General features: G+C 34.3%; 2 protein-coding genes, 2 long non-coding RNA genes and 1 pseudogene across 11 annotated transcripts; 2 read left to right on the top strand and 3 right to left on the bottom strand.

The window, feature by feature from the left end:
* Positions 1 to 20,716: 20,716 nt before the first annotated feature.
* On the top strand, positions 20,717 to 26,311 carry LOC145108838 (disease resistance protein RPV1-like). 2 transcript variants are annotated; one of them, XM_079045931.1, is made up of 6 exons: positions 20,721 to 21,356; positions 21,561 to 22,668; positions 22,766 to 23,059; positions 23,170 to 24,858; positions 25,059 to 25,097; positions 25,870 to 26,311. In XM_079045931.1, the coding sequence occupies exons 1-4, from the start codon at positions 20,878 to 20,880 to the stop codon at positions 24,853 to 24,855; spliced, it is 3,567 nt and encodes a 1,188-aa protein (XP_078902057.1). In that variant the 5' UTR covers positions 20,721 to 20,877; the 3' UTR covers positions 24,856 to 24,858; positions 25,059 to 25,097; positions 25,870 to 26,311. The 2 variants fall into 2 exon arrangements, with proteins under 2 accessions (XP_078902058.1, XP_078902057.1); XM_079045932.1 differs by lacking the exons at positions 25,059 to 25,097; positions 25,870 to 26,311 and having other exon boundaries at positions 20,717 to 21,356; positions 23,170 to 24,565; positions 24,647 to 24,858.
* A 2,803-nt stretch (positions 26,312 to 29,114) lies between these two features.
* LOC145106453 (secreted RxLR effector protein 161 pseudogene) lies at positions 29,115 to 29,861 on the bottom strand (annotated as a pseudogene).
* A 5,487-nt stretch (positions 29,862 to 35,348) lies between these two features.
* On the bottom strand, positions 35,349 to 39,287 carry LOC145108842 (uncharacterized). Of its 7 annotated transcripts, none has more exons than XR_013708583.1 (7): positions 38,899 to 39,287; positions 38,161 to 38,483; positions 37,632 to 37,689; positions 37,426 to 37,540; positions 37,125 to 37,194; positions 36,333 to 36,638; positions 35,349 to 35,625 (listed from the first exon to the last, which is right to left on the bottom strand). It is a non-coding gene; the product is annotated as an uncharacterized LOC145108842 (long non-coding RNA). The 7 variants fall into 7 exon arrangements; XR_013708584.1 differs by having other exon boundaries at positions 38,161 to 38,471; XR_013708582.1 differs by having other exon boundaries at positions 38,914 to 39,287.
* A 685-nt stretch (positions 39,288 to 39,972) lies between these two features.
* LOC145108843 (uncharacterized) lies at positions 39,973 to 41,119 on the bottom strand. The gene is made up of 2 exons (XR_013708586.1): positions 40,957 to 41,119; positions 39,973 to 40,249 (listed from the first exon to the last, which is right to left on the bottom strand). It is a non-coding gene; the product is annotated as an uncharacterized LOC145108843 (long non-coding RNA).
* Positions 41,120 to 47,821: 6,702 nt separating this feature from the next.
* LOC145106451 (protein FAR1-RELATED SEQUENCE 5-like) lies at positions 47,822 to 50,120 on the top strand. The gene is made up of 5 exons (XM_079043423.1): positions 47,822 to 47,931; positions 48,631 to 48,776; positions 48,866 to 49,593; positions 49,685 to 49,954; positions 50,037 to 50,120. Exons 1-5 carry the CDS (start codon positions 47,822 to 47,824, stop codon positions 50,118 to 50,120), a joined length of 1,338 nt encoding a protein of 445 aa, XP_078899549.1.
* The last annotated feature ends 21,969 nt before the right edge of the window (positions 50,121 to 72,089 follow it).

Raw genomic sequence — 72,089 nt, 5'->3', positions numbered from 1 at the left:
TTAAGTTTTCATTTATATGGGTCCAATTAGGGCCCATTTAAGAGTTCTAAGTCCAAAATAGTCAAATTGGAAGCTTATTGGTCCATTAGGCCCAATAAGAAAATCCTAGTCCAAAATGGACTTAAACCGGGATTTCTAGGGTTTCCAATTCTTTGACTATTTGCAGTGCTTGTATAAAGTGTTTGATGGAAGTTTTGTTGTTATTGGATAAGCATCATACATGCTTTCATATTTTTTTGTTCACAAATGTTATCATTGTTGTTGTTACAAGGTGTCAAAATTCCTAGTTGTGACATCATCCCCCCGTTAGAGGGAATTTCGTCCCGAAATTTTTTTGAAAGCTAGATTTGAGAATGCGAGAATAGCTGAGGGTACTTCTACTTCATTTGGTCTTCACGTTCCCATGTGAACTCTGGTCCGCGTCTTGCGTTCCATCGAACTTTCACAATCGGAATGCGACTTTGTTTAGTATGCTTCACCTCCCTATCCATGATTTCGACTGGTTCCTCGATGAACAGGAGATTATCGTTGATTTCAACTTCTTCAAGTGGAATGACGAGGGTTTCGTCGGATAAACACTTTTTCAAATTGGAAACATGGAACACGGGGTGTACACTGCTGAGCTCAGGGGGTAGCTGCAGTCTATAAGCCACTGGACCGATTCGGGCAAGAATCTCGAAGGGTCCAATGTATCGAGGGTTTAGTTTTCCCCGTTTCCCAAAACGAATCACCCCTTTCTAGGGAGAGACTTTTAATAACACCCTATCCCCGACTCTAAATTCCAAGGGCTTTCGCCGCTTATCGGCGTAGCTCTTTTGTCTGTCTCGTGATGATTGCAGTCGGGCCCTGATCTGAATTATCTTCTCGGTCATCTCGCGTATGATTTCTGGTCCCGTTAATGCATTATCTGGCCTTTGCCCTCTTTCTAGCTGGGTGTCTCCTACCTCAGCCCAACACAACGGTGATCTACATTTACGCCCGTACAATGCCTCGAAAGGAGCGACTTTGATGCTTGAATGATAACTATTATTGTACGAGAATTCGATCAAAGGCAAGTGGATATCCCACGACTTTCCAAAGTCTATCACACATGCGAGAAGCATATCTTCTAGCGTTTGAATGGTTCGCTCGCTTTGACCATCCGTTTGTGGGTGGTAGGCAGTGCTCATGTCAAGTTGTGTTCCCATAGCTTTTTGAAGCGATTGCCAAAAGCGTGAAGTAAACCTACTATCTCTATCTGAGATGATAGATATGGGCACTCCGTGGAGTCTCACGATTTCCTTGATATAAATCCTTGTCAGGCGCTCCATTTTGTATGATTCTTTTATTGGCAGGAAATGAGCGGATTTTGTTAATCTGTCAACTATTACCCATATGGTATCCAAACCATCAGTCGACTTGGGTAGTTTGGTCACAAAATCCAAGGTAATCCTTTCCCATTTCCACTCGGGAATTACTGGTTGCTGTAGTAATCCCGAGGGCTTTTGATATTCCACCTTTACTTTAGCACATGTGAGGCACTTGCTAACGTAAGTGGCAATCCCTGCCTTCATGTTAGGCCACCAATAATGTTGCTTAACATCCAAGTACATTTTATCTGAACCCGGATGGATGGAGTATCGCGTCTTGTGGGCTTCATTCACGACTACTTCTCTGAATCCCCCAAGTTTAGGGACCCAAATGTGGTTCATGAAATAATATGCTCCGTCTTCCTTCACTTCGAAATTCTTCTCCATTCCGCGTAACGCTTCGCTTGTTTTGTTTTCTGCCTTCATGGCATCCGACTGGGTTGCTCTGATTTGAGAGGTCAGGTGGGATTGGATGGTTATGGAGAGAGTCTTCAAACGACGATTCGAGTAATCCTTCCGACTCAAGGCATCAGCTACTACGTTAGCTTTACCTGGGTGGTACTTGATTTCGCACTCATAATCGTTCAGCAATTAACCCATCTTCGTTGCCTCATGTTCAACTCCTTTTGATTTAAAATGTGCTGGAGACTCTTGTGATCGGTGAAGATGGTGCACTTGGTACCATAAAGGTAGTGCCTCCAAATCTTCAGGGCGAAGACCACAGCTCCTAATTCCAGATCATGGGTGGTATAATTCACCTCATGTGTCTTTAGTTGTCGGGACGCATAAGCTATCACCTTTCCACGATGCATGAGCACACAGCCTAAACCCTGATTCGACGCATCACAGTAAACTACAAAGTCTTCTGTTCCTTCCGGTAGTGATAGTACCGGCGCACTGCAGAGTGCTTGCTTCAGAGTTCGGAATGCAGCTTCTTGCTTGTCTGTCCATTCGAATGGTACGCCCTTTTGTGTAATCAAGGTAAGTGGCTTGGCTATTTTAGAGAAGTTCTGAATGAATCTCCTGTAGTAGCCTGCGAGACCTAAGAGTTGACGAATTTCGGTGGGTGTTGTTGGGATCGCCCATCCTTCGATGGCTTTGACTTTGGAAGAATCCACATGTATCCCTTCCTGACTAACAACATGACCCAAAAAGTTCACACTACGGAGCCAAAACTCGCACTTAGAGAGTTTTGCGTATAACTTTTCGGTTCGCAGGGTTTCTAGGATTTGTCGGAGATGTCGGCCGTGTTCTTCTTCGCTTCGTGAATAGACGAGGATATCGTCGATGAAAACGATGACAAAGTTATCGAGGAATGGTCGGCAAATTCGATTCATTAGGTCCATGAATGCGGCAGGGGAATTCGTTAGACCGAAGGGCATTACGACAAATTCATAATGTCCATAACGAGTTCGGAAGGCGGTTTTGGGGATATCCTCCTCCCGGACTTTGAGTTGGTGGTATCCGGATCGCAGATCTATCTTAGAGAAGTAACTTGCTCCTTGGAGCTGGTCAAATAGATCATCGATTCGCGGAAGCGGATATCTGTTTTTGATAGTAAGCTTATTAAGTTCCCTATAGTCAATACACATCCTGAAGGTACCGTCTTTCTTCTTAACAAAGAGAATTGGAGCTCCCCAAGGTGAGAAACTGGGTCGGATGAATCCTTTGTCTAAAAGTTCGCTGAGTTGACTGGACAACTCTTGCATCTCCGCAGGAGCCAATCTGTAGGTTGATTTGGCGATGGGAGTAGCTCCTGGAACTAGATCAATTCGGAACTCGACTTGTCTTTCTAGGGGTATCCCCGGAAGATCCTCTGGAAAGACATCCGGTAAATCGCAAGCCACAGGGATGTTTCGAATATTGATCTCTTCTTTGGACTTATCTACTATATGAGCTAGAAACGTCAAGTCCTTCTTTCGTAGATACTTCTGTGCCTTAATGCACGAGATAAGACGAAGGTTCGTGCTGGGTTTGTCTCCGTATATAACTAGGGTTTCGTGATTTGGGAGATGAAGGCGAACGGCCTTCTCGTGACACATAATTTCAGCATGGTGGGGGCTTAACCAGTCCATGCCAATAATCACATCAAAACTCCTAATGGAAACAGGCATTAAGTTTATTTGAAAGACGTGATGATTTAAGGCCAGGGTACATTCGATGTAGATTTCCCCAGTGGATTCTGTTTTCCCATTAGCCATTTCCACCGTAAAGGTTTCATTAAGCTTCTGGGGTTGTTGTTTTAACAAACGCTTGAATTTATTACTCACAAAACTTCGTTCTGCTCCGGTATCAAATAGGATGCATGCATAAGTGTGGTTTAGGAGAAACGTACCGGTAACAACAGCGGGATCCTGAACCGCTTCTCCCTGACCCATAGCTAGCACCCTTCCTGTTCCTCCATTCCCAGGGTTGTTGATGTTGGGGCGGTTTCGATGGATATGCCCAGTCTTTCCACATTCATAGCAGGTGGGGCTTGATCCTGCATTATTGTCGTTGTTGTGGGTGTTGTTGTTGTTGTTGTTTCCTTGTTGTTGGTTATGGGGAGGATATGTCCTACAATACCTTGCCGTGTGACCCTTCCGATTGCAACTGGTGCAATGCATCTCCCTGCATTCACCATTATGATGGAGACTGCACTTGTTGCACTTTGGGAGATTCCCAGAATACTGCCTAGGGGCACTTGGGTTAGCTGAGACTGGAGCATGTGGTGTGGAGGGTACTTGGGTGGTTGCAGCGTTGACTGTCACTGTTTGTTGCTTCTTTGACGACTCTGAGCCTTGTCGCCCTTTTCTCTTGTTGTTCTTTCCCTTCTTGTTGTCACTCTCCTTCTTTCCTTCAGTTTCCGCTGGCTTCTCGCCCTTCTTGTTGTTGCGGTCGTATAGTTTCTTGGCCAAACTCTTGGCAGTGTCAAGGTTTCAGGATTTGCAGCAATTACATTTCCTTGAATTGGGGAGGTTAATCCCCAGATGAATCGTTCGATTTTCTTTCCCTCTAACGTAATCATGCCAGGGCACAACAATGATAGCTCGCTAAACCTTGATATGTATGCATATATATCAGCATTTCGGATGGTGAGATTCCACAGCTCTTGCTCCATTTTCTGAATTTCGCCTCGTGGGCAATACTCAGCCATCAGCATTTCTTTCAACTCCGTCCACGGCATAGCGTTGGCTACGGGGAGAGTCATGGCCTCTACATGTCCATTCCACCAGGTGAGAGCCTGGTCAACAAATGTGCATGCGGCAAACTTCACTTTCACCTCATCGGGGCATTCACATATCTCAAATACTGATTCCACCTTTTCCATCCATCTCTTTAGGGTTATCATTCCACCCGTGCCATTAAAGGTTCGTGGCTTGGCGTTGGTGAAGTCCTTGTAGGAGCATGTCTTGGTAGGTCCTTGATTTATTCCGTTGTTCGAGCTTCCAGCCCCTTGTCCATTGACTCCACCATTGTTCCCTTGGTGGATTTGCGCCATGGCCACAGTAACCGCAGCAGACATAGCTGCTTGGAATGCAGATGAGTTGACTTCGGGTGTGGTTGATCCAGGGTTTCCACGGGTTGGTCGTTGGGGCATCTTTCTGTCATTGAACGGAAAGATATTGAGTGCCTATGATTCTTGTGAGTTTGTGGTCCTATAAACTAGGTGTATTGCATGTACTTAAGTGGTTTCACTAATCAGCATACAATCATGGATACATAACACATAGCAGATCAGAACATCATAATAAAACACAATAAAATCTTTCATTAATAATATTCGTACTTTGATATATGAAAATTTGCTCGTAAGAGCATACATAAGTGGTGCAAGTTCGGCAGCGTAACAGCTCTATGAGTAGTGTAATCACTTAAACATAGAGTCGATGGTACATAGCATAGATCATGTAAGCATAATACTAAAGATAGGTATGACTAGTCCTAACATTCTAAGGAGCGCTCGCCAGCGGTAGTAAGGTCATATACCGAAGTGTTGTGCCAACAACTGGGCCATCTCAGTCATTTCTCCAATGACTTCATCTCTTTCCTGCCCAGCTTGCACCGCTCATGCTTCCATGTCGAATAGCTGTTGCCGCAGAGCAGCAATCTCAACTTTCGGAGTGCGATTTTCTCTCGCGGGATTCCTTGGTGGGGCGGGGTGGTCCTGCTGCATCTCGATGATGGGTGGTGTGGCAGAATCCTTGCCTGAGTCTTGTTCTTCATCCATGTCGTCGTCGGTACCATCAAACTCGTAATTTGTGTCCGTGTACTCGTCGGGTCCTACACCGTGTGCTCCTCCCTGATCTCCCTCAGGCTCATCCTCGATCATTCCGTGGGCTACTAGGACCTGATGAAACTGAATACCCTGGTGCTCTCCTTCCATGGTGACTGAGAGGAGGTATATGAATAAACTATTATTACTCCTAATATGTTTTAGTTATTAGGTAATTTGAGTTGATGTTCTTTTCTTGGTAACAAAGGGGTACGTTTTTAGGTTTACTGACCATCGAGGTTTTCCCGGAGCATGTGATAGTTGTACCTTGGAGAAAATGTAGTTGATCATGCTACATTCACCCCTTACTACAACCATGAACAGTCCCGACTTAACCGAGATGTCGGTGTTATCTTATTTGATTTGGTATTATGTTCTTTTTCCTATATCACACAAGTAAAGATATTTTATCGTTGTGTTTTATTTGTTTTGTTCAGAGTTGTTTTAGTCCCTTTTTGGTTTATAGTTGCATATCAATGTGTGGTTAGATATGCCAGTTCACTATAAACAGAGCTCTGATACCAACCTCTCACACCCCCGAAACCAAACGGCGGAAACGTCCGAGGGCTCGCGTGACTTAAATTGATTATCATCACAATGAATATACATGAATCGTAACATAAACATCACCATGCATCAATATATTACAACTGGTATTGTTCACATCCAGTACATTGTTTTAAATATTACACATCCATAACATAAATCGTTTAAGAGTTTTCAAAACATAACATCCTAACATACTTGATATTACCCTTCAGCTTACCTGTTACCTGAGAATACAAGTTATTTTGAAAAACGTCAACATATGAAATGTTGGTGAGTTCATAAGCAGGGTTGTGATAAAATGATTTGTGTAGTTTGTAAAACCCAGAAAATCCGATATTTTCTGTAAAGACAATTGTTTACCAAAGTGTGAAGATCCATAAGTTGATGCATGAATGATTTCAAAACGTGTATAAAAGGGAGTTTTGTATTATAGTTATAGAAAATACAAGCGAGTGGTGTTGATTTCCTCGAAAAACCCGATGTTTTCCGAATACATAAATATAATTGTTTTTCAAATTGCTATACCGCCACAGCGCATGATTTTGATTACTCTTCCTTGATTACTCGGATGGTATTGGATTAATTAATTTATGTGAGTCGTTATAACCATGCATAATAATGACTAGTTCGTCTGTCTTGGCATCCTAATGTACGCTGGGATTGATCTTAAGATTTTGTCACCCTAGACTGGCCGAGTCTAACTGTAGCGAACAGCTGAGGTGTGGGGGAGTCACCCCCGTATAGATCTATACACAAATTCCCGCTCTCCTTCCAGGAGACTTTGATTATAACTACAGACTACGAACGACCCTTAGAGGTGTTGCCTGTTATTACTCACCTAATCCAAACAACATTGATTACTATTGATTAACGACCTGAATTGTTTACTTTGATTACACATAAGCCTAACAAACGAGGAGAAGAGGAATACAAGTCCTGCTACTTTCGTGAGTTATTTTAGGCTGTTGGGTATACGAAGGACACGTTGGCCCATTTCGCATTTGATTCACTTGGACCTTACTAGCAATGCTAATGGGCCACTAAGGCCCAATAGCACTTAAAAGCCATTGAGAGTCCATTTAATATGAAATTGGGTCATAGAAGGCCCAATAACATTTATTATTATTAACCCTTGGGCCTAAAAATCATGTTAATGGATCACAAAGGCCCAACATGCATGATTGGAACTTTCAAGCCCGAAGTTTTGAATGTTTACTTGTTTTAGGTATTGTATAATTGTTGGAAGGTTCGAATTAACGATTGTTGTTTTTGTATCGACTCGAGACCGGTCGATTTGTTTGTAACGACATTTGGATTTATACGTATATTCCTCTTTCAATTTTTGTAAGTCGTAGTTTAGTGTTTTTGACTCAATATTCTAAAAATAAAATAATTGACTTAAGAATATTGGTTTGACCTTTTCAGCCTTTCTTTAATAAAAATGACAATTTTAGTCCCTTATATAAAAAAAAAGACATTTTTGCCCTTAAACCATTTTCTTGACACATTTGACCCATAGACTTGTTCAAGTGATATTTTTAGCCCAAAACTTATTCTTTGGCAGTTTCAGCCCTTCCAGAAAAGTGTTTGTCGGTTAAAGCCCAAACTTTTTGCAATTTTTACAATTTTGGCCCAAAATCCAAAAACTTTACATTTTTGATCCTTTTTGGAAAAGAAAAGCATTTTAACCCCTGAATTGGTTTTGTTTACACTTTTTACCTCCATTCTTGTGAAATTTACCATTCAGTCCCTTGAAAATGTGGTTTTTCGCAAATTTTGACCCATTGGGCCGAAAAGCCTAAGATTTGTCACATTAAGCCAAAAATTTCATTTCTAACCTTTAAAAGAGTATGATCTTCATAAAAACACTTATTTTTACTGTTTAGACTCTTTTAATCCTTGAGAAAACCGTGAGTGACAAGTTTAACCCAACTTTTGTTTATTTGACAAAATAAGTCCAAAAATGGGTTTTATGTTGAAATGTGTTTATCAAAATCTTAGAGGGTAATGTTCTTGACTTTTTTTAGTGTAATATAACTTAGATCATGTTTATTTTCCTTCTTAAGGCATAGATCTCGAGATTTCTTCCCTTTTTGGTTACATATTTACCACAAAACACATAAAATCACACATACATGCATAAAATCATACATAACATACACATACACTTAGATCTACACATTTTACTTGTATTCTCCCCCATAAAACTTGTGAAAACCGAAAAGAGAGGGGTATGAACTCACCTTGAGTTTGTGGGTTCGGTTTTGAAGAAGAATGGAAGAAGTTTGATGCTATTCTCGGCCTAGGAAGCTTTCTTGGATGATCTTTGGCTTAGATGTGTTCTTAGATGATGACTCTTAGGGAGAATCCTACTTGAAAGCTCTTAAATCTCGAAATTTTTGGAAGAAGAATTGAGAGTGTTTGAGTGAATTGTGTGTGTGTGTGTCTTTCCCTTTGTGTTCTCGGTCGAAGAAGAAAAGAGAGAGAGGAGAAGAGAGAGTGTGAAGTAATAGGTGCTTGGAAGTATAGGATAGTTGCATGGATATCCCATGTATAATTGTGAGGTGGTATGTAGAAAAGTCAACTCTTTTTTCCCATGTGTTGTGGTTGGGCCGAGAGATGGAGAAGAAAGAAAAGAAATTGGGCTTTTTTGTGCTTAAGCCCATATTATGGCCCAATTAGATGACTTTTGGTCCAATTGGTCTTTGGAGAGGGTTCTCGGCTCAAGATAAATCAAGGATGAGTTTTATGGCCCATTAGGGCTAATTAGATTTGTTATGGCCCAATAAGGCCCATTAAAGATAACCTAGTTCATTTTAGGCTTATAAGGCCCAAAATATTAAGTTTTCATGTATATGGGTCCAATTAGGGCCCAATTTAAGAGTTCTAAGTCCAAAATAGTCAAATTGGAAGCTTATTGGTCCATTAGGCCCAATAAGAAAATCCTAGTCCAAAATGGACTTAAACCGGGATTTCTAGGGTTTCCAATTCTTTGTTGACTATTTGCAGTGCTTGTATAAAGTGTTTGATGGAAGTTTTGTTGTTATTGAATAAGCATCATACATGCTTTCATATTTTTTTGTTCACAAATGTTATCATTGTTGTTGTTACAAGGTGTCAAAATTCCTAGTTGTGACAAAAACCATGCATCCACTATTTATACTAGAGAGGCATTCATTAAAGTACAAAAGGAGATCAAAAAAGCATTCACTTTATGTTTCCAAAAGACATCCTTAATTGTGAATGAAACTCAAGAATGCACAATAGTTTACAAGAACCACAAAACTGGAGAAAGGCCCCATTTCAAGGTTTAAAATTATTTAACATTATATTTATTTTCTATTTCTATTTTTTAAAATTTTTATTATAAATGAAAATTGATAAAATAAGAATAATATTGCAGGTGTTTTTTAATGAAGGAGATATGACCATACAATGTTCATGTAAGCATTTTCAGTTTTATGGAATTCTTTGTTGTCATTGTTTTAGAGTTCTCTTAGACAATGACATTTTCAAAATACCGGAAAAATACATTCTTGATCGATGGAGAAAAAACATTGTGGATGTTTCTTATCAAAAGATATTGCATAGATGGGGAGTGGGCAACACTGAAACTTCAAATCTTTTGCATGAGGCGTCATATTTGTATGAGAAAGGTGTCGATTCGGTGGCTCATGATCTTGGGAAATTACAAGAACTGGTACAAAGTTTGAAGACATTAAGCATTGAGTGTGAAAAGAATGTTGTGACTAAACCAAATACAAATCCAATAAGAGAAATTGTTGAAAATGTTGTTGGACTCCACATTCCAAATGAAATTGACATTGAGGCACCTAACGGGATAAGAACTAGAGGTTCCGGAAAGAGAAAAAGAATGCAAAGCTCTGCAGAAAAAGCAATTGCAAAATCTCTTAAGGTTAAACGAAAATGCACAGGATGTAATGAATTTGTCAATCATGATAAAAGAAACTGCCCCATCAATCCATCCAAATTTCTTATGCCTTTGAAAAAACATCAGTATAAAACTTTATATTATGATTTTCTTATGTAAACTTATGGTAAATCTTTGCAGATATTTGTTTAATCATACAATTTTAGTTTCATATATTTGAATGTGTTACAATGTTTGATTATTATGCTATCAAAATGATGTTTCTGTTACAAAAGGACAATTATGCCCTTCAATGAAAATATATAATGTTTTCTTATCAAAAACAAAATCTGAAAAAAAAAGCTTTGTATAATAAAATAAAAGGTTTAACATGTGTGTTGTGATGTATAACCTATAGATAGATAAAATTTTGGAACTTCATTTTTAAGGATTTAATGTAGGAGCAATATGTCCAAACTTGAAATTTTTATACCTTTATGTTGTAAAAAAAGATCATTATCCAATATAAAAATACAATGCAGTTGCAAAATGGAACAAAATGCCCTTAATACAAGTATTGTACTCATTCACTATCAAACGGACAAAAAAAATATACAAAATAAACAAAAATGAATAAAAAAGTGATGCAGGGGCAAAATGGAGGAAATTACACTTTTTAAAGGTAATCTATTAATTTGATTTCAAAAGGACAAAAAAAAATACAAAATAAACAAAAATGAATAAAAATGGACCAAAATGACCTTAATACAAGTATTGTACTCATTCACTGTCAAACAGACAAAAAAAATATTACAAAATAAACAAAAATGAATAAAAAAGTGATGCAGGGGCAAAATGGAGGAAATTACACTTTTTAAAGGTAATCTATTAATTTGATATCAAAAGGACAAAAAAAATACAAAATAAAAAATGAATAAAAATAAATTGAAAAAAATTAAAAAACCTAAATATTCGAATATCATAAATTTCTGATTAAAAAAAAGGGCAAATTTTCTTAATTTCACTTATTTTATTAATTTTATATTAAATTGATGATTTGGTCCTTTTATAATACTACATTGCTTATTTCACTTTTAAAAGGATTTACGCAAAATATAAAAGATTAGTGCAGGAGAAAAATGGACAAAAAAGCCCTTCTTCCGAATAATAATATATTCATCAATACAAATAATTTTAAAATACTATATTTTAATAAATTAATTAATAAAATTATTAATAAGAAAAATATATATGGTTAGTTATAATATAAACATTGTCATTGTAATTAGAATATAATATAACAATTGAAGGATACCAAAATATATTTATTACTGATTATATTTCCAACATTATACATTGCATTGAATATATAGATAGTATGATGCAAATTGCAAAATATAACCGCCATTATTAGAGATAACATAAAAAGAGTCATTGAAAATAAGATAATATCTTCTATTTGAAAGATTCTAATGATTATCTAATATAAAGTAAAAGTATTATCTAAGCCTCCATAACCGCCAATATCAGAAACAATAAATGTGATTGACAACCCAAAACAATATTTAAAAACTACAATTATTTCTTTTGATTACAATTACTTCTTATATATCCAACAGCCCCACATCTTCTTCCGTTATAAAAAAAAACTAAAGAGTTATAAGATTTGCATTCGATGGATTTTAATGGTGAAAACTAGATTTCCGAGATTCATCAAAGTATATACTTCCAGAAGAGCTGTATGGTATGGTTCTTTTTCTTTATATCATATGATATTTATGTTTATCTAATTTTTATTCTTATTTAATCAGGAACTGAAAACAAATGTTACTTCTCAATGAAAATCTATCATGGAGGACATTTTTCCAACAATCCAAACATGTCTTACGAAGGAGGTATTATTGACTATGTTGACTTTTGCAACATAAACAATTTCTCTATTCAGATCTTCCAGAAAATAATCTCCTCTTTAGGTTACGAATTCCACAACACATTCTGCTACTCGTTGGTTACTTATGCTCCTTTAGATGTTGGGTTAAACAAACTTCAATATGTTCTTGATATTTCTGATTTTGTGGAAAAGGTGAAAAATGATGGGTTGTTTTGTGTTCAAGAAATTTATATTGAACATTTTGTTAAAACTGTTTCGATCTACTTCCCAAATACTTTGAACATGGCAACCAACAGTTATCTGTGTACTCTTCTGTACAAGTTGGTTGTTTAAAATCCAAATCTGAATGTATGGGAAGCTAGAATCAACATGTTTGACAACTTCAAGATATGGATCGATGTGCACAAACTTCATGAAGCTTTAGAGTACACAAAGCACCAAGTGAAGCTTTTCAAGAATTAGAAGGAAACAAGGAAGTCGATGACACAAACAGGGGAAAATGTGGGTTTTGGGTTTTTGAATCTAGATGGTAGTTGTATGCAGAAAAATGATGTGTTATGATTTTAGAATGTAAGAACTTTATGTAATTTGATTATGTTTGCTACTTTCTAAGATGTTTATAAACAAGGCATGTGTCATATGTTTATTTAATATATCTTTTTAGAAAATTAAGTATTACTTTGTTTATATATTAAATGTTTGAATAATCGAAATTTAACCAAATGTAATGCACCTTTTTAATAAAGAATGAAAACAAATTACCTGCATTAGGGTCAACATGGACAAAATTTTCCTTTATGTCAAAATGGACAAAATTGACTTTTATGCAAAATAGACAATGTACTTTTGAACCAGGAAAAAATCATCAATCTTAATTGATATATTAAGTGTTTGATTACTTGTATTTTAACCAAGAATAATACACCATTTCACTCGGTGGAATAAAATTTAAATAAAAACAATTTATATGTATTAGGGTCAAAATGGACCAAATTGCCCTTTATGTTAAAATCGACCAAATTGTCCTTTATGTCAAAATGCAAAAAAAAGAATTGTTATCCAAAGATGTTTTATTTTTAATTCTTTCTAACTTCAAAGTTGTGTAACTTGCATCTAATCATACTTTTTATGTTGATCCATTTTAAATGACCTAAAGGGCAATTTGGTCCATTTTTTCACATAGTTAATTTTCTTTTCCATTTTTTTCTAATACCAAGTGAAATGCACCTTTTTGGTCAAGAATGAAAAAAATTCACCAACATCAGGGTCAAAAGTGGACAAAAATGTCCTTTATGTCAAAATGTACAAAATTGACTCTAATGTGAAAATGCAAAATAGACAATGTACTTTTGAACCAGGAAGAAATCATCAATTTTGATTGATATATTAAGTGTTTGATTAATTGTATTTTAACCAAGGGTAATACACCATTCCAATCGTTGGAATAAGTTCTGAATGAAAACAATTTGGGATAATGTCATAAAAAGCCTTAAGTTTGGCAGAAAATGTCGGTTTTACCCTTCGGCAGATTTTTGGTTCGTTTATACCGCAAACTTGTCATTTTTTTGTCGGTTTTGCCTTTGTCACCTGCAATATCAGGTTTCCAGGTTACCATGAATTATTTTTTGTGAAAAAACCCTTAAGTTTACAAATATTTTGCAAAAAAACCCTTAAGATTATAAGCATATAAAATATAAATATATATTCAAAATTTGATAAAACTACATAGTTTTCTACTGAAACATATTTTTAGCTTTATGTACGGTAAATTTTATATTGGTTCGATATAAAGTTTTTATATTTAAGTTTTAAGAAGGTTACCTAGTTTTATCAAAATTTGAATATATTTCTTAATTAATACATCAACTTTTCAAAACAAAATTAAAAAACATCTGTTAGTTAATAATTAATTATGCTAAAATAGTTAAACATATGAATAATATGGCATCAAGTACATTCAATTAATTTTTTTAAAAGGTAAATAAAAATATTTTATATGTTTAAAAGGTTTGTATTTCATAAATAATAACGTATCATATTTTTTTTATATGTTTAAATACATAATAATATTATCATATTTTTATATTAAAATATCATAAACATTTTAAACATCAAAAATAAATATAAACCTTTTAAACATATAAAATATAAATATATTTGTCTAATTTATTATATAAATATATTTATCTTTATAAAAAAAATATGATAGTTTATTATTTCTGAAATACAAACCTTTTAAACATATAAGATATTTTTATTTTTCGTTTAAAAAAATTAATTGAATGGTACTAATGTCATATTATTCATATGTTTAATTATTTTAGCATAGTTCATTATTAGCTAACAGACGTTTTTTAATGTTGCTTTGAAAAGTTTAAGTATTAATTAATAAATATATTCAAATTTTGATAAAATTAGGTAACTTTTTAAAATTTAAATATAAAGACTTTATATCGAACCAATATAAAATTTACCATAAATAAAGCTAAAAATATGTTTCAGTAGGAAACTATGTAGTTTTATCAAATTTTGAATATATATTTATATTTTATATGTTTATAATCTTAAGGGTTTTTTTGCAAAATATTTGTAAACTTAAGGGTTTTTTCGCAAAAAATAATTCATGGTAACCTGGAAACCTGCTATTGCAGGTGACAAGGGCAAAACTGACAAAAAAAATGACAAGTTTGCGGTATAAACGAACCAAAAATCTGCCGAAGGGTAAAACCGGCATTTTCTACCAAACTTAAGGCTTTTTATGACATTATCCCAAACAATTTCTATGCATCATTGTCAAAATGGACCAAATTGCCCTTCATGTTACAATGGACCACAAAGTCCTTTATGTCAAAATGCCAAAAAAGAAATGTTATTCAAAAACACTTCACTAATTACAAAAACACTTCACTAATTAAAACATAGACTTCTATTCATGTCTTACATTTGATGACTAAAACAACTTACAAATTTAAAGGAAAACTAAATAAAAGTAAACAACAAAACATATTAATACTCTTGAAAACATAATATTGTTTCATGGACCAAAAGCTGCTAGACGAGATCCTATTTTAAATATACCATCTAGATATAATTTACGCCTATCATCATGAGACATCCTTTGATATTGACCAATTAGATTTTCTACTTCAGGCTTCATTATGTTCACCTCACTCAACAAAATTTTCAAACAATACCTCCTCCTCAGCTTCCTAATTTGATGTAATTGATCAGCACCTTCCTTTTTAAATCCACATTCCCATTGTGCTAACGGACCACCTTTATAAGTTTTCATGTGCCTCATAAAAAATATGCCACAATCATTCAAGTTACCCATTGTTTTCCATGTCATGTACCGATGGAAAAAATCAATTTCATATTGAACCGAAAACGCCATATTATGATTAATTTCAAGAAGATACCTCTCAAACATATACTTCTGCAACAATAAAAAAATAATATCAGAAATAAAATATTACTAAGATTATATCAAAGTCAAAATAACATACCAAATTATAAATAAGATGTGGATATGCTTCATCACAACTACTGTACAACAGGTTGTCCAAAATCACAGCTTTTCGGTTCTTAAAATCATAAACAAACACAAAATAGTGATTGTTTGAACATGCAGGAAAAAACACCTATATATAAAAAAAAATTCATTAAGATAATTTAAACTTTTATATAAAATAAACATATCGTATTAAAACCTTACCATATCAAATCCTTTTAAACATCTTCTATCTTCCGATACACCCAAACACTGAAGGACATTCTCTTTGAAATTTTTATACTCTTTCTTCACTTTTAGTTCCTTTGATGTGCATATATCCAGGATTCTACTTATACAAAAAAAATCAAACCCATATTGAAACAAATAATAAAATTAAAAAAACTAAAAATTTACCAAAACACATGTCTTGAAGAAGAAACATGACGGAGTATCTTTATTTCTAGCTCTCTCATCATAGTTTAGAACATCAACAAAACAATCAATTGTTCCATAAAATAGATGTTCATGCGGATATAAGCTCTCAAACATATGACGTTCTCCACGTTGACCAGATATGCTAAGAAATAAGTTATCCCTACAAAATTAAAATGATAATATTAATATATGTTAAATTAATAATTACCTATCTTCACAAAAAAACCCATTACATTGGATCTTCAACTAAACTGAATACCAGTTAGATATTATGTTCTCTTCCTTTGTCAAAGTAGTATCAATAGGAACCGCCCAAATCACATAAGGAGACCTCCTTACTGGAGGTAACATTTGATCTCTTTTTGGCCTTGATTTAGATTGCAATTGATTTTGATTTCTTTTACTCAAACAACTTGTAACATGCAAATTTTTACCCCTTACATTAACCGGAGAATCAACAAACCCTTTAAATATTGATCTCTCTTGCATTTTATGACCTGAACTTAAACAAGGCTTTTTTGGAGTATATAACTCAGACTCTATTCCTAAAACAAAGGATAGTATATCTTCATTCAACAATCTTTTTCCAATTTCATTACCTACAATACAAAAAATAAAAATAGATTTAGAATTTGATGTTCTTTTGCATTATCATAAAATGAAGACAAAACTGCATTTATGGTCCCTGTGGTTATCCAAAAAGTGTGGATAAGGTCCAAAATATTTTCAACTTGCACCATTAGTCCAAAAGCTGAAACTTTTTATGGTTTTAATCCCTGAATATTTTAAAATTAGTTAGAAAGACTATTTTGCCCTTCCATTTTTTATGTATTTCAGTAATTCAGTACTTGAAAAAAAAAGCAAAAAGAAATATTATCAGCACCCCTACCACCCCCACCTCTTACGTCGATAACCCTACCCCTCTCTTACTAATTTAATTCACAATCATACACTGATACACATACATAAACTATGAACACAATGGAGTTCTGGGAAAATATTATGCATATTCAACACATATAAGCACATATAATGAAGTTTTGGAAAAACTGATGCAGATTAAACACATATATGTGCACACACACCTCTCTCTCTCTCTTGCGTCTCTCGTTCTCTCTTCCTGATTCAACAAACACACACACGCACACATACTGATAAACCAGATTGAGAACATTGATAGGCCAACACCTCCCTCTATTACTCTCTTTCTTGAGTATCTCATTCCAGCAAAGGATTTTCACAGTCGGAGCTACGTTTTCATTTGGTGAACCTCCAAGAGCGAAGTGACCATCAATGTATGTGTGTAGTTGTTCAGATCCGAGATTTTAGGGTTTTTAGATGTTCGGGTGGTGTCAATTTCCGTGTTAATCAGAGTATGTATGTGCCGAAGGTCTGATTTTCAAACACTTGTTCAACACCATTATTTCCATATCTCAATTTCTTGAAGGCCCAATCGTCAGATTCTGATTCAATTTCTTGAAGGTGCAACATGCTGATTCTGATTCTTTATAGTGACTCAAGTTCACCACCGGAAGGTGTTGTAGATATGGGTTTTAACTCATGGTTGTTCTTGTGTGTGATGAACCCAATAGAGAAAGGGAGGGGTGGGGTTTACGAATTGGGAGGGTGGGTTAGGATGATTTAGAAGATTGACCCCATTTTTCATGAGAATCGCTCTTTAGGGGAATTTCATTTGAGATGAAAAACCGCTCCAGTTCTAGGGAATCATTTCAATGATGGTGGTGGGTTAAGGTTTTTTAAGGTGGATCTAAAATTATGTTACCTGGTGTTTTTGTCATTGAAGGGATGAAGAAGACGATGAGAGAAAGAGGTTTTTGCAAGTGAAGAGAGAGAGAGAGAGAGATAGAGAGAGAGAGAGAGAGAGAGGTTACCGGTGGAGAGGGATGGATGGGGTAGGATTTATTTAATTATTTTTTTTAAACATTTAAATACTAAAATTAATAAAGAAAATAGAAAAAACAAATCAAAAGGGTAAAAGAGTCATTTCAAATTGTTCAGGGACCAAATCCACGAAAAGTTTGTGATTTTGGACCAGTGGTGCAAGTTGGAAACTTTTTGGACTCCATCTACAATTTTTTGCTAACCACAGGGACCAAATTTGCAGTTTAGTCTAAAATGAATAATTCATAAATATAGAAAACAATTACCCTGATGATTGAAAGAGTCATCCTCAAAACTAATTTTCCTTCTTATTGAGCCTGAACTTGAAACATTATCAACATCACTATGATGGAATTTAGAAAAAACTGAAACAATCTCTTGTAATTTCAATTTATACAATTGAAAATTTTTATGACTTCCATGCTTTTGCAATGCCATTTCAACTTTCTTATTCAAATCATAAACAACCCACTGAATATCCGACTCACAATCCTGAAAATTTTTAAAAAATAAATAAAATAAAAATTAATCCGAAATTTAAGAAAATATACAAATAAAAAATGAATCTTACATATATCGATCCACTTTCAAAATCTTCATTACAATTTGCAACAACACCATAACCGAAACCACCATTTTCCAATTCCTTGCTTTCTCTAAACTTAAGTTGATCTGATGTCCAGAAATTAATTACAGGAAATCTTCTGAAAAATGGCATTTGCTGACATTGAATCCTGTCAACATATAGCAACTACAAAAAACATCTTTAGTTAGAAAATATAATGATATGAATATTATTTATTATATAAAGAAATCAAAAAATTTAAAAGAATATACCGTTAGAAATTCACATGGTCCATTAAAAAATGTTTTAATTTCATTTCTGCTCCATACCACTTTCTCTTCCTTCAAACAATTCAAAACATATGCACACCAATCTATTTTATCCAACTTAGATGATTGAGACAAGTAAGGAAGAACTTTGAAATTACAAGCTCCTTGTTTGTTACATGATCCGAAACATGTACACACCAGAATTATGAAATTCACAATGAAAACCATATCTGCTTCACTTCGCTCTATTATCTTCATCAACAAATCAGAAGGAGCTACTAATGACAATGGCTTCTTAAATTGGTCTTTCCAAATTTCAAACTAATCATCATTGCCTCGAACACCTAAACAACTTATTTGCTCATAACCCAATGGCAAACCTAGAACCCTATTCACATCTTCTCTTGTTACCGGAATATTTCCACCTTCACTCTTAATAACCATCTCCTCATGATCAAAAGAATCCACAACAAAATAACATAATTTCGTTGGAATACTTTGAGTCTTCATATCAAGCAATGACCCAAAACCAATTCTTCTTACACAATCTTTTTGAATATCATTCATAGATTTCACAGCCCCATAAATAGAATTAACAGAAACACGAGCATACAAAGCTTTCACATTACCAGCTTTACCATCTTTTTTTTTCTTTTTTATCAGATTTTCCTACAAACTTCTTAAAACTTCTTATACTCGAATCTTCATAATCTGAATCACTAGAAAAAGAATTACAGCCTACAAAACATATCCAAATATTACATTAACAATTAGATTAACAATTAGATTAAAACTGCAAGAAGGTATTCAATCAGTTTGTATTTAATTTGAAATACCTTAGTTTCTTTAAATTTACTTCATAATAAAAATCAAACTTTAATAGGGTGTTTTAATGCAATAAAACAACATCCTTATATTAATTGAATGTGGAATTAAAGAATATATTGATGCATACATACCTTCATTAATTTTTTTGCCCTTGCCTACTTCATCATCAATTCTGCGTTTCTTAAGCTTCAAAGAATTGCTAGAATGAATCTCAATTGCCTTATTCTCATCTGATACAATAAAAACGATTGTATTATCTACTGAATTAACGACAACTCACAAAACAACTACCTTCATTGACTTTTTCCATGTTTCTAAGAACATCAACACTTGAAACACCGCCATTTTCGGGATCTTTCTTAATCTTCAATGATTTACCGGAATGTATCTCAATTGGATTCTTCAAATCTGGAACAAAATAACATGAACTACATGAATCGATAAAACTAATAATTAAAGTTCTGAATGCTTGATGAATATGGATAAACATATGAACCTCCATCAAATTTTTGTTTCTGTATGAAATCTTCAACCGCATAATCTTCATCATCTTCAATTTCAATCGGATTATCAGCACAGTTCAAATTCAAATTCATGTTTCGTTCTAATTCCTTTTGCAATCGGTTCTTTTTTTTTCCTTTTCGAATTAAACCTTTTTTTATTTGAACGAGCATCCAATATGGCTTTAAACGCAAACATCGAATAAAAACCGAAACTGCAATCGGTCAATTCTAATTTGAGTCAACCGAATGTCTATACATTAAAAACTAAATTGGTCCACTACGTACAGTAAGAAGTTACCAACTGAATTAAAATTTCAAATTTGATTATCCACAATAACTAATAAATACATTCAAAAAATATATATTTACAAGTATACCCTTTAAATATTAGAAAATAATATAAATTACAAAATACATGTGTCAAAAATTGAATGGTTCTCGCATTTTCGCATAATATATATATTTTCGCATATATATATATATATATATATATATATATATATATATATATATATAATTAAATTGTCTTTTTTAATAAGAACCCTAAAAATCAACCTGCGTCTTATTTTTTTAGTCGATATCCCCACTAAAAAAAAAGTAAGACGCCAAGGGGAAATACAGAGACGTGGAAACGGAAATAAGATTCTTGAAACTCATCTTCTTCTGCACTTCCTTTTCTCTTCCTGACAAAAATGGTAAACATGGTAAATATTTTTCACAACCGTCATGCCTTAACTAGAAATGCAGTAAATTTACAGTTCCTTGACTAAACAAGTGGTCTGGCTTTCTCCACAGAAGTCCAAAAGTCTTCCAGCAACACCCATCACCATCGATCACATTATCTTCTATCTTCTTAATCTGCTTATGATGATCATCCAGATTCATCTCATCAAAATTTCTTCGCAATCATTTTAACTTTTCTTAACAAAGATTTGATTTTTATCAGGATCCTTCAATCATACCTTTAATGGCGTCTTCTTCAACTTCATCCATTCACAAGATCTTTAAGTATGATGTATTTTTGAGTTTCAGGGGCGAAGACACTCGTACGAACTTCGTTGACCATCTTTATCATGCTCTTAAGCAAAAAAGCATTCATACTTACAAGGACGACGAAGAAATCAAAAAAGGGGAAAACATTAGTGATGAGCTCATCGGATCCATTGAAAACTCCAAATTCTACATCATTGTTTTCTCCAAAAGATATGCCTCTTCATCTTGGTGCTTGAATGAACTTGTTAAGATAATGGAGTGTCAGAAGTCGAACGAGCATACCGCTTACCCCGTTTTCTATGATGTGGAACCACGGGAAGTCCGCAAACAAGAGGGGGCAGTGGCAGACGCCTTTTACGACCTTCAAAATAAAGAGGCTGCTGGAATATGGAGAGAGGCTCTCAAAGAAGCAGCGGATCTGGCTGGGTGGGAGTTGAAGAACACTGCTGACGGGTAATTCCTTCATTAGATCTCTGCAATATTTTGAATATTTTAGATCTACTGCATAATCTGGAGTCCTGGATATAAATGGCTCGTATATGGCATCTTAGATTGTCAAATTTTAATACGTAATTTTTCATATGTTAATTATAGATCTGAAAGTGACTGGTGATATGGGATTTTGAGTAAGCTAACTGAATCTTCTTTAAAATGCAGGCATGAAGCTAAATTCATCCGAAAAATAGTTGAGGTGCTTTCACTAGAGTTACGTTCCATTAGTTTCAACATTGATGAAAAGCTAGTAGGAATGGAGACCCGGATCGAAAATCTTATACCATCTTTAGGAATTGGCTGTGACGATGTCCGTATGATCGGGATCAAGGGCATGGGAGGTGGTGGAAAGACAACTTTAGCAAGAGCTGCTTTTGATCACATATCCTTTCAGTTTGAAGGTACAAGCTTCGTTGAAAATGTGAGGGAAAAGGCTTCTTTCTCCGGTTTAAATTCTTTGCAAAAGCAAGTCCTTTCAGATGTCTTTAATGAAGACATGAGAGTAAGTAGTGTTTTTGATGGGAAACGCATGATGAAGAGGAGGATTCCTAATAGGAAGGTTCTTGTTGTTCTAGATGATGTTGATGATATAAATCAACTTGAGGCGTTAGCAGGCGAGCCTAACTGGTTTAAGGCGGGAAGTGTAATTATCATCACAACAAGAGATGAGCAAGTGCTGGTAGCGCATCGAGTGAAGTTCATTCATGATGTCAATCTGCTATCATATGAGGAGGCAATTTGCCTGTTCAGTAGGTTTGCATTTGGGATAGATATTCCAATTCAAGGGTATGAAGAGCTATCAAGACAAGTTGTACATTATGCGGCTGATCTTCCCTTGACGATTAAGGTTTTGGGTTCGTTTCTTTGTGGAAAAACTGATCTCGAATGGATAGATGCCCTAGAAAGACTAAAAACGATTCCGGAAACACAAACTTTGAAAAAATTGGAATTAAGCTATATATCTCTAGAGGAGGATTACAAGGAAATGTTTCTAGATGTTGCATGCATCATGAAAGATTGGCTGAAAGATGAGGCTATCAAAGCGCTTGAATATTGTGGGTTTCATGCTAGAAATGGTTTAAAAGTTCTTGAACAAAAATCTCTCATAACTATTTATAAGAACTTTTATTATGATGGTGATTGCCTAGGCATGCATGACCGTATTGTAGAAATGGGCAGGAATATTGTTCGTCGTGGGCACCTGGATGAGCCTCACAATCATAGCCGATTGTGGATTAAAGATGAAATTGAAGAGATATTAGCTAATGATTTGGTAAGGATAATGTTTACTTATATTTGGTAAAAGAAAAAACCAACACATCTATAGTTATTATGACACAAGTTTCATGGTGACTTATTTTGGATTGCAGGGTACTAAAGCAACAAGATGTATACGATTCCACTCAGTGAAATTCAATCCTCATATTTTTATAAAAGGTCTGAGAAAGATGAAGGAACTTAGATTTCTTTCTGTTTTTGGAGTTTCTTCCAGTGATTTGGAGTTTAGTATGGCTGGCTCAGACTTCCCAAATGCTCTACGATATGTGGATTGGACCTATTACCCTTTTAGTTCTTTACCCACAATGTTTCAAGCAAATAATCTTGTTGCACTTAAAATGGTTCGCAGCAGAATTGTACAACTTTGGGAAGGTGGAGAAAGTAAGGTAAAATTATGGTTGATCGATTGATCTGTATAATTCATTATATAATGTTATACATACATTGTTCTGTTATTACACCAATATTCATTTTGTTTCTTTTTTGCTTATTTTAGGTCTTTAACAAGCTCAGATTTCTTGACCTCAGTTTTTCAAGGTTGAGTACCATTGACCTTGGGCTTACTCCAAATCTCGAGACGTTGACTCTTCATTATTGCGATGATTTGCTAGAACTTCATATGACCGCTGGATGTTTAAAGCTCACCTCTGTCGACATTGAAGGTTCAAGGTTGAGGACCCTTGACCTTGGGATGACTCCAAATCTAGGGAAGTTAAATCTTCAAGAATCTTGTTGTTTGGAAGAACTTCACATGGCCAATAAATGTCAAAAGCTCACCAAACTCAAAATTAGTCATTCAAAATTGAGGACCCTTGACCTTGGGATGACTCCAAATCTAGAGAAGTTAAATCTTCAAGAATCTTGTTGTTTGGAAGAACTTCACATGGCCAATGAATGTCAAAAGCTCACCAAACTCAAAATTAGTCATTCAAAATTGAGGACCCTTGACCTTCGGATGACCCCAAATCTCAAGAAGTTATATCTCAAAGAGTGTCATAAATTGGTAGAACTTCACACCCCCATTGGATGTCTAAACAAGCTTGTCCATGTAGACTTAAGTGGTTGTTTGAGGTTTAGCTCTTTTTTGTTTGACAAAGATGATTATACTTCTTGTAGTGTGGATGAATCACTTGAGGTTGGTCCTTCAGCTGAATTACAGCTGATTGCGGAGGCCTTAGAAAGATGCCCGCTTCACCCCGACAATAACTTGCCTAAGTTTCGGTTTAAGTGCTTTTATGAAGAAGATCGAACCTCATTTACTAGAAATCTTGAGATGCTTCTTTCTGTAGGTATGTGTGCTTGCACAAACCTTGAGACGTTTTCACAAAGCATTTGTGGGTTAAGACATTTAAGAAATCTTGAACTCAAAGGCAGTTTTCTAGAGACGTTCAAGGATCTTGACCAGTTAGATTGTCCGGAGGAGCTAATTTTGTCATCTACAACAATTGAACATCTTCCACATAGCATTTGTATGTTGAAACATTTGAAATCTCTTGAACTTATAGATTGTCTGCTACTTGAGAGGTTACCTGAGGATCTTGACCAATTAGAATGTTTAGAGGAGCTAACTTTGTCATCTACAACAATTAAACATCTTCCGGATAGCATTTGTATGTTGAAACATCTGCAATCTCTCAGACTTATATTCTGTTGGCTTCTTGAAAAGTTACCCGAGGGTATTGGCGAATTAGAAAGTCTAAGGATGCTCGCTTTGTCATCCGCGAAGATTAAGCATCTACCAGGTAGCATTTGTATGTTGAAACGTTTAACTTTTCTCCAACTTGATCATTGTTTGTTGCTTGAAAAGTTACCTGAGGGTATTGGGGAATTGGAAAGTTTAAGGAAGCTCACTTTGTCATCTATGAAGATTAAGCATCTACCCGATAGCATTTGTATGTTGAAATTTTTAACTTCTCTCAAACTTGATCATTGTTTATTGCTTGAAAAGTTACCTGAGGAACTTGGATGTTTAGAACATTTAGGAGAGTTGTATGTACAAGGTACAAGCATAATTCATCTTCCACAGAGCATTCTTTTGGTAAAAGGTCTGTTTATCTTCGGGTCGTGGGAACTTCTTGAGTCGTGTGGGTTTACATCGGAGATACAAGGCCCACTATATGACTGCTTCGTACAGCTGCCAACAGCAGAAGTCTCCAGGGATGAACTTTTTGAAGCTTTGTAACAGGTACTTTCTGTGTTCTTCATTGATCTTGTCACACTGATTTAAATAATAAAATTGATACGACGGTAACTAAATTTCAGCCACAAATCAAAATTAATAATTAAAAGAAAATAAAGTACTATACATGCAGACAATGTTCATCTTAATTTGTTCTCTTCTCTTGATTTTTTCTCTTAAAAAGCTAAATTCAATGATTTTTGCAGAAAAGAGATGCTGAAAAAATGGATTAAGCCTACACTCGGGTAAATTGCTATCTGTCTCTCTTATCATAGCATCCTAATTCTAGTTCTTCCTATTACAAAATTATACTACAAAATATCTACCCAGTTTATCAATGACATTAAATTACAAAGCAATTTTACTGCCCTAACTGGGTAGATTTATTGAAGTATATGTTTAAATAAGAAAAAAAAAATGAAACTTGAAAGTACAATGCTATAACTGGCTAGACCATTCAAAGTATAATGTTCTAATAAGTAATAGTTGAAAGTATAATGCTCTTGTTATGTAGAATTTCAAAGTAAAAATTAAAAGTACAATCCCATGGCTGGGTAGATTATCTAAGTATAATGTTGTAATAAGAAAAAAAAAATTGAAAGTACAATGCTATAATTAGGTAGATTTTTCAAAGCATAATGTTTTAATAAGAAAAAAAATGTAAGTACATTGCTATATTTGGGTAGATCATTCAAAGTATAGTGTTCTAATAAGAAAAGGTTTTGAACGTACAATGCTACCTTGAGTAGATTTTTCAAAGTACATTGCTTTAATAAGAAAAACAAAGGAACATGTTGTAATCAAATGAAATGAATGTAGGATGCCATACTACATAAATAAATGAGAGTACGTTGCTATATCTAAGATTATTCTGATATTTATGTATGAATATACATGTGTATAAACGTATGTATGTATGTATCAACATTATTTTCCACATTATATTACAATTTAGAAACGGTTGATCTTTTATCATCCACAATATAATCATGTGTTCACCTTGAAATTTGAGTGCAGATACCGGTAGAAGAAGGGTTGATTCCACATTCAGTATCGTTGACTTTGTGTTGGGGATTCCTGTTGATTGAAGCATTGTTACTAGTTGAAATCAATGTGAGACTTCTTCAAAAGAAGAAACACATAGTGCACAATGAGAATGAGTTGGAAGTGATCTCCATTAGAACCATGGCTCAAGAGATGTTAGGTTGGGACTTTCCAAATGTCATTTGAACTGCAAGATTTTGATAATAAATTCGTTCCATTCTTCATTTAATGGAACAATCAAAAATTGATCGTAGTTCTTGTTTGTAAGTTTGTTTTTAGACTTAAAGCTTAATGCTTTATATTTTGAAATATAAATTTAGCTTACCACTCTGAATTTTCATGGATCAACCCAAACCGTATCCTGATTAACAATAAGATTGTAATTTTGAAAGTTACGAATCGTCTCATATGTGTATTGATTGCGACCTTAATTGTTTGTGAATAGAGTTTTGATAGGTTTCAGGTTAAAAGTTGCCATACAATCTGTAGAAAGTTGTTACAATAGGAAAAACGTTCTGCTATATATGTAGGGTGCACATAATGCACGCACCCACAACAGGATGATTTTGAGAAGCTCTAGAGGCCCATAAAAGTCATTTCTCAAAGAACTATTGTACTTTCTCTGTTTTCTAGTTGATCATCGTTCTCTGAATTGACATGGTGGTCTTTTTGGTCTTGTTGTAGATGATAATGATTATTTTTCAGCTAAAAACCCAAAAATTAAGTTAAGTGGTCAGTCTCTCGACTTTGGAAAAGGTTGATGTGATGGGTCTCTACTAATCCAGTAACTTATAATAGAAAAAAGAAATTTTCCACATGTAACTTTCTTCATGTTATTTTATAGAGGGACAAGTTTATTGTTGTGTGTATGCTGCTAATAGAACTGGACATGAAACATAACACACATTTCTTTATGAACTAATTTTTTTTTGGAACTAATCATGGGTAGTGATGGTATGTTAACTTTGTTTTTTTCCTTGATTTCATAGGGTTTATGTATATATTCCAAAAAGTTATTTCATCATATAATTGATTTCTACCAGGCAGCTGCCAAAGTAGTTTTATTGCACTGATCATGGAGGATGGAACATTAGATAGATTTCGCTCTTCAACAATCTTGGCAACTGAAGTGAATATTGTTAATTGACCTTCATTTGAACCCTAAATAGGCAATCTATTTTTTTTTCTGATCAAAAAATTGCACTGGAGATGGAAGTGTTATGGATTTTAATTGATACTTGTATATCTTAATTGTTTTGTTGGGTCATTACTGAAGTTGCAGTATTTTTCTACATTTTAGTGAGCAATAAATTGAAAAGACTCAGGTAACCTGGTTCATCTTAATTTCATATCTTCTCTTGATCTTTTCCCATGAAAAAGTTAAATTCAATGGTTTTGCAGAAATAAGATGATAAGAAATATGAGATATGTATGTTTGGGGTTAAATGTATGAATTAGAAACATACTTTCACTTGTTTTTTTATCGTACATCCTACTTTCATTTATTCTTGTTAAAACATTGTACTACAAAAATCTAGCCAACTATTGCAATGCAATTAAAAGACAAAGCAATTTCACTTCTCTGACTGGGTATATATCAATCAAAGCATAATGTTCTAATAAGAAAAAAATTGAATCTTGAAAGTACATTGCTACATTTGGTAGATTTTCAAAGTATTATGCTGTAATAAGAAAAAGTTAAAAGTACACTGCTATAACTGGTAGGAGTTTTACTTATTAGAACACTATAGTTTGAAAAGACACTTAAACATGTATTATTTCAATCCTTTTAATATCAAGAGTGGATTAAATTCTAAAATCTAGGCGTAAAAAAGAGCTTTTAAACATGTTTAATAAGAGGTCTAAACAACCATTGATGCTTGTTCCTTTTGATTTTGGTCCTGCATATACAATGTAAATGAAATCACAAAGAGCTGCAACAAGAAGTATAGAAAGTTTCAACTAAGAGCACCACTAAGTAAGTGATCATGAGATGAATCACTACCATTACAGCCGTAACGACTCCTTTTTGAAAATGAACAAGTGGAAATTGTATGTTAATTGACTATATTCTTGCCATGTCACCACCTAACATAATCATACAACTTGATGGTTTCTCATCCTAAAGAGGATAGAAAAAAATAAGCAAAAAAAAAAAAAAAAAAAAAAAAAAAAAAATCTGACAATGAAGTATAACTCAAAGAGTACAAATTCAAGGGTATTTGATTAAAAGTATTGTTCAAGTAAGTGATTAAAAAATCAGGACCCGACTTTCATGAAGTTGAAGTGCAAGCCCAACCTCTCTTCTGTATCTTTTCCGCAATAACTTCATCTAAAAGCAACAAAAAGCAAATTATTAGATGTGAATTTTTATATAATTGAATGGAAAACATATTGCATAGTAACAAAAAAAAAATAACTCGACAAATTTGTGGTGTGCTTGATATCATTTTCAAATCATTTCTTATTTTATTTTTTTTGTAATTTATGTAAAGAAAACCTTTGCATCTTTTCTGGAAATATTCCTCATAAAATTATTTCCAGAATTACAACTATTGCTCAAAAGTAATACTCCTATATATCACCATCACTTAATTGCACCTCTCACAAGTCTTCCTTGCAACAAAAAAAACTATGTGTTATGATTATGATTTTTCAATTTTTACCTATGATGTCATAAAAACTGCAGAATGTTCCCAAAATTCATCCCCATGTTTAACAAAAACAGATGGCAATTAGCGAAAAATATTTTTGTAATAAAATATCAAATCTCAAATTTAGAAAAACTCTTTACTTTTTTTCACCTTTTACTGAAAACCCATTATAAAATTTGTTTTTAAAGAAAAATTATTGATTTTTTTTTTTTGTTTATTTACGCCATTAATTATATGTTAAAATAAGTTAATATTGTTAACACTATGTAAAGTGTTTGCAGGGAAATTAGACAACACAGGAACTTTACACAAAAGTTGTGTTACTTCATTATAGAAAAGTGACAAAGCTTGATGCCTAAGAAGGCTTACACGTGAAAGGAAAATGACAGAAACATAAAAAACTGCTCCACTAAGAGCCTAAAGATAATGGACAACCCACTACCTAAAAAGACAAAGTCAAGAATAACTTTTATGGGGAAAATAAATAAAGCAAACTAAACATATATTAAAAGATAGCTAGACATATGCACAACAAGTCATGCACGTGGTCTTAGGTGTTGGATTTTAATACTCCCTCTCAACGCCAACATTCACCATTCCCATTGTCTCACAGAAGTTGGTCAATTTCTTGCTTGAGAGGCCTTTAGTGAATGAGTCTGCAACTTGGTCTGAAGTTTTTATGTATTGAAGGTCTATGTCTCCATTTAAAACTTTCTCACGGATGAAGTGATAATGAACCTCCACGTGTTTGGTTCTTGCATGAAACGTTGGGTTCTTAGCCAACTGTATTGAAGAGAGATTGTCACAATAAAGCTTGATCTTGTGACCTTCCCATTCATGTAGATCTTTTAGAAGTTGAACCAACCAAACACTCTCTTGGGCTGCCATTGCAGCAGCTCTACACTCTGCTTCGGTTGTGGATAGAGACACTGTGGGCTGCCGTTTACTGCACCATGAGATTGCACTAGACCCCAACATGAACACATATCCTGTTGTAGAGCGTCGTGTGTTTAAGTCACCTGCATAGTCAGCATCGCAGAAACCAACTAGCTTGCACATTGACTCCCTCTTAAACATAATTCCTTGATCAAGTGTTGCTTTCACATACCTTAGAACTCGACGTATGGCAGCAAGATGAGATCTCCTAGGGTTTTGCATGAACCGACTCAAAACCCCTACAACAAAAGCTATGTCAGGCCGTGTCAAAGTGAGATAAATGAGGCTTCCCACAATCTTCATGTATATAGTCGTGTCTTCTAACTCTCTGCTGGTATCAACACAAAGTTTTGAGTTTGTGTCAATTGGTGTCATTGCTGGCTTACTGTCAATCAAAAAAAAAAAAAAAAAAATTCTTAGGCATCAAGCTTTGTCACTTTTCTATAATGAAGTAACACAACTTTTGTGTAAAGTTCCTGTGTTGTCTAATTTCCCTGCAAACACTTTACATAGTGTTAACAAATCTGGTATCAGAGCTAGACCCATGGCTGATCTTCAAGTAGTAGGTGGTGTCAAGAAACTCAACAACCAAAACTACAACACATGGTCCACTTGTATCACTTCGTACATGCAGGGGCAGGATTTGTGGGAGGTTGTAGATGGTACTGAGAAAGCGCAACCAGAAGCTGAAGATAACAATGGGGTTCTGCGAAAATGGAAGATCAAGGCGGGAAAGGCGATGTTTATTATGAAGACAACAGTTGAAGAAGACATTCTTTAACACATCCGGGATGTTGTGACTCCAGTCGAAGACTGGAAAACTCTTCAATCACTGTTCTCGAAAAAGAATGACACAAAGTTGCAACTTCTGGAAAATGAGTTGCTCTCTGTGTCTCAACGTGAGATGTCTATTCCTCAGTATTTCCATAAAGTGAAGTCAACTTGCAGGGAGATTTCAGAACTTGATCCACAGTCTTATATTCCTGAGACTCATATGAAGCGGATCATTATTCACGGCTTAAAGCCTGAGTTTAGAAGCTTTGTGGCTGCAATACAAGGTTGGTATGTCCAACCTTCTTTGGTAGAGTTTGAAAACCTCTTGGCAGGAGGCTCTCGCAAAACAGATGGTAAGCATCTCTGTTAAAGCCGAAGATGAAGCCCTTTATGTGGAGAGAAGTAAAGGGAAGTACAAGGCTAACTCAAACCAGGGACAGAAAAAGAATTATGATAAGCACAAACGGAACGAGAGGAGAAATCATGACAATGAGAAGGGAGAACAATCAGTGGAGAAGCAGAAAAGTTCTCGGTCTAACAAAAAGTTTCCTTTTAAATGTTATAATTGTGGTCAAAAAGGACGCATGGCAATAAATTGTCCACAACAACGTATGGAAGAAGGCAATGCAGCAACTGCTCAAGAAGAAGACGCATGGGATGCTGAAGCACATTTTGCACAAGATGAACATGTCATGGCCCTTGCAGCTACAACTGAAAAATCGAAGAACAAGTTAGATGAATGGGTAGTTGATTCCGGCTGCTCAAATCATATGACGGGAGATAAAAAGATTATTCAAAATGCAGTTGAATATGGTGGAATTAGAGTTGTTGTGATTGCTGATAACTCAAAACTTAAAATTGCCCACGTTGGTGATGTCCAGTTTCACCCGGAAGAAAACAAGAAGGAGATGATGTTAAAAAGTGTGTATCATGTTCCTGGAATGAAAAAGAACTTGCTCTCTGTTTCCCAATTAACCTCAGCTGGTCATTATGTGCTTTTTGGTCCCAATGATGTCAAAGTGTATAAGGAGTTTGAAACTCCATCTTACCCAATTGCCAAAGGAAGAAGATCGGAGTCTATCTATGTGATGTCTGCTGAAACTGCATATGTAGATAAATCAAAGAAAAATCAAAATGTGGATCTTTGGCATATGCGCTTGGGTCATGTAGCTTATGACAAACTCGACACTATGATGAAAAAGAAGCTTGTCAGCGGTCTTCCAGAACTAGAAGTGAGTAAAGGCCTAGTGTGTGCAGGTTGTCAATATGGAAAAGCTCACCAATTGCCCTTCAAAAAGTCCGCATATCAAGCAAAGGCACCTTTGGAGTTGATACACTCAGATGTGTTCGGACCTGTGAAACAACCATCAGTGAGAGGAATGAAGTATATGGTGACCTTTATCGATGACTTCTCAAGGTTTGTATGGGTATACTTCATGAAAGAAAAATCAGAAACCTTCAGTAAGTTTAAAGAGTTTAAAGCTGAAGCAAAAAGAGATGGAAAGCATCGTGTATTACGACTCAGATCAGACAATGGTGGAGAGTACTTGGCAAAAGAATTTGCTGATTACTTAAGGGAACACAAAATCGGAAGACAATTAACTTGTCCAAACACGCCACAACAGAACGGAGTTTCAGAGCGTAAAAACAGGCACCTAGCTGAAATATGTGGCAGCATGATCCATGACAAAAATGTCCCAGGTCGTTTCTGGGCAGAAGGTATGAACACTGCAGCTTATGTTATAAATCGAATCCCACAACAGAATTTGGGTTTTGTGTCGCCCTTTGAGAAGCTCTTTGGTATTAAACCAAATGTTAGCCATCTTCGAGTATTTGGCTGTATATGTTATGTGTTTATACCCAGTCACTTACGTCATAAGATGGAGAAGAAAGCTATCCGTTCCATATTTGTTGGGTATGATTCAGAGAGAAAAGGCTGGAGGTGCTGTGATCCTAACAGTGGCAAGTGTTACGTCTCAAGAAACATAGTTTTTGACGAGACATCCTCATGGTGGTCAACAAATCATGAAACACTTCCTGATTCCGACGTACTCAAGGAAGGTGTGGAGTCCTCTACCATCAATCTAAACATTGATGATGTAGATACTATTATAGAAGAAGATATTGTTCCAAGACAAGAACAACATCCATGGCAGACAGGGGTCTTCAATTCCTCTAACTCTGATGATGAGAGAGATGAGTCTTCAAGTCTTAGGCGATCATCAAGATTAAGGAAACCTAATCCAAGATACGCACATGCTGCTGTTATTGAAAACCAGATATGTGAGCCTGAATCTTTTAAACAGGCTTGTACAAAAAGAGAATGGATGGTTGCTATGGAGGAAGAGATGGAAGCCCTAGTTCAAAACCAAACGTGGGAGCTGGTACCTAAGCCAAAAGAAGTAAAGCCCATATCATGTAAATGGGTATACAAGATAAAACGGAAGGCAGATGGCTCTGTAGAGAGGTATAAAGCCCGGCTAGTGGCTCGCGGATTCTCTCAGCAATATGGGCTTGATTATGAGGATACTTTCAGCCCAGTGGAAAAGCTTACAACTATACGTGTCCTCCTAGCCCTAGCTGCCAGCAAAGGGTGGAAACTCAGACAGATGGATGTGTGCAACGCGTTCCTATACGGTGATCTGGATCATGTCATTCACATGGAGCAACCAACAGGGTTTGAGAGCAAAGATCATCCAAACTATGTATGTAAACTCAAGAAGGCATTGTATGGATTAAAACAATCCCCAAGAGCATGGTTTGGTAAAATTGCTGAGTTTTTAGATCACAATGGTTTTATGATGACAGCTGCTGATGCAAGTTTGTTTGTAAGAGCTGAAGAAGGTAAGGTTGCAATCGTGCTGGTTTATGTAGATGATCTGATAATCACAGGTGATTTGTATGAAGTGGTTGATCAAGTGAGAAAGAATCTATGTACTCGGTTTCACATGAAAGACCTTGGTGATTTGAAACACTTTCTAGGCCTAGAATTGAAGTATGAAGAGAATGGAGACATTGTTCTACACCAACATAAGTATTCTGTGGATCTCTTGAGTAGATTTGGAATGATTGACAGTAAGCCAGCAATGACACCAATTGACACAAACTCAAAACTTTGTGTTGATACCAGCAGAGAGTTAGAAGACACGACTATATACATGAAGATTGTGGGAAGCCTCATTTATCTCACTTTGACACGGCCTGACATAGCTTTTGTTGTAGGGGTTTTGAGTCGGTTCATGCAAAACCCTAGGAGATCTCATCTTGCTGCCATACGTCGAGTTCTAAGGTATGTGAAAGCAACACTTGATCAAGGAATTGTGTTTAAGAGGGAGTCAATGTGCAAGCTAGTTGGTTTCTGCGATGCTGACTATGCAGGTGACTTAAACACACGACGCTCTACAACAGGATATGTGTTCATGTTGGGGTCTAGTGCAATCTCATGGTGCAGTAAACGGCAGCCCACAGTGTCTCTATCCACAACCGAAGCAGAGTGTAGAGCTGCTGCAATGGCAGCCCAAGAGAGTGTTTGGTTGGTTCAACTTCTAAAAGATCTACATGAATGGGAAGGTCACAAGATCAAGCTTTATTGTGACAATCTCTCTTCAATACAGTTGGCTAAGAACCCAACGTTTCATGCAAGAACCAAACACGTGGAGGTTCATTATCACTTCATCCGTGAGAAAGTTTTAAATGGAGACATAGACCTTCAATACATAAAAACTTCAGACCAAGTTGCAGACTCATTCACTAAAGGCCTCTCAAGCAAGAAATTGACCAACTTCTGTGAGACAATGGGAATGGTGAATGTTGGTGTTGAGAGGGAGTATTAAAATCCAACACCTAAGACCACGTGCATGACTTGTTGTGCATATGTCTAGCTATCTTTTAATATATGTTTAGTTTGCTTTATTTATTTTCCCCATAAAAGTTATTCTTGACTTTGTCTTTTTAGGTAGTGGGTTGTCCATTATCTTTAGGCTCTTATGTTAGTGGAGCAGTTTTTTATGTTTCTGTCATTTTCCTTTCACGTGTAAGCCTTCTTAGGCATCAAGCTTTGTCACTTGATTTGTTAACACTATGTAAAGTGTGTGCAGGGAAATTAGACAACACAGGAACGTTACACAAAAGTTGTGTTACTTCATTATAGAAAAGTGACAAAGCTTGATGCCTAAGAAGGCTTACACGTAAAAGGAAAATGACAGAAACATAAAAAACTGCTCCACTAACATAAGAGCCTAAAGATAATGGACAACCTACTACCTAAAAAGACAAAGTCAAGAATAACTTTTCTGGAGAACATAAATAAAACAAACTAAACATATATTAAAAGATAGCTAGACACATGCACAACAAGTCATGCACGTGGTCTTAGGTGTTGGATTTTAATAAATATGTTACATATGTTTATTAGTAAACAAATTAGATGTGTTGAAAATAGTCTCTCAACAAAACATTCCAACCCAAAACATCCTAACACAGGCCAAAACAATTCGGTAGTAGTCATGATATATTACAACCATTCACCAAATATGATTATTTCAGCTACTATACTTAACATGAAAGTTCAAAATATTGACGTCCCTCACTCAAAATTTATAAACCACTAAAAATTTCAATGTAATAATTATGAGTACCTATATTTCAACAATAATGTCACAAAGATAAAGTAGAAAATGTTGAAAATATATAATGTCAAAGATGTTTGTTCTATTCCAACTCAGACAAATAAGTTTGATGGTAAAGACTTCATATGCCTACAAAAGTTATACCTTATTTTTTTTATCAATTATAAGTGAAAATGAACAGGTAAATGATACAACCCTACTGAAATTGAATTGCCATAATGTAGAGCAATGTTCCAATTTCTTTCAGAGTAATGATTTAACTTGTTTACAAATTAGCACTGCATAAATATGCAAAACCAACAAAAATCAATTCTATATATTGTTATATAGCAATATTAGATGATGGAAACTTAATTTTGACATGATATCATAACTATAATTTTTTGTTAAAAAATGCATAACTAAAATAATAGGTGTACAGTATGCTCTCAGAAACTCATAATCAACAAATTTAAGGCCATTAGAAAGGTAAACCTCAATGTTTATTGTGCCCACACGCATCCTTGATCCTTTGGTGTATGTATAGTTTTTACATGACCTTTATTTACACAAAATTATTTATACACAAAAAAATTATGTAATTAAATATGGATCATTATCGCCGTGATTTTTATAATAAGATACTAACTTTCAGAACTTGGTACTCCTTACCCCTAAGATCGAGCCAAATTATGCCTATATACCTGAATAGAACAAAACTGCTTTCACTTCCCCTCTCAGACGTCACGGTTTGATCTCTGTAGAAAATTAATTAAAACATATGTTAATGGTTATAGATAAGAAATTCCCAACATTTGACTTCTACACCAAAAGTTTCCATTTAACAAAATTTGCCATTTATTTTTAAATAGTTAGAAAGAAGAAAAAACCAACCAACTTTGACTAAATAAGTCCTCCACAGTCCACCCTAGCCTTTAAATCTATTCATGAATCAAGAAAATCACCGGTGGTCGAGTAATGATAAATCAAATGAAAGGAAGAAAATGTAATACTAACCATATCAAAGTTATGAATAAAACAAACATCTTTTTTCCAATAGAATGAACCATTCAACTCTTTCCCAAATTCATCATACAAAGCACTACATTAAAGTTCAATCATACATTTTATCTTAGTTTGAACAAAAGAATATCGTTGTGATGATCAATAAAAGTATCAAATCCTTATGATTACACATCAATTTACTCACAAAAGTAAACTGTACAGAAACTGTAACAGTAATTAATTCTAGGCTTATACTGAACAGACAGTGATGTATTACTTTCTACCTCTCCGATCTCTGATTTTTAAAAACTAAAATATTCATCACCAATCTCTATGTTTCTTTATCATCTAACCCTGCTCACTACCAAAAGTTTCACCTTGTTCACATAATGAAATAGTCGTGCTCAACAGCTAAATGCCAAAGAAATAGGCTAATTTTCCATATGAGAACTGAAATTACCTTTCTTTGATGTCATTGATCAGTGATGAGGTGGAGAATCTGATACCCTCTTGTTGTAGAAATTAAAGAAGCCTCAGAACAGTAAAACCCCTCGACAAAAACATGTTAAACCCTTATATTTGAATACCACACATATACCAGTAGTCAACAACATAAACTACAAACTTTCACATATCCAAAAGTATAGCTTCTTCTATGAGTCTTTATGCTTTTTAATTGTTCCACTTTTCCTGTCATCTTGTTTGCAACTGCATTTCTTTCATATCAGACCTCTTCAACTTCATGATATCTGCGAGCAACAATTAGCTGCAAGACAATAAACCAATCTTTTTGAGAAGTGAAAAATAAATATATGTAATAAGCATAACTTGACAATTTGTAATGTTTTCAAAGAAAATAATATTCAAATTTTAACTTTCATTGCTGAACTGATAGGCCCCCAACATTTTAAAGTTGCATTAACTTCTCGTAAAACTCAAAATTCCAACAAAGATTACTTAAATAAAGTAGTAATCCCACTTTTTTTTCTTTCATTCAAGATAACAATTTGAAAAATAATGAAATAATAATCCCATTTTTTCTTTTAATTTCAAAGGACGTGGTATAAGCTTAAACAACACTGTATAAAAGAATAATTAGGATATTGAAGTAATTTTTAAGGTTTTTAAGGATATGAACGAAATTTTCCCGAAATATTAACCTTTTTTTTTTGTGCATTTACCACTAAAACTTAATTAAATTAGGACTATTGCTTTCTCTTGAAGGAGTCAAAAATAAAATGAAGTGACATACCTCATAATCCACAAAGGCAACATGCATTCCACCTCTATTACATAGCTTGAGTGTGTTAAATCCAGGGTACCTATAATTAAAATGCATAATACAGGTCTTCACTATAAACTGCAAATGTACAAAAGTAAAAATCCCAATATTTGGGAAAGAATAGAACAGGTTTTAGATCACCCTCCATGAACTGTATTTATTACCTCTGTAACTCGCAATCAATCAATACATCAATCTAGTTGAAAATTTAAACAACACTAAAAGCTTAAATTTTATGCACCTACATTATTCATTGAAATTAACCACTAACCATTGGTTCACATGAAAGTCCTTTGCCTTTGACCATCGTATGAAGCCAATAATGCATGTACACTCTATGACTTTGCTGACATGGTTGGCCAATAATTCAAACCCAAATCAATCACCTATACAAATGTAAACCATGTATGCGACTAAATGGTTTTTCAAAATCATGAATAGGAAACTAATAAAAATAGGTACAGTGCTATATTTCACCATAAATTTCAAAGTATAATGAAGACAATGGTGTAACTACTCCACGAATGTTGATTTGCTGCATATTTTAAAGGGAAATTGTCAGAAAAGTCCTAATATTTTGGGAAAAGTTACGATTAAGTCCTTTTTTTTTTAACAGAAAACTCCGGATTTTTTAATTTTACACGATAATAATTTTTAATTAAATTAGATTAGAAGTTTAAGAGAATTATGAAAATATTAAAAATTTTACATTATATATTCAAATTCTTATGAGAATGAAGAATTGAAGCTCGAATTTGGAAAGGCTTCATCAAAATTTGTATTCACTATTAAAAAAGCATTTAAATTCAATGGGATTATGTCTAATTAATAAACCAAAAAAATAATAATAATAAAAGTGAAAAAGGATGCAAGGATCAACAAATACCCAAAAGAAAAATTAATCGAGCAAACTTCAAACCTCACGATGAAGTTCCCAAAAGAAAAATTAACTAAAAAAATACCCAAAAATGAATGATTAAATGGTTAATGAAATGGATATACTCACCAAACCACCTACCATCCACCGCTTTCAACATATTTACTTGATTCAGACATTTTCAACATACACATATCGCAATCATCTGCTGCTCTTATTTACTAAATCAAAAATGAGATGACAAAGAAAATTTATATTCTTAAAACGAAAATGGTAAAGAATTGCTATCTGATACACTAATAACCTTATTCAAAGAGATTATCAGAAAAGAGAGCACATCAGGTAAATGGTTTCCACTATACTTGACTCAGCCTTACAGTCTTCGATCTCACCATACTTGCCAAACTCATTGGTTAGAATCTCAGCATGCGTATCTGAACCTAGACCAAAAACTTATATAAAAGTGTGTTAAGAAGCTTGTATAGTCAATGATGGAGTAGCTCTAATACCAGTTCTTTGAAGCATTTCATCAAGCAGTTGATGTGCCAATTATGAGCAAAAAACCAATCTAATAAGCCCCAAATTATTTCTTTTTTGACAGAGAAGTTTTGTCCAATATTATATATGAATTCATTATGTCAAAACAGAATGACTAACTTTAAGATGGAGTAGCTGAAGATGGACTTCCAAATCAGACCCAAACAGAAATTAATACAGTTAGAGTAGGAGAAGATGGAAATCAAAATGAAAAAAATACTATCCAAATCATACCCAAAACAAAGTTTAGCTACTTCCTTCAACACAGAGGACGAAATCAAACAACGCCATCAACAGAGAAGAAGTAGAAGAGGGTAAAAAGAGACAAACCTTAAATTGACATACCTGAACTCTGTTACTAAGGATAGGAAGCGTAACCAGGCATGAGATAAGCAGATAAGGGAAGCAGATAAGCAAAAAGAGAAGGTGGCGACCTCCAATCGTGGAAGGCTAGATCGATTTATAAAACGGAAAAGGTTCAAGATTTTCTCTGCTTTAATCTCAGCCTAACCATTTTTTTTACCATTTATCTTCTATAAACTAAAATCGTTCAACCCTAAAAGCACAATCCACTGGCGACTGAAGCGAAGTTTGATAGAAGGTAGAGACATGCGTAGCTGGGAAGTAAGCGGTGGAGGGAAACGGAGAAGGTGAGCAGTGGGGAAGGTGGTAACTGAGGCGGTGGAAGTGAACGATTAAAAAGAATAGATAAGTATTTGTGGCGGTGGGTCGGTGTAAGATTAATTAAGGTGCAGTTAAATAACCCTATGAACGGTTAGGTAATGTCATAAGGGAACAATTTTTTAATATATATATATATATATATATATATATATATATATATATATATATATATATATATATATATATATAACATGAAAGTTCAAAATATTTACGTCCCTCACTCAAAATTTATAAACCACTAAAAATTTCAATGTAATAATTATGAGTACCTATATTTCAACAATAATGTCACAAAAATAAAGTAGAAAATGTTGAAAATATATAATGTCAAAGATGTTTGTTCTATTCCAACTCAGACAAATAAGTTTGATGGTAAAGACTTCATATGCCTACAAAAGTTATACCTTATTTTTTTTATCAATTATAAGTGAAAATGAACAGGTAAATGATACAACCCTACTGAAATTGAATTGCCATAATGTAGAGCAATGTTCCAATTTCTTTCAGAGTAATGATTTAACTTGTTTACAAATTAGCACTGCATAAATATGCAAAACCAACAAAAATCAATTCTATATATTGTTATATAGCAATATTAGATGATGGAAACTTAATTTTGACATGATATCATAACTATAATTTTTTGTTAAAAAATGCATAACTAAAATAATAGGTGTACAGTATGCTCTCAGAAACTCATAATCAACAAATTTAAGGCCATTAGAAAGGTAAACCTCAATGTTTATTGTGCCCACACGCATCCTTGATCCTTTGGTGTATGTATAGTTTTTACATGACCTTTATTTACACAAAATTATTTATACACAAAAAAATTATGTAATTAAATATAGATCATTATCGCCGTGATTTTTATAATAAGATACTAACTTTCAGAACTTGGTACTCCTTACCCCTAAGATCGAGCCAAATTATGCCTATATACCTGAATAGAACAAAACTGCTTTCACTTCCCCTCTCAGACGTCACGGTTTGATCTCTGTAGAAAATTAATTAAAACATATGTTAATGGTTATAGATAAGAAATTCCCAACATTTGACTTCTACACCAAAAGTTTCCATTTAACAAAATTTGCCATTTATTTTTAAATAGTTAGAAAGAAGAAAAAACCAACCAACTTTGACTAAATAAGTCCTCCACAGTCCACCCTAGCCTTTAAATCTATTCATGAATCAAGAAAATCACCGGTGGTCGAGTAATGATAAATCAAATGAAAGGAAGAAAATGTAATACTAACCATATCAAAGTTATGAATAAAACAAACATCTTTTTTCCAATAGAATGAACCATTCAACTCTTTCCCAAATTCATCATACAAAGCACTACATTAAAGTTCAATCATACATTTTATCTTAGTTTGAACAAAAGAATATCGTTGTGATGATCAATAAAAGTATCAAATCCTTATGATTACACATCAATTTACTCACAAAAGTAAACTGTACAGAAACTGTAACAGTAATTAATTCTAGGCTTATACTGAACAGACAGTGATGTATTACTTTCTACCTCTCCGATCTCTGATTTTTTAAAACTAAAATATTCATCACCAATCTCTATGTTTCTTTATCATCTAACCCTGCTCACTACCAAAAGTTTCACCTTGTTCACATAATGAAATAGTCGTGCTCAACAGCTAAATGCCAAAGAAATAGGCTAATTTTCCATATGAGAACTGAAATTACCTTTCTTTGATGTCATTGATCAGTGATGAGGTGGAGAATCTGATACCCTCTTGTTGTAGAAATTAAAGAAGCCTCAGAACAGTAAAACCCCTCGACAAAAACATGTTAAACCCTTATATTTGAATACCACACATATACCAGTAGTCAACAACATAAACTACAAACTTTCAATGTAATAATTATGAGTACCAAAGAGATCATTTGCTTAACAAAATAATAATAATAATAATTACAAAATGCTTTCGATAGAAGAATGCAGACCTTCGACCAGAGCAGAACCAGGTGGGATGCAATTTTGAGAAGAAGAGAGGAGCGACGTTTTAGAGTGAGCGAATGAGTGGACTTGTTCAATATATGAAACGGGTTTTAAATTTTATTATAAAACCGGTGAATAAAACAAAGGTAAAAAGAAGTCGACGTCAAAAAGTCAAAAAAAAAAAAAAAAAAAAAAAGTCGAAGGCATACGCTTCTGAAAAACGCACCGCCTCAACCGATTCCTCTACGCTTCACTAGTACGAGGCATACGTATCAAATCCTACCACAGAGGCGACGCCTCTAGTTTGATCATCATCCGCTTCACCTCAAGGCGTGCATTTCTCATGATTTTTAAAATGATGGTCATATTTGCCAACTTTTACCTTGCCAAAATGTCTTCTTATTTATAAAATGGCTTTTTTACCTTGCTATAAGTAGCATTCCTTTTTTACCTTGCTATAAGTGGCCTGGAACAAAATGTTTTGTGATCATCAATTAAAACTATACTTTTAAGTTACAAAGGAATGTAATTTTAATAAATAAACATGAAAGAGTTAGAATAGAAGTTGCTTCTCACCTAGTTGATACAAAAATCCATGTTGGTCCTAAATGACCCTTTGCATTATTGATTATCTTTGGTGTCCTTGTTTGTCTGAATTTATATACAAAGTTAGAAAAAGGATATATATATATATATATATATATATATATATATATATATATATATATATATATATATATATATATACATAAAATATTGTAATCAGGTGAGCTTGAGCTTTTGACTCAAGAATTAAATGACAAATTTAAGCCAAAACTCAAGAGACACTTACCGAAACCCAGAAAAATCCTTATACAGCTTCACAAATAACTTCATATAGCCATTATTATCCTTTCTACAAATAACAGAAACAAAATAAAATAAGTCGATAAGGCAATACATGTAACACATGAAGAGATACCATCAACCAATGACCTTATTATGCAAAAATAAAACAAAAAATAATAAGGTCTACTTAATGGAATAACCAAAGCATATAGTGTGATTTGTTCTTCAAAATTTCATCAGCAAAAAAAATTCCAAGAGTACGGAGATTACTTTCCATACATATAAACACTTGTTTCTTATGATACAATCAACACAATTGGCACATAAGAAGGGCACATAAAAATGACAGAAATTAAGATTGGAGGATTAACCATTGATATGTTGATTCTTCATTTCTGGAAGGGTTTTAAGTCAATATATATTCAAGAAAGGCAAACCCTTGGGCCAAAATTTGATTTCTCCACTTAAAATTTCACATTTTTTGAGGGCATTGAAAAAGATTTTTCAGTCAAAGGTACACATAACACTTTGATGATTCCTCCATTAATTAATTACATCTGAAAAGACTTTGAAGGAGGAAGCAAAACACATACGTATTAACTGAAAATTTTAAAAAATTAAGTAAACACATATGTATTAACCCAAAAAAATCAAATAAGAAAAAATTAAAAACAAAAAATAGTAACCTGAGTTCATCCTAACAGTTTTCTGATGTACAATATGATACATTCCAACAACTCCATTAAGTGAAAGTGGTCCTACCTGAAAATCACGAATCGACGGTGGTATTGAAGTGTGAGATTGGGAATAACACCAAGAAACATATTAGGAGCAAATAGAGAAGGTGGAGCGTATGTATACACCAAGATCCAAGAACGAAAATTTAAGTACACAAAATTCCTAAATTGAAATAAATGAATTGAGTTGCAATAAAATGAGACATTCACGATGTCACACCCCCGGCCGAGGCGGCGGAACACGTTGGGTTGTGCGACTAAGTTCATGGATCACAAGTAAATTGAATATACAACACAAGTACAACAATAAACAAAATAGCATTCATGTTCCATCTTGATATTTGAATACAAGCTTTTTACAAATAATAATAATACATGAATTGTCTTAACAGATAGGCATTTAATACAACAGTAAGTAAACTAGGTCACCTGTAATCCAATCTGTCTTGAATGCTTGTTTAGTGTTTTCCTGAGAATACATGTAGTTTTGAAAGTCAACACAAGGTTGGTGGGTGTCATAGGTTTTCTGCTAATGCAGTAATACTTTTAATAAGTCTAAAAAGTATTATCTTTGTATATATAACGGTAGTTAAAAACAGTGTTTGCAATGAGTCTTTAAGAGCCCAAAATGTATTCATGTATAAGTAAATCCATATTATAACTGTGCTTGTAATAAATCCTTGAAAGCCACAATGTATCTTTTGTATAAGTAAATCCATACTGTAACTTTGATTGTAATAAACCTTGAAAGCCAAAATGTATCCTTTGTATAAGTAAATCCATATTTAAAATAGTTTTGAAGGCAACTGAAACCATGATTAAGTGAGGAAAAGAGAGGTATTCTAGTTAATGTTTATAGTGAGTCCTATAACCGAGCTACCTGACTGAAAGTAAACCCCCCCTACAACGCTTCATTGGACGTTGTAGTAACGATTGTAGACACTTATCACCTGCTTCGTTTGATCAATCAAAGGTTGTAGCTAGCAACCACAGGTGGGGATGTCAACCCCGTATAGATCTATACATATGTATCTCGCTCCGAAGATTAACAGTTATAGTAGTGTGGGGGTGCTAAGTGATTAAACTCAGCTATTGAATAATATCTCACTAAAAAGCCTTTAACTAAAAAGTTTGTAAGTTCGTGAATAACTCTCATCCCTAACTTAATTGTGATTAAGTTACTAGGCATAATGAATATCATTGTATAGGGTTTATAAAAGCCGAACATGTTTGACATATATGTAAAAATGTAATGTGCTCGCTTTTATATAAATGAATGTTTAAAATTAATGAACATATATACATGTATAAACGTTGTGTACTTAAACATATAAATGAACATGTATAGTAATAGCTCGAATCCTTGAAATAGTACAAAATTTTATAACATACTTGTTATAATATACAACGTCACATAAAAATCATAAAACTTTGTATAATATAATATTTGTTGTGTGAACCGGATATTTCACGATAAAATAATCATAACACGTATACAAAACGTTTTCACTAGTTTATCCATTTATAAAACGATAGTTAAAAACAGTGTTTGCAATGAGTTTTTAAGAGCCCAAAATGTATTTCTGTATAAATAAATCCATATTATAACTGTGCTTGTAATAAATCCTTGAAATCCAAAATGTATCTTTTGTATAAAGTAAATCCATACTATAACTGTGATTGTAATAAACCTTGAAAGCAAAAATGTATCCTTTGTATAAGTAGATTCATACTTAAAATAGTTTCTTTAGTTTGATCGGGTTAAAGGATATGAATGCTCCCAATAGGAAGTCACGAACGAACAGATGAACAAGGCAGTCGAATCGATGAACCAACACAGCGGGGATAGAGGAATCACTTTGCAGCAACCCTTCGTTCATCTCCCGTCGTCGGCAGCAAAGGAGACCAAGGGGAAGATTCTCCGGTGCTCGTCTTCGTCTGATTAAGGGGGAGAAGCACGGAGGTTCGTCGCCCGACTCGCAAACCGAGATGGTCTCCGGGGTTTTGACTAGACCAAAGAAGGAGGAGGTGTTCGGTGTTGTTAGGAGATTGCGATCGGAAAGAGGCCAGAAGCGAGGGTTCGGTGGTGCTGGTGGATCGCTAGCACATGCGATGGAGGGGAGGCCGGCAGCCCAGGGCTGTTCCGGCGGCTCCATTCTTCTTCTGGTCCGATCTTCTTGAAACACAAGGGTGGTTCGATGGTGGTTGCAAGTTGGGAGTTGTAAGGCGACAGTAAGTCGTATGGGGTGGTGGCAATCGGCAGGTGGGTGGAATCGGTGATGGAGGAAGCTGGGCAGCAACGATTCAATCAACACGTAAAGGCTCCTTCTTTTCTTTTTGTTCTTGTTTGATTTGGCAAAACTACATATGTGTTCGTTTGATTAAGAATCAATGGATGTTTGTCTTTTGATTTTCTATATAATGAGGGATATTTGATTTTGGTTCTTGACAGGAAATCGATGAAGGGAAGGGGTAAAGGAACAGAAATGGGAGAGAGTATTTGGCTTGCTATGCTCGATGTCCAACAGGGGTGAAAACGAGAGAGACATGAGGGACCTTTTGCTCCGATAATTCCTTCCTTCATATTCTTTCTGTTTTTTGATTTAGTAGGAACAAACTATAAAGAAAATAGTGATCCATTGAGTTGTTTGGTTTTGATGTTTGATAGGGAAAGGAAAAGAAACAAAACGTTTTGTAGTTCTTCTTATCCGCAGGTAGAAACGAGTTTAAGAACAAGAGTTTGATTCTTGGCTGATTGCGAATCAAAGTTTGAGTGTGGGATTCAGTTTTGTTTGTGTGTTGTGTTGGTTGAAAGTTTCATTACAAGGCTAAAGAAAGAGTGCAGGGGAGCTTCAAACCAAAATGAAGGTTTTTAGAGTACATTTGCAGTTAATGTCTCATTCGTGTGAACTATGAAATGTTTAAGTGTAGTACTGTCAATTGTATGTAAAAATAGATATGTTGATATCGGGAAGCAACTCATGCTTTTTGGCTGTGATTTTTATATAATTTGTTTGTTTTTATATATTTTGTGTTTTCTTTCGGTGTAAATGTATTTCTAATAGCTTTAATGTATTATTGATTGTTTTTTCTATTGTATATACATATATGTATGTGTATTTGTGTGAAATATGGAAATAATACATTTCTAAATGTATTTTGTGTATTGTATAAATTTAAACTCATATATATATATATATATATATATATATATATATATATATATATATATATATATATATATATATATATATATATATTAGGAAATGTGAACTTTATTAATTTATTAGACCTTGGTTTCTTAAATTTAAAATACACACATATATAATGTATATTTATGGAAATTTAACCAACAACATATAATTGATTATGACACAAGTCCATACCTGAATATACATACATGTAGTTCACGAAATTATTGAGTGTTGGACTATCTATCGTCGTTAAAATCCACGTCAACCGGATTTGGATATATACTATTATTTCCAAAATGTATTGCTAATAATTAAAATTAGGTTGAAATCAATAGTTTAGGGTTTCGCGATTTATAAACTTGAAAACGTATCTTTCATTTTTTTTATTTTTTATTTTAAATATTTTTATTAAAAATATTTCAAATATGAAAATAAATATTAGGCTATAGCCTGAGTCCAAAAATGCTTTTGGAATTTCCATTTGAGGTGTGCAAGTCCCTCAACAGAGTTGACAGTTTTTTTTTTAAGAAAACAGTATTATATTGATTTTGAGAATCTAAACACGATCGTATCTTTTGCATAAGAACTCCGTTTTGGACGTTTTTTATATTCTCAAAATCAGGGAAGCAAGTGCTACGAAACTAGAGTGTTTGTATTGCTTAAAACTGATTAATACAAAATTTCAGTTTTTTAGGCGCGTTAACTAAAGTTGCACTTTGAGCTGTTTGATTTGTTTTTTAGTTTACATATTTGGAATTAAGATAGCATCTGATATCTTATAATAGTTGAAATAACTCATTTATTTTACATTAGAATCACTAAAACTCAATGAGTCAAATTATCGATAGACTTACTATGAACTTGACCGTTCACAGTCCTTGACCAAAATTTCGGGATGTCACACACGAACCTCATCCCACATAAAGTGTAAGGTAATCCGATTAAGGGACACCAACATCGATGTCCTGTCATCATCCATGATGAAGATGATGTTTAGGATTGCTTTAAAAACAACTTTTGGACTTTTCACTTTTCCAAAAAGTTGAAAAGATGTTTGTAAAATTAAAAAGATCTTTTTAAAACAACTTTTGGGCAAGGGAAAAGAGGTTGATTCTAAAAGTCATAAAATCATGACTTTTGTGACTTTTAAAAATCAACTTTTGTTTTTTTCCATCCAAACACATTTTAAACATCTACTTTTGAGAAAAAAAAAACTTTTTACAAATTTTTTTTTATAAAAAGGACTTTAAGGCTAAAAAAGATATCCCAAACACCCCTGAAAATTAGAATAGAGTACGTGTGTGTTATAAAAATCAGACAATTGATCGACACTCGAATTAAAGCTAACCCTAATCCAAACCTATTAAAATTAACAGCAACATCCTCAAATTTTAAAATCAAATAAGAAACAAACGTTAGAAGAGCAACGAAAGGAGATTTGGTTGTAAGAAGCGGTGAGGATGTGAACGAAATACATCAGCGGTGAATAGAAGACAGTGGTGGTGATGGCTATCTTACAATCGTCAGTCAGATTTAAACTGGTGAAGCTTTTCAATGACATCAAGTTGGAACGTGGTGAGAGACGAAAAGATAAAACAAACTTGGTCAATTTCTTCTGTGAAGTAAGGTTTAGGGTTCCTTTGTGGGGAAAAGTGGTGGTCTCGTTGTCGGTCCGGGTATGGAACGAAGACAACGATGACTATTGTGATGGTGGTGAGTTGCTTCGATGGTGCTCAGTAGTAGTATAAAAACCCTAGAAAATAAGAAAAAACTTTGTGGAGCACATCTAAATATCGAGGAAGCATCAACGAACGACGAGGATTCATGTTTTGAGAGGTGTTTAAAGAGCGATGGTGAAGGTTCATTCGATTAAAGCGGTGGAGATGAGGATTAAAGATATTCAGTACGTAGTTGAGGTGGTGACCCCAGTTGAATTACATAACCTGATGAACAGTACGGGGTAAGGTACTGTTCATAAGGATTGTGAGTTAATTGTATATGTAATATAATATAATATAATAATTATATATATATATATATATATATATATATATATATATATAGGGGAAGGTTATTGCAAAAATACAAAAAAGATGCAAAAATACAAGAACCAATCAGAAAATGACACATCATTAACCTTTATTATTATTATTAAATCATTAAATTAAATTATAAAGGGTATAAATGTCACTTACAAAATATTGTAATGCATGTTTTCTATGAATTCGTACTAATAACTACTTCATCATAAACTGCAAACATAATAACCGTTAATAAGGCTATTAACCAACATCTCCATGATTCGCGAATTCAATTTAACCAAATCTTAATGAATCGAAAAACTCTAAAAAAAATCTTAGTGAAAGAAAAAAGATGAATTTTCAAGAAGATATTCTTACATCGACAACAACTGATTATCAAAACTTAGCAATTGAAAACTCAGGAAGTGTATTCAATGATCAGAATGCAGGCAAGTTTTCAATCTGTTTTAACTTCAATTGATCTTCCGTGAATTAATATCAAACATTAATAAAGAGTTTTATTACAAAAAACTGCATACTTATTTTAATTCAATGTTCAATTAAAGAAGATATTGATGATTACATACAAACATATACGATATTTATGTTCAATAACATTGCATAATTTTTTTTCACAGACTTTTTTATGGAGATGGAGTCGATATTTATGTTCCAACTGCTGGAAAAGAAATACAATCATCAATTGATTTCAGCATTGATGAATCAGAATCATACAATATTTGTTCAGGTGATCAATCAGAAACATTAATCACATATTATTCAGGCAAGCATTCAACCTTAATATTAAATTAATATATTTTTATTAGAATAACTGCAAATTTCATATATAAACAGAACCAATTTATCCTTAAGGAGACGATTTATATCATCCAAATGTTGAAAAAGAATTGATTCCTAAGGAAAAAGATTCTTTTCCATCATTGAATGAAGCAATTGAAATGTACCGTAAGTATGGGAAAGCTGCTGGCTTTGGAATTAGAATGGGAACTTCAACTTATTATGGAGATTATACTCTGCGAAAAAAACATATAAGGTGCAACAAGTATGGTCAACCAAGGAAAAAAAGTATTGACACATTGACATCAAGAGGTCTGAAAAAGAAAGAAAGAAAAAGTTATCATAAGGTAACAGGATGCATGGCAATGATAGGTTTTCACAGAGATCATAAAAGTGATACTTTTACAGTATACAAATTTCAAGCAGTACATAATCATCCACTTAATGATTTTGATCAACAAAGCATTTGTAGTAAAAGCCATAAGCTGACAATTTGTGATCAAGAACTTATTGTGAAAGCTTCTACTTTAAACATTGGAGCTACAAAAGCACACAAGTTACAAGCAAGTCTAAATGGAGGCTACGATAATGTAACTGCATCCAAGATTGATTACAAAAATTTCTGGAGAGATTATATGAATATAGTTGGACCTAATGATGCTCAATGTGTTGTGGACCAGTTGCAAATTCGAAGAGATAATTATCCAAATTTCCACTTTGAATATAAGCTAGATGATAAAGTACTAAATGCTATGTTTTGGGCAGATGAAACTGCTAAAGAAAATTACTCTAAGTTTTCTAATGTGATTTCAATGGATGCAACTTACAGAACCAACAGGTACATTTCAATATAATATTTATATTTATATTAAAAATTAAGTTATATGATATAAGATACTTTACAAGTATAATATGATTTTTGATCCTTTCACTGCCATTAACAACCATGACAAGACAATCAATGTTGGAGTTGGACTCTTATCGGATGAAACAATAGAGTCATATACATGGTTGTTAAGAGCTTTTCTTAAAGCACATGGAAAAATTCCTTCCATGATTTTGTCTGATATGGATCCGGCTTTATGTACGTCCATTTCAAAAGAGTTTCAGGGATGTAGACACATGTTATGTATGTGGCACATCATGAGCAAAATACCTGCCAAAGTAATTTACTTATTAACTATGTAGTTAATAGAATTTTCAAATTTAACATTATATACTAACAACTTAATAATTGGAATTGCAGATTTGTTCAGATATAGTTGAAAATACAGATTTCAAGAAACAATTACATAAAATTGTTTGGAATATACATCTTGAACCAACATAATTTGAGAGTAAGTGGAACTTAATGTTGGACAAATTCAAATTGAGAGAAAATAAATGGTTGGATGACATGTATAATAAGAGAGACAAATGGATTCCTTCTTACTTTAGAGATATTCCTATGTGTGGTCTTATGAAGACAACATCACGATCTGAAAGTTCAAATTCTTTCTTCAATGTTTTCTCTAGCCCATCCAATTTACTTGTGAATTTTATGTTTAACTTTGACACTGCTATTGCAAAGCAACGTCATGAACAAAAAAGATTGGATATAGCTTCAAGAGATGGTACTCCTCATATGATTTCTGCAAATTATCCATTGAAGATTGAAAACTGTCACACCCCCGAAACCAGACGGCGGAAACGTCTGAGGGCTTGCGTGACTTAAATTGATTATCATCACAATGAATATACATGAATCGTAACATAAACATCACCATGCATCAATACATTACAACTGATACTGTTCACATCCAGTACATTGTTTTAAATATTACACATCCATAACATAAATCGTTTAAGAGTTTTCAAAACATAACATCCTAACATACTTGATATTACCCTTCAGCCCCCTGAGAATACAAGTTATTTTGAAAAACGTCAACATATGAAATGTTGGTGAGTTCATAAGCAGGGTTGTGATAAAATGATTTGTGTAGTTTGTAAAAACCCAGAAAATCCGATATTTTCTGTAAAGACAATTGTTTACCAAAGTGTGAAGATCCATAAGTTGATGCATGAATGATTTCAAAACGTGTATAAAAGGGAGTTTTGTATTAAAGTTATAGAAAATACAAGCGAGTGGTGTTGATTTCCTCAAAAAACCCGATGTTTTCCGAATACATAAATATAATTGTTTTTCAAATTGCTATACTGCCACAGTGAATGATTTTGATTACTCTTCCTTGATTACTCGGATGGTATTGGATTAATTAATTTATGCGAGTCGTTATAACCATGCATAATAATGACTAGTTTGTCTGTCTTGGCATCCTAATGTACGCTGGGATTGATCTTAAGATTTTGTCACCCTAGACTGGCCGAGTCTAACTGTAGCGAACAGCTGAGGTGTGGGGGAGTCACCCCCGTATAGATCTATACACAAATTCTCGCTCTCCTTCCAAGAGACTTTGATTATAACTACAGACTACGAACGACCCTTAGAGGTGTTGCCCGTTATTACTCACCTAATCCAAACAACATTGATTACTATTGATTAACGACCTGAATTTGTTTACTTTGATTACACATAAGCCTAACAAACGAGGAGAGGAGGAATACAAGTCTTGCTACTTTCGTGATTTATTTTAGGTTGTTGGGTATACGAAGGACACGTTGGCCCATTTCGCATTTGATTCACTTGGACCTTACTAGCAATGCTAATGGGCCACTAAGGTCCAATAGCACTTAAAAGCCATTGAGGGTCCATTTAATATGAAATTGGGTCATAGAAGGCCCAATAACATTTATTATTATTAACCCTTGGGCCCAAAAATCATGTTAATGGATCACAAAGGCCCAACAAGCATGATTGGAACTTTCAAGCCCGAAGTTTTGAATGTTTACTTGTTTTAGGTATTGTATAATTGTTGGAAGGTTGGATTGAACGATTGTTGTTTTTGTATCGACTCGAGACCGATCGATTTGTTTGTAACGACATTTGGATTTCTACGTATATTCCTCTTTCAATTTTTGTAAGTCGTAGTTTAGTGTTTTTGACTCAATATTCTAAAAATAAAATAATTGACTTAAGAATATTGGTTTGACCTTTTCAGCCTTTCTTTAATAAAAATGACAATTTTAGTCCCTTATATAAAAAAAAGACATTTTTGCCCTTAAACCATTTTCTTGACACATTTGACCCATAGACTTGTTCAAGTGACATTTTTAGCTCAAAACTTATTCTTTGGCAGTTTCAGCCCTTCCAGAAAAGTGTTTGTCGGTTAAAGCCCAAACTTTTTGCAATTTTTACAATTTTGGCCCAAAATCCAAAAACTTTACATTTTTGATCCTTTTTGGAAAAGAAAAGCATTTTAACCCCTGAATTGGTTTTGTTCACACTTTTTACCTCCAGTCTTGTGAAATTTACCATTCAGTCCCTTGAAACTGTAGTTTTTCGCAAATTTTGACCCACTGGGCCGAAAAGCCCAAGATTTGGCCCATTAAGCCATAAATTTCATTTCTAACCTTTAAAAGAGTATGATATTCATAAAAACACTTATTTTTACTGTTTAAACTCTTTTAATCCTTGAGAAAACCGTGAGTGACAAGTTTTAACCCAACTTTTGTTTATTTGACAAAATAAGCCCAAAAATGGGTTTTATGTTGAAATGTGTTTATCAAAATCTTAGAGGGTAATGTTCTTGACTTGTTTTAGTGTAATATAACTTAGATCATGTTTGTTTTCCTTCTTAAGGCATAGATCTCGATATTTCTTCCCTTTTTGGTTACATATTTACCACAAAACACATAAAATCACACATACATGCATAAAATCATACATAGCATACACATACACATAGATCTACACATTTTACTTGTATTCTCCCCCATAAAACTTGTGAAAACCGAAAAGAGAGGGGTATGAACTCACCTTGAGTTTGTGGGTTCGGTTTTGAAGAAGAATGGAAGAAGTTTGATGCTATTCTCAGCCTAGGAAGCTTTCTTGGAGGATCTTTGGCTTAGATGTGTTCTTAGATGATGACTCTTAGGGAGAATCCTACTTGAAAGCTCTTAAATCTCGAAGTTTTTGGAAGAATAAGTGAGAGTGTTCTTTGAGAGTGTTTGAGTGAATTGTGTGTGTGTGTCTTTCCTTTTGTGTTCTCGACCGAAGAAGAAAAAAGAGAGGAGAAGAGAGATTGTGAAGTGATAGGTGCTTGGAAGTATGAGATAGTTGCATGGATATCCCATGTATAATTGTGAGGTGGCATGTAGAAAAGTCAACTCTTCTTTCCCATGTGTTGTGGTTAGGCCGAGAGATGGAGAAGAAAGAAAAGAAATTGGGCCTTTTTGTGCTTAAGCCCATATTATGGCCCAATTAGATGACTTTTGGTCCAATTGGTCTTTGGAGAGGGTTCTCGGCTCAAGATAAATCAAGGATGAGTTTTATGGCCCATTAGGGCTAATTAGATTTGTTATGGCCCAATAAGGCCCATTAAAGATAACCTAGTTCATTTTAGGCTTATAAGGCCCAAAATATTAAGTTTTCATTTATATGGGTCCAATTAGGGCCCATTTAAGAGTTCTAAGTCCAAAATAGTCAAATTGGAAGCTTATTGGTCCATTAGGCCCAATAAGAAAATCCTAGTCCAAAATGGACTTAAACCGGGATTTCTAGGGTTTCCAATTCTTTGACTATTTGCAGTGCTTGTATAAAGTGTTTGATGGAAGTTTTGTTGTTATTGGATAAGCATCATACATGCTTTCATATTTTTTTGTTCACAAATGTTATCATTGTTGTTGTTACAAGGTGTCAAAATTCCTAGTTGTGACATCATCCCCCCGTTAGAGGGAATTTCGTCCCGAAATTTTTTTGAAAGCTAGATTTGAGAATGCGAGAATAGCTGAGGGTACTTCTACTTCATTTGGTCTTCACGTTCCCATGTGAACTCTGGTCCGCGTCTTGCGTTCCATCGAACTTTCACAATCGGAATGCGACTTTGTTTAGTATGCTTCACCTCCCTATCCATGATTTCGACTGGTTCCTCGATGAACAGGAGATTATCGTTGATTTCAACTTCTTCAAGTGGAATGACGAGGGTTTCGTCGGATAAACACTTTTTCAAATTGGAAACATGGAACACGGGGTGTACACTGCTGAGCTCAGGGGGTAGCTGCAGTCTATAAGCCACTGGACCGATTCGGGCAAGAATCTCGAAGGGTCCAATGTATCGAGGGTTTAGTTTTCCCCGTTTCCCAAAACGAATCACCCCTTTCTAGGGAGAGACTTTTAATAACACCCTATCCCCGACTCTAAATTCCAAGGGCTTTCGCCGCTTATCGGCGTAGCTCTTTTGTCTGTCTCGTGATGATTGCAGTCGGGCCCTGATCTGAATTATCTTCTCGGTCATCTCGCGTATGATTTCTGGTCCCGTTAATGCATTATCTGGCCTTTGCCCTCTTTCTAGCTGGGTGTCTCCTACCTCAGCCCAACACAACGGTGATCTACATTTACGCCCGTACAATGCCTCGAAAGGAGCGACTTTGATGCTTGAATGATAACTATTATTGTACGAGAATTCGATCAAAGGCAAGTGGATATCCCACGACTTTCCAAAGTCTATCACACATGCGAGAAGCATATCTTCTAGCGTTTGAATGGTTCGCTCGCTTTGACCATCCGTTTGTGGGTGGTAGGCAGTGCTCATGTCAAGTTGTGTTCCCATAGCTTTTTGAAGCGATTGCCAAAAGCGTGAAGTAAACCTACTATCTCTATCTGAGATGATAGATATGGGCACTCCGTGGAGTCTCACGATTTCCTTGATATAAATCCTTGTCAGGCGCTCCATTTTGTATGATTCTTTTATTGGCAGGAAATGAGCGGATTTTGTTAATCTGTCAACTATTACCCATATGGTATCCAAACCATCAGTCGACTTGGGTAGTTTGGTCACAAAATCCAAGGTAATCCTTTCCCATTTCCACTCGGGAATTACTGGTTGCTGTAGTAATCCCGAGGGCTTTTGATATTCCACCTTTACTTTAGCACATGTGAGGCACTTGCTAACGTAAGTGGCAATCCCTGCCTTCATGTTAGGCCACCAATAATGTTGCTTAACATCCAAGTACATTTTATCTGAACCCGGATGGATGGAGTATCGCGTCTTGTGGGCTTCATTCACGACTACTTCTCTGAATCCCCCAAGTTTAGGGACCCAAATGTGGTTCATGAAATAATATGCTCCGTCTTCCTTCACTTCGAAATTCTTCTCCATTCCGCGTAACGCTTCGCTTGTTTTGTTTTCTGCCTTCATGGCATCCGACTGGGTTGCTCTGATTTGAGAGGTCAGGTGGGATTGGATGGTTATGGAGAGAGTCTTCAAACGACGATTCGAGTAATCCTTCCGACTCAAGGCATCAGCTACTACGTTAGCTTTACCTGGGTGGTACTTGATTTCGCACTCATAATCGTTCAGCAATTAACCCATCTTCGTTGCCTCATGTTCAACTCCTTTTGATTTAAAATGTGCTGGAGACTCTTGTGATCGGTGAAGATGGTGCACTTGGTACCATAAAGGTAGTGCCTCCAAATCTTCAGGGCGAAGACCACAGCTCCTAATTCCAGATCATGGGTGGTATAATTCACCTCATGTGTCTTTAGTTGTCGGGACGCATAAGCTATCACCTTTCCACGATGCATGAGCACACAGCCTAAACCCTGATTCGACGCATCACAGTAAACTACAAAGTCTTCTGTTCCTTCCGGTAGTGATAGTACCGGCGCACTGCAGAGTGCTTGCTTCAGAGTTCGGAATGCAGCTTCTTGCTTGTCTGTCCATTCGAATGGTACGCCCTTTTGTGTAATCAAGGTAAGTGGCTTGGCTATTTTAGAGAAGTTCTGAATGAATCTCCTGTAGTAGCCTGCGAGACCTAAGAGTTGACGAATTTCGGTGGGTGTTGTTGGGATCGCCCATCCTTCGATGGCTTTGACTTTGGAAGAATCCACATGTATCCCTTCCTGACTAACAACATGACCCAAAAAGTTCACACTACGGAGCCAAAACTCGCACTTAGAGAGTTTTGCGTATAACTTTTCGGTTCGCAGGGTTTCTAGGATTTGTCGGAGATGTCGGCCGTGTTCTTCTTCGCTTCGTGAATAGACGAGGATATCGTCGATGAAAACGATGACAAAGTTATCGAGGAATGGTCGGCAAATTCGATTCATTAGGTCCATGAATGCGGCAGGGGAATTCGTTAGACCGAAGGGCATTACGACAAATTCATAATGTCCATAACGAGTTCGGAAGGCGGTTTTGGGGATATCCTCCTCCCGGACTTTGAGTTGGTGGTATCCGGATCGCAGATCTATCTTAGAGAAGTAACTTGCTCCTTGGAGCTGGTCAAATAGATCATCGATTCGCGGAAGCGGATATCTGTTTTTGATAGTAAGCTTATTAAGTTCCCTATAGTCAATACACATCCTGAAGGTACCGTCTTTCTTCTTAACAAAGAGAATTGGAGCTCCCCAAGGTGAGAAACTGGGTCGGATGAATCCTTTGTCTAAAAGTTCGCTGAGTTGACTGGACAACTCTTGCATCTCCGCAGGAGCCAATCTGTAGGTTGATTTGGCGATGGGAGTAGCTCCTGGAACTAGATCAATTCGGAACTCGACTTGTCTTTCTAGGGGTATCCCCGGAAGATCCTCTGGAAAGACATCCGGTAAATCGCAAGCCACAGGGATGTTTCGAATATTGATCTCTTCTTTGGACTTATCTACTATATGAGCTAGAAACGTCAAGTCCTTCTTTCGTAGATACTTCTGTGCCTTAATGCACGAGATAAGACGAAGGTTCGTGCTGGGTTTGTCTCCGTATATAACTAGGGTTTCGTGATTTGGGAGATGAAGGCGAACGGCCTTCTCGTGACACATAATTTCAGCATGGTGGGGGCTTAACCAGTCCATGCCAATAATCACATCAAAACTCCTAATGGAAACAGGCATTAAGTTTATTTGAAAGACGTGATGATTTAAGGCCAGGGTACATTCGATGTAGATTTCCCCAGTGGATTCTGTTTTCCCATTAGCCATTTCCACCGTAAAGGTTTCATTAAGCTTCTGGGGTTGTTGTTTTAACAAACGCTTGAATTTATTACTCACAAAACTTCGTTCTGCTCCGGTATCAAATAGGATGCATGCATAAGTGTGGTTTAGGAGAAACGTACCGGTAACAACAGCGGGATCCTGAACCGCTTCTCCCTGACCCATAGCTAGCACCCTTCCTGTTCCTCCATTCCCAGGGTTGTTGATGTTGGGGCGGTTTCGATGGATATGCCCAGTCTTTCCACATTCATAGCAGGTGGGGCTTGATCCTGCATTATTGTCGTTGTTGTGGGTGTTGTTGTTGTTGTTGTTTCCTTGTTGTTGGTTATGGGGAGGATATGTCCTACAATACCTTGCCGTGTGACCCTTCCGATTGCAACTGGTGCAATGCATCTCCCTGCATTCACCATTATGATGGAGACTGCACTTGTTGCACTTTGGGAGATTCCCAGAATACTGCCTAGGGGCACTTGGGTTAGCTGAGACTGGAGCATGTGGTGTGGAGGGTACTTGGGTGGTTGCAGCGTTGACTGTCACTGTTTGTTGCTTCTTTGACGACTCTGAGCCTTGTCGCCCTTTTCTCTTGTTGTTCTTTCCCTTCTTGTTGTCACTCTCCTTCTTTCCTTCAGTTTCCGCTGGCTTCTCGCCCTTCTTGTTGTTGCGGTCGTATAGTTTCTTAGGCCAAACTCTTGGCAGTGTCAAGGTTTCAGGATTTGCAGCAATTACATTTCCTTGAATTGGGGAGGTTAATCCCCAGATGAATCGTTCGATTTTCTTTCCCTCTAACGTAATCATGCCAGGGCACAACAATGATAGCTCGCTAAACCTTGATATGTATGCATATATATCAGCATTTCGGATGGTGAGATTCCACAGCTCTTGCTCCATTTTCTGAATTTCGCCTCGTGGGCAATACTCAGCCATCAGCATTTCTTTCAACTCCGTCCACGGCATAGCGTTGGCTACGGGGAGAGTCATGGCCTCTACATGTCCATTCCACCAGGTGAGAGCCTGGTCAACAAATGTGCATGCGGCAAACTTCACTTTCACCTCATCGGGGCATTCACATATCTCAAATACTGATTCCACCTTTTCCATCCATCTCTTTAGGGTTATCATTCCACCCGTGCCATTAAAGGTTCGTGGCTTGGCGTTGGTGAAGTCCTTGTAGGAGCATGTCTTGGTAGGTCCTTGATTTATTCCGTTGTTCGAGCTTCCAGCCCCTTGTCCATTGACTCCACCATTGTTCCCTTGGTGGATTTGCGCCATGGCCACAGTAACCGCAGCAGACATAGCTGCTTGGAATGCAGATGAGTTGACTTCGGGTGTGGTTGATCCAGGGTTTCCACGGGTTGGTCGTTGGGGCATCTTTCTGTCATTGAACGGAAAGATATTGAGTGCCTATGATTCTTGTGAGTTTGTGGTCCTATAAACTAGGTGTATTGCATGTACTTAAGTGGTTTCACTAATCAGCATACAATCATGGATACATAACACATAGCAGATCAGAACATCATAATAAAACACAATAAAATCTTTCATTAATAATATTCGTACTTTGATATATGAAAATTTGCTCGTAAGAGCATACATAAGTGGTGCAAGTTCGGCAGCGTAACGGCTCTATGAGTAGTGTAATCACTTAAACATAGAGTCGATGGTACATAGCATAGATCATGTAAGCATAATACTAAAGATAGGTATGACTAGTCCTAACATTCTAAGGAGCGCTCGCCAGCGGTAGTAAGGTCATATACCGAAGTGTTGTGCCAACAACTGGGCCATCTCAGTCATTTCTCCAATGACTTCATCTCTTTCCTGCCCAGCTTGCACCGCTCATGCTTCCATGTCGAATAGCTGTTGCCGCAGAGCAGCAATCTCAACTTTCGGAGTGCGATTTTCTCTCGCGGGATTCCTTGGTGGGGCGGGGTGGTCCTGCTGCATCTCGATGATGGGTGGTGTGGCAGAATCCTTGCCTGAGTCTTGTTCTTCATCCATGTCGTCGTCGGTACCATCAAACTCGTAATTTGTGTCCGTGTACTCGTCGGGTCCTACACCGTGTGCTCCTCCCTGATCTCCCTCAGGCTCATCCTCGATCATTCCGTGGGCTACTAGGACCTGATGAAACTGAATACCCTGGTGCTCTCCTTCCATGGTGACTGAGAGGAGGTATATGAATAAACTATTATTACTCCTAATATGTTTTAGTTATTAGGTAATTTGAGTTGATGTTCTTTTCTTGGTAACAAAGGGGTACGTTTTTAGGTTTACTGACCATCGAGGTTTTCCCGGAGCATGTGATAGTTGTACCTTGGAGAAAATGTAGTTGATCATGCTACATTCACCCCTTACTACAACCATGAACAGTCCCGACTTAACCGAGATGTCGGTGTTATCTTATTTGATTTGGTATTATGTTCTTTTTCCTATATCACACAAGTAAAGATATTTTATCGTTGTGTTTTATTTGTTTTGTTCAGAGTTGTTTTAGTCCCTTTTTGGTTTATAGTTGCATATCAATGTGTGGTTAGATATGCCAGTTCACTATAAACAGAGCTCTGATACCAACCTCTCACACCCCCGAAACCAAACGGCGGAAACGTCCGAGGGCTCGCGTGACTTAAATTGATTATCATCACAATGAATATACATGAATCGTAACATAAACATCACCATGCATCAATATATTACAACTGGTATTGTTCACATCCAGTACATTGTTTTAAATATTACACATCCATAACATAAATCGTTTAAGAGTTTTCAAAACATAACATCCTAACATACTTGATATTACCCTTCAGCTTACCTGTTACCTGAGAATACAAGTTATTTTGAAAAACGTCAACATATGAAATGTTGGTGAGTTCATAAGCAGGGTTGTGATAAAATGATTTGTGTAGTTTGTAAAACCCAGAAAATCCGATATTTTCTGTAAAGACAATTGTTTACCAAAGTGTGAAGATCCATAAGTTGATGCATGAATGATTTCAAAACGTGTATAAAAGGGAGTTTTGTATTATAGTTATAGAAAATACAAGCGAGTGGTGTTGATTTCCTCGAAAAACCCGATGTTTTCCGAATACATAAATATAATTGTTTTTCAAATTGCTATACCGCCACAGCGCATGATTTTGATTACTCTTCCTTGATTACTCGGATGGTATTGGATTAATTAATTTATGTGAGTCGTTATAACCATGCATAATAATGACTAGTTCGTCTGTCTTGGCATCCTAATGTACGCTGGGATTGATCTTAAGATTTTGTCACCCTAGACTGGCCGAGTCTAACTGTAGCGAACAGCTGAGGTGTGGGGGAGTCACCCCCGTATAGATCTATACACAAATTCCCGCTCTCCTTCCAGGAGACTTTGATTATAACTACAGACTACGAACGACCCTTAGAGGTGTTGCCTGTTATTACTCACCTAATCCAAACAACATTGATTACTATTGATTAACGACCTGAATTGTTTACTTTGATTACCCATAAGCCTAACAAACGAGGAGAAGAGGAATACAAGTCCTGCTACTTTCGTGAGTTATTTTAGGCTGTTGGGTATACGAAGGACACGTTGGCCCATTTCGCATTTGATTCACTTGGACCTTACTAGCAATGCTAATGGGCCACTAAGGCCCAATAGCACTTAAAAGCCATTGAGAGTCCATTTAATATGAAATTGGGTCATAGAAGGCCCAATAACATTTATTATTATTAACCCTTGGGCCTAAAAATCATGTTAATGGATCACAAAGGCCCAACATGCATGATTGGAACTTTCAAGCCCGAAGTTTTGAATGTTTACTTGTTTTAGGTATTGTATAATTGTTGGAAGGTTCGAATTAACGATTGTTGTTTTTGTATCGACTCGAGACCGGTCGATTTGTTTGTAACGACATTTGGATTTATACGTATATTCCTCTTTCAATTTTTGTAAGTCGTAGTTTAGTGTTTTTGACTCAATATTCTAAAAATAAAATAATTGACTTAAGAATATTGGTTTGACCTTTTCAGCCTTTCTTTAATAAAAATGACAATTTTAGTCCCTTATATAAAAAAAAAGACATTTTTGCCCTTAAACCATTTTCTTGACACATTTGACCCATAGACTTGTTCAAGTGATATTTTTAGCCCAAAACTTATTCTTTGGCAGTTTCAGCCCTTCCAGAAAAGTGTTTGTCGGTTAAAGCCCAAACTTTTTGCAATTTTTACAATTTTGGCCCAAAATCCAAAAACTTTACATTTTTGATCCTTTTTGGAAAAGAAAAGCATTTTAACCCCTGAATTGGTTTTGTTTACACTTTTTACCTCCATTCTTGTGAAATTTACCATTCAGTCCCTTGAAAATGTGGTTTTTCGCAAATTTTGACCCATTGGGCCGAAAAGCCTAAGATTTGTCACATTAAGCCAAAAATTTCATTTCTAACCTTTAAAAGAGTATGATATTCATAAAAACACTTATTTTTACTGTTTAGACTCTTTTAATCCTTGAGAAAACCGTGAGTGACAAGTTTAACCCAACTTTTGTTTATTTGACAAAATAAGTCCAAAAATGGGTTTTATGTTGAAATGTGTTTATCAAAATCTTAGAGGGTAATGTTCTTGACTTTTTTTAGTGTAATATAACTTAGATCATGTTTATTTTCCTTCTTAAGGCATAGATCTCGAGATTTCTTCCCTTTTTGGTTACATATTTACCACAAAACACATAAAATCACACATACATGCATAAAATCATACATAACATACACATACACTTAGATCTACACATTTTACTTGTATTCTCCCCCATAAAACTTGTGAAAACCGAAAAGAGAGGGGTATGAACTCACCTTGAGTTTGTGGGTTCGGTTTTGAAGAAGAATGGAAGAAGTTTGATGCTATTCTCGGCCTAGGAAGCTTTCTTGGATGATCTTTGGCTTAGATGTGTTCTTAGATGATGACTCTTAGGGAGAATCCTACTTGAAAGCTCTTAAATCTCGAAATTTTTGGAAGAAGAATTGAGAGTGTTTGAGTGAATTGTGTGTGTGTGTGTCTTTCCCTTTGTGTTCTCGGTCGAAGAAGAAAAGAGAGAGAGGAGAAGAGAGAGTGTGAAGTAATAGGTGCTTGGAAGTATAGGATAGTTGCATGGATATCCCATGTATAATTGTGAGGTGGTATGTAGAAAAGTCAACTCTTTTTTCCCATGTGTTGTGGTTGGGCCGAGAGATGGAGAAGAAAGAAAAGAAATTGGGCTTTTTTGTGCTTAAGCCCATATTATGGCCCAATTAGATGACTTTTGGTCCAATTGGTCTTTGGAGAGGGTTCTCGGCTCAAGATAAATCAAGGATGAGTTTTATGGCCCATTAGGGCTAATTAGATTTGTTATGGCCCAATAAGGCCCATTAAAGATAACCTAGTTCATTTTAGGCTTATAAGGCCCAAAATATTAAGTTTTCATGTATATGGGTCCAATTAGGGCCCAATTTAAGAGTTCTAAGTCCAAAATAGTCAAATTGGAAGCTTATTGGTCCATTAGGCCCAATAAGAAAATCCTAGTCCAAAATGGACTTAAACCGGGATTTCTAGGGTTTCCAATTCTTTGTTGACTATTTGCAGTGCTTGTATAAAGTGTTTGATGGAAGTTTTGTTGTTATTGAATAAGCATCATACATGCTTTCATATTTTTTTGTTCACAAATGTTATCATTGTTGTTGTTACAAGGTGTCAAAATTCCTAGTTGTGACAAAAACCATGCATCCACTATTTATACTAGAGAGGCATTCATTAAAGTACAAAAGGAGATCAAAAAAGCATTCACTTTATGTTTCCAAAAGACATCCTTAATTGTGAATGAAACTCAAGAATGCACAATAGTTTACAAGAACCACAAAACTGGAGAAAGGCCCCATTTCAAGGTTTAAAATTATTTAACATTATATTTATTTTCTATTTCTATTTTTTAAAATTTTTATTATAAATGAAAATTGATAAAATAAGAATAATATTGCAGGTGTTTTTTAATGAAGGAGATATGACCATACAATGTTCATGTAAGCATTTTCAGTTTTATGGAATTCTTTGTTGTCATTGTTTTAGAGTTCTCTTAGACAATGACATTTTCAAAATACCGGAAAAATACATTCTTGATCGATGGAGAAAAAACATTGTGGATGTTTCTTATCAAAAGATATTGCATAGATGGGGAGTGGGCAACACTGAAACTTCAAATCTTTTGCATGAGGCGTCATATTTGTATGAGAAAGGTGTCGATTCGGTGGCTCATGATCTTGGGAAATTACAAGAACTGGTACAAAGTTTGAAGACATTAAGCATTGAGTGTGAAAAGAATGTTGTGACTAAACCAAATACAAATCCAATAAGAGAAATTGTTGAAAATGTTGTTGGACTCCACATTCCAAATGAAATTGACATTGAGGCACCTAACGGGATAAGAACTAGAGGTTCCGGAAAGAGAAAAAGAATGCAAAGCTCTGCAGAAAAAGCAATTGCAAAATCTCTTAAGGTTAAACGAAAATGCACAGGATGTAATGAATTTGTCAATCATGATAAAAGAAACTGCCCCATCAATCCATCCAAATTTCTTATGCCTTTGAAAAAACATCAGTATAAAACTTTATATTATGATTTTCTTATGTAAACTTATGGTAAATCTTTGCAGATATTTGTTTAATCATACAATTTTAGTTTCATATATTTGAATGTGTTACAATGTTTGATTATTATGCTATCAAAATGATGTTTCTGTTACAAAAGGACAATTATGCCCTTCAATGAAAATATATAATGTTTTCTTATCAAAAACAAAATCTGAAAAAAAAAGCTTTGTATAATAAAATAAAAGGTTTAACATGTGTGTTGTGATGTATAACCTATAGATAGATAAAATTTTGGAACTTCATTTTTAAGGATTTAATGTAGGAGCAATATGTCCAAACTTGAAATTTTTATACCTTTATGTTGTAAAAAAAGATCATTATCCAATATAAAAATACAATGCAGTTGCAAAATGGAACAAAATGCCCTTAATACAAGTATTGTACTCATTCACTATCAAACGGACAAAAAAAATATACAAAATAAACAAAAATGAATAAAAAAGTGATGCAGGGGCAAAATGGAGGAAATTACACTTTTTAAAGGTAATCTATTAATTTGATTTCAAAAGGACAAAAAAAAATACAAAATAAACAAAAATGAATAAAAATGGACCAAAATGACCTTAATACAAGTATTGTACTCATTCACTGTCAAACAGACAAAAAAAATATTACAAAATAAACAAAAATGAATAAAAAAGTGATGCAGGGGCAAAATGGAGGAAATTACACTTTTTAAAGGTAATCTATTAATTTGATATCAAAAGGACAAAAAAAATACAAAATAAAAAATGAATAAAAATAAATTGAAAAAAATTAAAAAACCTAAATATTCGAATATCATAAATTTCTGATTAAAAAAAAGGGCAAATTTTCTTAATTTCACTTATTTTATTAATTTTATATTAAATTGATGATTTGGTCCTTTTATAATACTACATTGCTTATTTCACTTTTAAAAGGATTTACGCAAAATATAAAAGATTAGTGCAGGAGAAAAATGGACAAAAAAGCCCTTCTTCCGAATAATAATATATTCATCAATACAAATAATTTTAAAATACTATATTTTAATAAATTAATTAATAAAATTATTAATAAGAAAAATATATATGGTTAGTTATAATATAAACATTGTCATTGTAATTAGAATATAATATAACAATTGAAGGATACCAAAATATATTTATTACTGATTATATTTCCAACATTATACATTGCATTGAATATATAGATAGTATGATGCAAATTGCAAAATATAACCGCCATTATTAGAGATAACATAAAAAGAGTCATTGAAAATAAGATAATATCTTCTATTTGAAAGATTCTAATGATTATCTAATATAAAGTAAAAGTATTATCTAAGCCTCCATAACCGCCAATATCAGAAACAATAAATGTGATTGACAACCCAAAACAATATTTAAAAACTACAATTATTTCTTTTGATTACAATTACTTCTTATATATCCAACAGCCCCACATCTTCTTCCGTTATAAAAAAAAACTAAAGAGTTATAAGATTTGCATTCGATGGATTTTAATGGTGAAAACTAGATTTCCGAGATTCATCAAAGTATATACTTCCAGAAGAGCTGTATGGTATGGTTCTTTTTCTTTATATCATATGATATTTATGTTTATCTAATTTTTATTCTTATTTAATCAGGAACTGAAAACAAATGTTACTTCTCAATGAAAATCTATCATGGAGGACATTTTTCCAACAATCCAAACATGTCTTACGAAGGAGGTATTATTGACTATGTTGACTTTTGCAACATAAACAATTTCTCTATTCAGATCTTCCAGAAAATAATCTCCTCTTTAGGTTACGAATTCCACAACACATTCTGCTACTCGTTGGTTACTTATGCTCCTTTAGATGTTGGGTTAAACAAACTTCAATATGTTCTTGATATTTCTGATTTTGTGGAAAAGGTGAAAAATGATGGGTTGTTTTGTGTTCAAGAAATTTATATTGAACATTTTGTTAAAACTGTTTCGATCTACTTCCCAAATACTTTGAACATGGCAACCAACAGTTATCTGTGTACTCTTCTGTACAAGTTGGTTGTTTAAAATCCAAATCTGAATGTATGGGAAGCTAGAATCAACATGTTTGACAACTTCAAGATATGGATCGATGTGCACAAACTTCATGAAGCTTTAGAGTACACAAAGCACCAAGTGAAGCTTTTCAAGAATTAGAAGGAAACAAGGAAGTCGATGACACAAACAGGGGAAAATGTGGGTTTTGGGTTTTTGAATCTAGATGGTAGTTGTATGCAGAAAAATGATGTGTTATGATTTTAGAATGTAAGAACTTTATGTAATTTGATTATGTTTGCTACTTTCTAAGATGTTTATAAACAAGGCATGTGTCATATGTTTATTTAATATATCTTTTTAGAAAATTAAGTATTACTTTGTTTATATATTAAATGTTTGAATAATCGAAATTTAACCAAATGTAATGCACCTTTTTAATAAAGAATGAAAACAAATTACCTGCATTAGGGTCAACATGGACAAAATTTTCCTTTATGTCAAAATGGACAAAATTGACTTTTATGCAAAATAGACAATGTACTTTTGAACCAGGAAAAAATCATCAATCTTAATTGATATATTAAGTGTTTGATTACTTGTATTTTAACCAAGAATAATACACCATTTCACTCGGTGGAATAAAATTTAAATAAAAACAATTTATATGTATTAGGGTCAAAATGGACCAAATTGCCCTTTATGTTAAAATCGACCAAATTGTCCTTTATGTCAAAATGCAAAAAAAAGAATTGTTATCCAAAGATGTTTTATTTTTAATTCTTTCTAACTTCAAAGTTGTGTAACTTGCATCTAATCATACTTTTTATGTTGATCCATTTTAAATGACCTAAAGGGCAATTTGGTCCATTTTTTCACATAGTTAATTTTCTTTTCCATTTTTTTCTAATACCAAGTGAAATGCACCTTTTTGGTCAAGAATGAAAAAAATTCACCAACATCAGGGTCAAAAGTGGACAAAAATGTCCTTTATGTCAAAATGTACAAAATTGACTCTAATGTGAAAATGCAAAATAGACAATGTACTTTTGAACCAGGAAGAAATCATCAATTTTGATTGATATATTAAGTGTTTGATTAATTGTATTTTAACCAAGGGTAATACACCATTCCAATCGTTGGAATAAGTTCTGAATGAAAACAATTTGGGATAATGTCATAAAAAGCCTTAAGTTTGGCAGAAAATGTCGGTTTTACCCTTCGGCAGATTTTTGGTTCGTTTATACCGCAAACTTGTCATTTTTTTGTCGGTTTTGCCTTTGTCACCTGCAATATCAGGTTTCCAGGTTACCATGAATTATTTTTTGCGAAAAAACCCTTAAGTTTACAAATATTTTGCAAAAAAACCCTTAAGATTATAAGCATATAAAATATAAATATATATTCAAAATTTGATAAAACTACATAGTTTTCTACTGAAACATATTTTTAGCTTTATGTACGGTAAATTTTATATTGGTTCGATATAAAGTTTTTATATTTAAGTTTTAAGAAGGTTACCTAGTTTTATCAAAATTTGAATATATTTCTTAATTAATACATCAACTTTTCAAAACAAAATTAAAAAACATCTGTTAGTTAATAATTAATTATGCTAAAATAGTTAAACATATGAATAATATGGCATCAAGTACATTCAATTAATTTTTTTAAAAGGTAAATAAAAATATTTTATATGTTTAAAAGGTTTGTATTTCATAAATAATAACGTATCATATTTTTTTTATATGTTTAAATACATAATAATATTATCATATTTTTATATTAAAATATCATAAACATTTTAAACATCAAAAATAAATATAAACCTTTTAAACATATAAAATATAAATATATTTGTCTAATTTATTATATAAATATATTTATCTTTATAAAAAAAATATGATAGTTTATTATTTCTGAAATACAAACCTTTTAAACATATAAGATATTTTTATTTTTCGTTTAAAAAAATTAATTGAATGGTACTAATGTCATATTATTCATATGTTTAATTATTTTAGCATAGTTCATTATTAGCTAACAGACGTTTTTTAATGTTGCTTTGAAAAGTTTAAGTATTAATTAATAAATATATTCAAATTTTGATAAAATTAGGTAACTTTTTAAAATTTAAATATAAAGACTTTATATCGAACCAATATAAAATTTACCATAAATAAAGCTAAAAATATGTTTCAGTAGGAAACTATGTAGTTTTATCAAATTTTGAATATATATTTATATTTTATATGTTTATAATCTTAAGGGTTTTTTTGCAAAATATTTGTAAACTTAAGGGTTTTTTCGCAAAAAATAATTCATGGTAACCTGGAAACCTGCTATTGCAGGTGACAAGGGCAAAACTGACAAAAAAAATGACAAGTTTGCGGTATAAACGAACCAAAAATCTGCCGAAGGGTAAAACCGGCATTTTCTACCAAACTTAAGGCTTTTTATGACATTATCCCAAACAATTTCTATGCATCATTGTCAAAATGGACCAAATTGCCCTTCATGTTACAATGGACCACAAAGTCCTTTATGTCAAAATGCCAAAAAAGAAATGTTATTCAAAAACACTTCACTAATTACAAAAACACTTCACTAATTAAAACATAGACTTCTATTCATGTCTTACATTTGATGACTAAAACAACTTACAAATTTAAAGGAAAACTAAATAAAAGTAAACAACAAAACATATTAATACTCTTGAAAACATAATATTGTTTCATGGACCAAAAGCTGCTAGACGAGATCCTATTTTAAATATACCATCTAGATATAATTTACGCCTATCATCATGAGACATCCTTTGATATTGACCAATTAGATTTTCTACTTCAGGCTTCATTATGTTCACCTCACTCAACAAAATTTTCAAACAATACCTCCTCCTCAGCTTCCTAATTTGATGTAATTGATCAGCACCTTCCTTTTTAAATCCACATTCCCATTGTGCTAACGGACCACCTTTATAAGTTTTCATGTGCCTCATAAAAAATATGCCACAATCATTCAAGTTACCCATTGTTTTCCATGTCATGTACCGATGGAAAAAATCAATTTCATATTGAACCGAAAACGCCATATTATGATTAATTTCAAGAAGATACCTCTCAAACATATACTTCTGCAACAATAAAAAAATAATATCAGAAATAAAATATTACTAAGATTATATCAAAGTCAAAATAACATACCAAATTATAAATAAGATGTGGATATGCTTCATCACAACTACTGTACAACAGGTTGTCCAAAATCACAGCTTTTCGGTTCTTAAAATCATAAACAAACACAAAATAGTGATTGTTTGAACATGCAGGAAAAAACACCTATATATAAAAAAAAATTCATTAAGATAATTTAAACTTTTATATAAAATAAACATATCGTATTAAAACCTTACCATATCAAATCCTTTTAAACATCTTCTATCTTCCGATACACCCAAACACTGAAGGACATTCTCTTTGAAATTTTTATACTCTTTCTTCACTTTTAGTTCCTTTGATGTGCATATATCCAGGATTCTACTTATACAAAAAAAATCAAACCCATATTGAAACAAATAATAAAATTAAAAAAACTAAAAATTTACCAAAACACATGTCTTGAAGAAGAAACATGACGGAGTATCTTTATTTCTAGCTCTCTCATCATAGTTTAGAACATCAACAAAACAATCAATTGTTCCATAAAATAGATGTTCATGCGGATATAAGCTCTCAAACATATGACGTTCTCCACGTTGACCAGATATGCTAAGAAATAAGTTATCCCTACAAAATTAAAATGATAATATTAATATATGTTAAATTAATAATTACCTATCTTCACAAAAAAACCCATTACATTGGATCTTCAACTAAACTGAATACCAGTTAGATATTATGTTCTCTTCCTTTGTCAAAGTAGTATCAATAGGAACCGCCCAAATCACATAAGGAGACCTCCTTACTGGAGGTAACATTTGATCTCTTTTTGGCCTTGATTTAGATTGCAATTGATTTTGATTTCTTTTACTCAAACAACTTGTAACATGCAAATTTTTACCCCTTACATTAACCGGAGAATCAACAAACCCTTTAAATATTGATCTCTCTTGCATTTTATGACCTGAACTTAAACAAGGCTTTTTTGGAGTATATAACTCAGACTCTATTCCTAAAACAAAGGATAGTATATCTTCATTCAACAATCTTTTTCCAATTTCATTACCTACAATACAAAAAATAAAAATAGATTTAGAATTTGATGTTCTTTTGCATTATCATAAAATGAAGACAAAACTGCATTTATGGTCCCTGTGGTTATCCAAAAAGTGTGGATAAGGTCCAAAATATTTTCAACTTGCACCATTAGTCCAAAAGCTGAAACTTTTTATGGTTTTAATCCCTGAATATTTTAAAATTAGTTAGAAAGACTATTTTGCCCTTCCATTTTTTATGTATTTCAGTAATTCAGTACTTGAAAAAAAAAGCAAAAAGAAATATTATCAGCACCCCTACCACCCCCACCTCTTACGTCGATAACCCTACCCCTCTCTTACTAATTTAATTCACAATCATACACTGATACACATACATAAACTATGAACACAATGGAGTTCTGGGAAAATATTATGCATATTCAACACATATAAGCACATATAATGAAGTTTTGGAAAAACTGATGCAGATTAAACACATATATGTGCACACACACCTCTCTCTCTCTCTTGCGTCTCTCGTTCTCTCTTCCTGATTCAACAAACACACACACGCACACATACTGATAAACCAGATTGAGAACATTGATAGGCCAACACCTCCCTCTATTACTCTCTTTCTTGAGTTTCTCATTCCAGCAAAGGATTTTCACAGTCGGAGCTACGTTTTCATTTGGTGAACCTCCAAGAGCGAAGTGACCATCAATGTATGTGTGTAGTTGTTCAGATCCGAGATTTTAGGGTTTTTAGATGTTCGGGTGGTGTCAATTTCCGTGTTAATCAGAGTATGTATGTGCCGAAGGTCTGATTTTCAAACACTTGTTCAACACCATTATTTCCATATCTCAATTTCTTGAAGGCCCAATCGTCAGATTCTGATTCAATTTCTTGAAGGTGCAACATGCTGATTCTGATTCTTTATAGTGACTCAAGTTCACCACCGGAAGGTGTTGTAGATATGGGTTTTAACTCATGGTTGTTCTTGTGTGTGATGAACCCAATAGAGAAAGGGAGGGGTGGGGTTTACGAATTGGGAGGGTGGGTTAGGATGATTTAGAAGATTGACCCCATTTTTCATGAGAATCGCTCTTTAGGGGAATTTCATTTGAGATGAAAAACCGCTCCAGTTCTAGGGAATCATTTCAATGATGGTGGTGGGTTAAGGTTTTTTAAGGTGGATCTAAAATTATGTTACCTGGTGTTTTTGTCATTGAAGGGATGAAGAAGACGATGAGAGAAAGAGGTTTTTGCAAGTGAAGAGAGAGAGAGAGAGATAGAGAGAGAGAGAGAGAGAGAGGTTACCGGTGGAGAGGGATGGATGGGGTAGGATTTATTTAATTATTTTTTTTAAACATTTAAATACTAAAATTAATAAAGAAAATAGAAAAAACAAATCAAAAGGGTAAAAGAGTCATTTCAAATTGTTCAGGGACCAAATCCACGAAAAGTTTGTGATTTTGGACCAGTGGTGCAAGTTGGAAACTTTTTGGACTCCATCTACAATTTTTTGCTAACCACAGGGACCAAATTTGCAGTTTAGTCTAAAATGAATAATTCATAAATATAGAAAACAATTACCCTGATGATTGAAAGAGTCATCCTCAAAACTAATTTTCCTTCTTATTGAGCCTGAACTTGAAACATTATCAACATCACTATGATGGAATTTAGAAAAAACTGAAACAATCTCTTGTAATTTCAATTTATACAATTGAAAATTTTTATGACTTCCATGCTTTTGCAATGCCATTTCAACTTTCTTATTCAAATCATAAACAACCCACTGAATATCCGACTCACAATCCTGAAAATTTTTAAAAAATAAATAAAATAAAAATTAATCCGAAATTTAAGAAAATATACAAATAAAAAATGAATCTTACATATATCGATCCACTTTCAAAATCTTCATTACAATTTGCAACAACACCATAACCGAAACCACCATTTTCCAATTCCTTGCTTTCTCTAAACTTAAGTTGATCTGATGTCCAGAAATTAATTACAGGAAATCTTCTGAAAAATGGCATTTGCTGACATTGAATCCTGTCAACATATAGCAACTACAAAAAACATCTTTAGTTAGAAAATATAATGATATGAATATTATTTATTATATAAAGAAATCAAAAAATTTAAAAGAATATACCGTTAGAAATTCACATGGTCCATTAAAAAATGTTTTAATTTCATTTCTGCTCCATACCACTTTCTCTTCCTTCAAACAATTCAAAACATATGCACACCAATCTATTTTATCCAACTTAGATGATTGAGACAAGTAAGGAAGAACTTTGAAATTACAAGCTCCTTGTTTGTTACATGATCCGAAACATGTACACA

This window comes from Lactuca virosa, chromosome 4, assembly GCF_052849685.1.
Source record: "Lactuca virosa cultivar CGN04683 chromosome 4, Lactuca_virosa_CGN04683_v6, whole genome shotgun sequence".
In the NCBI taxonomy this organism is placed as follows: Eukaryota; Viridiplantae; Streptophyta; class Magnoliopsida; order Asterales; family Asteraceae; genus Lactuca; species Lactuca virosa.
Note: the sequence above shows the minus strand (reverse complement) of the source record. Positions and strands in the feature narration are given on the sequence as shown.

Excerpts from the sequence above, each read along its gene's own strand:
- LOC145106451 (XM_079043423.1), top strand. The coding sequence starts at position 47,822 with ATGGTGAAGGTTCATTCGATTAAAGCGGTGGAGATGAGGATTAAAGAT. Across the intron at positions 48,777-48,865 it reads ATTAATCACATATTATTCAG|GAGACGATTTATATCATCCA; the intron begins GCAAGCATTCAA and ends TTTATCCTTAAG. Across the intron at positions 49,594-49,684 it reads ATTACTCTAAGTTTTCTAAT|ATACTTTACAAGTATAATAT; the intron begins GTGATTTCAATG and ends ATATGATATAAG.
- LOC145108838 (XM_079045931.1), top strand. The coding sequence starts at position 20,878 with ATGGCGTCTTCTTCAACTTCATCCATTCACAAGATCTTTAAGTATGAT. Across the intron at positions 21,357-21,560 it reads TTGAAGAACACTGCTGACGG|GCATGAAGCTAAATTCATCC; the intron begins GTAATTCCTTCA and ends TTTAAAATGCAG. Across the intron at positions 23,060-23,169 it reads GGGAAGGTGGAGAAAGTAAG|GTCTTTAACAAGCTCAGATT; the intron begins GTAAAATTATGG and ends TGCTTATTTTAG.